A 72,089-nucleotide genomic window follows, 5' to 3' on the forward strand; every position below is an offset into this window, starting at 1 on the left:
CTATATGCAACATTAATGAAGATTAAAATGGTACAAAATGAGCACAACGCACCATAAAACTCACCTAGACAACAGGTGCATCACCTGGTGCATTTTTGGGACAATACTTGTACGTGTGACCTATTTCATTGCACTGACTGCATCGCTTCACCCTAGGGCCAGCCTCGGATTCATCCATATCGTTGCGAATCCGACGAGTTTGTCTTCGGCCCAGTGCGTTCTTCATCTTTTCCAAATCAGGCACATATATTCTTGCAAGCCCTATGATGGGTCGGTAATATCGAAATGCTTTGATAGTTGCAGCGAATGCAAAGAAAGCACGCTGCAACACTCTTTTTCTGCTGTACTCCACATCAGTAGAGGGGTAATACTTGATATCATAGTAGCTGCCTGGGTTTCTTCCACAAATTGTGGCTAATTGACGAGGTAGATTGTGATATGAATCTTCATATGTTCCGAACCTCATCTCAATAGCCTTTTGTTTCGCCCTCCATACCTTCGCATAGTTTATTGTGTACTGAAACCTTTAATCAATAGCACGGATTATTGATCGTGGCTCATACCTTAGGTTGTCCACAATCTCTCCATACATAACATTTGCAATGAAAGCAGAAAACAGGTTTCGGTGGGCGAACTCTATTTCCTCAATATGACAATTATGTTCCTTAACTACTGAGCACTGCCAGTAGTCCACCCATTTCCCTCTGAATGCATGCACTCGCCAAGGACATTGCGGCACCAAACACTTCACATCGTACTCCCTTTTACTGGATTTAACAACCTTGAATTGCCTACGAAGAGACAACAACCAGAATTTCACTGCATCAATAACTGCCTCTTTTTGTAGGGTACATAGCACCCTGTGACACCTCATTCTCATGGTACTGCCACGGTGTCCGGTCAGCCTCGCTAACCACCAGCTTCGAAAATTCATGATCCCTCCACTCTGCATGAACTGGAGTATTACCCTCCTCGTCAGACGAATCCCCATCGGCAAGGCCTTCCTCCAACTCTTCATCCTCCAAATCCATATCTTCAATGATGCTAGGGATGTGCTCCCCTTCATCAGCTACACCCATCGGTTGCACCTCTGAAATATCACCAACTTCCTCCCTGGACCCGACATTAGCCGCCTCTAATTCATCTTCCACTGCCTCACTTGGTCCTGCTACTGCTTCCGCAGAGTTCACCTCATTTTGCTCTTTCAGGTACGCCTCAGCTAACAAAACAAGCGGCAGGCCACGTTCACAACATATATCTATATACTGCCTCCAAGTTGATGCGGCTTCGATAGGAACAAGCTCACTAAAGTATCCATGACTAACACGGCTGAGGACAGTTTTTAACTTCAGCTCATGATGCAGATCCAGTTGGAAAAACCGCATGAGCCATTTGCACACACCCACAATGGTCCTCTCATTAGCTTTACTAAGCCCCTTCATGACATGACGAAATCCAGACAGATCTACACCGTTAGGACCGTACCTAATTTCACTCTCACCATAATATATCTAAAAAATTAATTTATTTGCCATCTCTGGAAACACCCGCAAACATAACCAATGTTAAGACAATAAACTATATTTCTAATTATCGGATAAAATTATTTCTAAATGCTATTCTAGGTTCGCAAATTATCATATACTGCTACCTCCTACGTCCACATGTACAACCCCAATATAGTAAAAATAATATACTAAAAATAATATTCTACATTGCACTGCTATCGTACAATTTTCTAAATAAATTTGACAATTTTCTAAACCCTAGTTCATAAATATCTAAAATCTATGTCATATACTACTACTGCACTAATTAACAACAATAAAAAGGAAAAAAAGATTTACCTAAAATTATTCTTCAAATCCGCAGCTCAAATGCAGTAGGACTTCGCCGACCTCTATTCCTCCCCTCTCCTCTCCTCTCTTCTCCTCCCTCTTCTCAACTTTTTCTTTTATCGGATTATAATGAAATTTTGGTCTATTTTTCGGCCTTTTTATAGGAAAGGGTGGCCAGGCGGGTAGCAGAGCGCGGCGGGCAGGGAGGCCCCTTACCGCCTCCTGAGAGGGCGGTAAGGACCCATACCCGCCCCCTCAGGGGGCGGTAAGGGAGCCGGCTCGGGCGGGCAGGCCGTACCAGTCCTCTAAGAATACGGTTAGAGGCCCTAACCGCACTTTTAGAGGGCTGCAGGCGCTTAGTTTTATAAATTCTCCTATGGGGAATCTATTTATTTAAATTTTTAATAAAAAAATATAAAATAAAAAAAAAGTCGAGTAGGTTGGGCCAAAGACCCTATGAAGCGGGCTTCCAAATGGGCTAGTTTGTTGGCCCATGGAAATTTTTGGCGCAGGCTTTCTCCCTGGAAGGCAGAGAACCCAGCGGTGTTGTGGGTTCCCAAGCATAGCCTAATGCTTTTTCCAGTTTTTGAAATTTTCATTACCCTATATATAGATAACAAACAAGACCAAAAGGCACATGCACATACCAAAAGGCACATGCACATCATGGATTCTTTCTTTTCCAAGTGATCCGACTGGAAGAAGTGTTATATGAGGGCGATAAAAACAAATTACCAATAAAGAGTAACTAGAACTGCCATGCTATGTATCTCTGTGTTGTAACTACTTCTAGATATATACGTATGCTGGGTACTAATTTTGCCCGATTTCTGGTAAGTCGATTGCGGAGGAACTGAGAGGGAGCAGGAAAGACTGGCACCGATCAGCAAAAGCGAACCCTTCAGTACATCACGTTCAGCCCTCCCTCAAAATCCCATTTGTTTTATTGAGGAATCACTCGTCCGTCTCCGCTTTGCCGGCCGATAAGATCACTGAGATTGACCAGCCAGCTGGGTAGGTTTGCCTATTCCTTTCTATTGATATGGAACCTTTCTACATTCATAGCCTTTCAATCCTATTCGGATCTTGCAAGACTGGAATCTAGAGTAAGCGTTACGGTTGATAATCATTTTCGCAACTGCAACTGCGGTTATTGTTGTTCGTTCGGGAGGGGTGTCTCCCCAACAGTATCTCCTATCCATTCAATCTGTATAAATGTACAATATTGCAATAGAAAACAATCGATTCATTTCTCTATCGCCTACTCTCTGTCCAATTACATTTCATACTCGAACAAAGTTGACAGAGAACACAACAAAGGCACGGACATAAGTTGGACATTAATAAAGAACAGACCATCTGATGTACATTGCCAGCAAACTGGACATTAGCAATGAAAGCTTGCCCCAAAATACACAAGATTTCAGTCTAAAAATAGACAACATTTTATTTAGTATACCAGACAATCACGCCTTTATTATTTTTACTACAAAACAAATAATACGTGGACTCCAGGTCTGGCTCTTCTGCCGCGTAGAAAGAGACAATGGACATAATAAGTCCCAGGTTTATAACGAGTGCAACTGATTGTGCCATCATCAAAGTAGGCATTTTGTACAACCATATATAGTGTTACAGGGGGTGCTCAAAAGATAAATACGACACTGTCGTGGACTCTGGCCTTCTGATTCTGAGCGACACATTCGGAGATCCACATCAGGTTCCTTATCTCCTGCTCACGTAGCCTGATGTATGCAAAGAAAACGGCGTAGTGGAACTGCAATGCCAAGAAAAGATGTGTCAAAAGATAGCACCAAGAATGAGCTGACGCCTTGGAGAATAGCTTTGAATTTTTGGGAGGCAAGTCAGCAATAACGCTCCCACCCACTCATCCACCAAAAGGAAAGACAGCCTTGAGAATATAAGAAGCAATCACTTGAGTGGAATGCAGAGTGTTTGTATAGATGGTGCATAAAAGCATGTGTGTCATGTGCATCATATGTGTCACAGGTGGCTGGGCACGATATACAGAGACCCTGGTTAATTCAGTTTGCCTTCATGGGAACCATACCAATTTTCTAAGCAGAACTTCTAATTCTTATTTGCCAATTATCTTTATGGAGTGTTTAGTCATAAACCTCACAAGGAAACTGGAAGATCCCTTCAAGGTGAGATTCTTCACAAGGTTATTCACAGAGGACCTAACACATTTACATATCCCACCAAGGTTATATTTCATATATGAAGCAATTTGTATAGCATATTTAAAGCAGAAAAATATACCTGCTGCTCAAAGGACAAACATAGCCTCCGCACTTCCTCCTCGTAAAAGGCCTTATCCAACATCTGACTTTCTCCATATGAAATCCTAGAAAATATAGACTGGTATGGTGGGTACTTCTCCATCACACCACGCACCTACACCATGAACAAGAAACAAGTATTATGACAATCAAAATAACTGATGCAACCACACAAGTTTCACTATGAGAAAGATATGACCATAGTCTATGCGTAGTACAGATGACAGTGAGACAATCCATCTTGAAAGACTACAGGTATGTTCTATTAAAGTATTATCCTACACGTTTGAATCCCAATTCCCCCTATCCAAAGAGGCCCTAGAAAGACATTTCAACTTCAAGTGAGAAAGACCATAATGGAAAATATCAAACATAATTGCAACGCACACTAAATATACATAACATGACACTCAAAAAAGGGATATCCTAACAAGCACGCAAGACCAAAGGGCACAAATTAAAATTATTTTTTTTCAACTAATGACATCTGTGTTGATGATAAACTGATAATATATTAATATATAGCTAAGCCAGCTTCAAAATGCAAGAAATAAATAGTTTGGCGTATGATGATCACACACGTATGGTGTCAGAAACATACACCCTGTGCAATGATACTCCATATCTTAAGGATAAGCAGTCAATATAGCAAAAAGTCCATAAGAAACACTTTATATTAGCATGAGATAAAATAACTATATTATGTGTTGGCCAAATCAACCACACCACTGCTGCTGATATAAAAGGGAAGTCACAAAAGCATGTTCGATATATGACCATCACACATAACGTGTGCCACAAGACCTCTCCCGTGGAATACCATGCTTCTCCATTTCTTCAGGATGAAGCATTTGGCCTAGGACATCGTATGTTTCAACAGGCCTTATGAGCAGTCTTATCACTGGTTTTTTCATCAAACAGATGGATAGCACTCCAACAGGCATTGTTTTACTATTAAAAAATCGCTGTAGAACATAACCACTAAGAACACAAAATAAGCAGCACAATGAACTAAATCAGTACAGAGCATTGCAGGATGTGTTTAACAATTGAAAATAAAAAGTTGCTGCAATGAACGTGGAGCATAATAGAGACAAACCTGGTCAACATCCTCGCAAACAGCCAGTTCTTCGTGACCATATGGATACCTAGAGGATATCAAAATATTACATCCACATGAAAAACACACACATCTTGACAAAAAGTACAGCTAGTGTTGCTATCAATGGAAAATTACAATAAACCAAAGTTGGAGTACAGCTTCCGGCGGTCATCTCTAGTCAACTCAGTCCCAATGCTGCAAAACATGACATAGAAATTAGGACAGTATTAAAGCAATTGTGCATGTGGAACTGAAAAATGCCAAGATGAAAATGAGAAAATTAGCACTTCACCTATTTATTGTAATGTTAACAGCTCTTCTGTCAGCTTCAAATGAAAGGAGATCGCACATGATCTCAGCTGTCGCACCACCGAGTTTCTATACAAAAGAAGTCATTTAGAAAACAAATGAAACAAAAGCAAATGAAATATTAAGACTATTGAGAGTCAAAGTGATGACTCTGTAAGTACTATATACCTGGCAAAATTTGTAAAAATCCTCAAGATATGCTTTGTAGAGAGTGTTCCTCATAATCTCAATATTCATGTCATCCAAATCCTACAAAATGCAGATATCACTCATTACCAAGGCATCCTTAGCTGTCACTAAAAGTAAAGTACAAAAATGATCGACACAAGCTTTTTACCTCAGATGTAATGCACTCTGAAAAGTACGGGGCCAATGGTGTATCAACTAGAACCAATCTGTAAAGCTCACGCATGTTTTGAGCAACCGCAAGAGATGCGATGCTGTTGATCAGCAAGTAAGATGAATGATTAGTATTCTGAGTTTCTGGCACATCTCCACTGAACAAAAGACGGATAGAAAAACAATAATACCTGTCAAACATGCCCAATGGATGGCATTTCTCCAACAGTTCATTAACATCTCTCTCATGCAATGTCCCAGTAACAATAAGGACAACATTATCAATCATGTGCCCGTACCTGTAAAAAACGTTATCCTGTTAGGATCAAACTACTGCACTAGAGTAGGAAATGTTAACACGTGTCGAGGAAAAAGATATAAAAAAAGCATACTAACAAATAGTTTCCACTTACGTAATATACTGCAAGAATGTAGATAGTGGTTCGGTGGCCTGGCACAGCATGTGTTTGTACTCATCAACCAGTTTAAGAGTGCACTTTTCCACAATTGTTGTTGTGTGCAAGGGAGAAGGCTCTGCGTTCAACAGAAATAAGTTCCCAGTACAGTTGCATCACCAAAATGCATTGAATGAGCATACACTGCAATCATATTATGAGAAAAATTGCCACGTTTACTCGGCACAAACTTTATTGATTTGGCAGAACTCCTGCCCATTATAGCACAGAAATGAAAAATTCACGCATTCAGCATAACAGTGGTAGAGATAAGAGAAACTATATGTATCCTTCTAGTGTGAGAGACACATGGAAGGATATAGAACCCTTAGCAAGTAAACACCACATCCTCTATACATAGAAACGAAGCCCAGTGAGATAAGACATCAGAAAAAGCTAGTATGGAATATGCAAAAATCTGCAAAATAATCCGGCCACCAAATGATGGCGAGTGTTAAGGGTTGAAGATTATGGTAATCTATTGTTAGGCAGAACAGCAGAAGCAAAACTTGACTGAACATGTTTTGCTGATGGCCTGATGCAGTTGATGCACAAGCGCATGTGGATTTTAGCTCATAAAACACTCCTAAGTGGTTAATCAACAAAAAGATCTTGTTTGTGCAGCTTCAAGAGCAGTTTACAGGCATCAGATCAGGACTAAGCTAACCTGCAGGAATTGTTCTGAATTTCAAATCACATGTATAAACATATTAATCCGGAGACAAGAGGGCTCGGATATGGTATTCTTAACTAGCCCCCAAGAACAATATGTTCAATCTACTAATTAATGATCTCAACATACAGGACCTAGTGGGCTTAAGCGACTAGTTGAATTCACATAGCTACCATGTACCAAGTAATATGAACTAACGATCGAGATCCCTCAAATGAAGCAACAATGCACGGTACTCTAGCTCGAGGACGAGCGCTGCTAGTAGCACTACTCCCAAATCCCCAATCGCGATCGCAATTCGCGCGGGGCGGATCGCGAATCGCCACGCACGAGAAGCCGCAGATCGAGCAGCGCAACGGCACGGTAGCGCCCCACCCTACCCGAACCCAAGGAAGCTAGAGGATCTCACCGTTCTGAAGGTAGGGCCCGTACTCGGTGGCGGTGAGGTGCATCTTGACGTCGTCTAGGTTCTCGCACTGGCAGAGGTTGTTGTAGTCGGCGGCGGTGAGGAGTCCCGAGCGGTTCCCCCGCACGATGGCCTCCAGGAACCCATCGTGGATATTGAACGACAGCATCTCCCACCCGTACATCGTCGCCGCCCGCTCGCCGGAGATGCCTCGGTGGGTTGGGGGTTTCGGGGGAGGCAGCGCGGTGGCGGGGGTCGCGGCGCGCGGCGGGAGGGCGGGATCGGGAGGGAGGAGGTCGTCGATGAGATCCGGAAGGTGGGGTCGCGGTCGCAGTGGGGTGGAAGAACAGTTTTTATTAGATGGAACTCGTTGGCGAAGCTTGTGACATCTAGGGACTATTTAATTATTTATTATTTTATCGTGTGCTAAATTGGTTTTTCTAACATGTGAGGCTACATGAGTTATTGCCACATGAGTTATTAAATGTGGATCAAAATGGTAAATTTATTATTATTTACCTTGTAAGAGTAGCAAAAAGTTAAGTGCCTGATATCCGAATTTGACACGTAGGTTGTCTCAGTTTCTCCTGTTGGGGCATCCTCGTTCGTCTGATCTTGACCACCTGGTGATGAAACTGGCCAAATGGTTTAAAAGGATTGTAGAAAACTAGATGTAAAATTATAGCTTATTTTTTAAACTGGTTGTACATCGTGTGTTGCTACAGATTGGCCAGCAAGAGGGGTTAGGGTTCAAGGATGAGTAAGGTCCTATGGCTTCACCTGCAGTAGGCGGCAGTGGCAGCGGAGCTATGAGCGTCAAGGCTCCGTTTGGTTGGAGGGCAAGGTTGGATATGATAGGGCCATCCATGTTTTGCTGGATGAGATGATCCAATTTTTTGTTTGGTTGGGATGGATAGGATAAGTCAGTTTTCTGTTTCGCTGGCGGGATGAGAGTGGATGAGATGAGCTAGTTTTCTGTTTGGTTGGCGAGATGAGAGTGGATGAGATGAGCCAGTTTTCTGTTTGGTTGATGGGATGAGAGTGGATAGGATGATCTATTTATAGTTATAGTACATCATATGAGAAGAATATTGAATTTTTTTATATTTTTAAAAATTTATTTAAAGCATTAAAAATTGCTAGAAGTTACAAAAGTAGGCTTTTTTGAAGAATTTTAATTAAATATTAACTCAGGCTTTTTTATTAAACTAATTAAAACAGGTTGCTAGTGAGCTCTAGCTTACTTATAAAAACTTTTAGAATTTTTAGATCATGTTTATATTTTCAAATGAAATTATGAGTTAAATAGAAAATCAGAACGCACATATACACGGACGAGCGCGATTGGATGGCTCCATCCGACCGATTCGGCCGGCTCGCTCCAACCAGCATTTACGTGGAATATTCCACCCGTAGGCCACCCTATCCATCCCCGTACGTGAACCAAACACCGATCGATCGCAGGCTGCCCCGTCCCATCCGGCTTCATCCCGTCATCCAAACAGACCCCAAAAGGACCAGGGCCACTCAACGGCAGCATGTCGAAGATGGGTTAGTGTAGTGGTGGGAAACAATCACAGATTGGATGACGGGACCGCTTTTGATGACAAGATTTGGTATTTATAGTGGGCATTATAGCGATGATTGGCTTAATGGACAACCAGATGAACAGTACCCTGATCAGATGAAAAGTATCGTGATCAGATGAATAGTACTGCAACCCGATGAACAGTGCCTTCGACTAGATGAATAGTGCTATGACCAGAGTAACTACGATCAGTGGTCGTAATCAATGACCAGGCGATCAGTGACCATGGTTTGTTCCTATTGTTGGTCTCTCGAAAGATAGAAGAGTTAGTCAAATTCAAGAAGGATGAACTACATTAAAAGGTATTTGAGTAGATATATGAGAGTTTTATATGGTCAAATAGGAAATATCTGTTAGTTATAGAAAGTTTGGAGATCAGGTATGTATAACCAAATCATACCTGTAAGTCTTGTTTGATTTGAATTAGGAGTCTTGCTCTCTTACGGCTAAGACCTGTTGCCCTTTAATATGAGAGGATCATGGCCGATTGAAGATATCAACCAATCGATTAAACATAATTTATATTATCTTTCGTCTTTTGTCTAGCTCTTGTAGTCCCATTCTCTTTTTCCATCTATATTGCTTCCTATTCTTGATGTCGACAACCAAAGACAAGCCGCCGGTCATCCACACTCCGACAGGGTCCCTCCCGACTATGGGTGACAACAAAAGTTCGACGACACAACGCCACGAATAGGGTGCCCTGGGTGCCGCTCGTTGAATATTGCACACGAGATGCTCAGTGTTTAGTGAGACAACTTTTCGCGTCAACACACTTTTTGGCGACTCTGCTAGGAAAGAAGTTTTTCGGCTTTCTCTTAGCCAAACTCTAAAACCCTAGTTCGTTTAGTTAAGTTTCATTTTGATGCGGCAGGTGAATCCATTTTAAATGGGTTCATCTCGTTTTGCAAACGCAGCACACAAATTGGTAGAATTTTTGGAGCACTTGCACATTTATAATTATGATGTCAGGTTGGATGAGATGTGAGAATGAGACGAGATGAGGACGGTGCTAAGGGTAGGTCGGGAGAGGAGCCTGGATGCCATATACCACTTGCATCATTTAAGCACCGTCCATCGGTGCCGTTAGCTTTAGCACTTTTTCGTGCTCACCACATACCCGAATATAGGATAGGTAAGCCAAGTACCATAAGTCGCTGCGTCCATTTGACTCATGCTCCCGGGGTGTGAGCAAGGGTTTGTAGAGCCACCTGAGATCCGCCAGTAAGACATCGTACCCATGGGGTCTAGGTGGCCTCCACATGCATCGGGCATGGGGACAAAGGTTCAGGGTGGGTACATGAAAGGTCGAGGCGTAAATCATCGCTTGCAACCGACGAGTTGTATGGAGGGTGATCTCGTGTCGTGTGGGTCAAGGAGTACTCCCTTGCAGGGTGTAAAATTAATTTGAATTGTCGCACTCTCGATTATGAGCAAGTTTTTGTCCATCCGCATCGGTCGTAGAGTTACGAATATGAGATGTTTGGTATGGAGGGTGTGTTGGGTATGGTTGGTGATGATCCCTGGTTACATGAGATGGATCATTTTACATTTATGTGCATGTTGGTATTTACAGGGTAGATTGGATATGTGTTTTGGTTAAGTATAGGTTCTCACACATAAATATTAGGTTGCTTACGCATATGAATATTTACTTAACCTTGTTGCCTTTTTCTTGCTAATAACTCAATGTATAACCCTTGGAGTAGGGCTATTTATATGTGCCCTATATGGTTTAAGTTTTGCAAGTACTTTTGTACTCATGCTGTTCTTTCAGGTTGGCAGGCGAGGAAATGTTAGCTTCTGGCTACTTCATGTCCACCAGTGCCGATGGCGGGTAAGAGTAGTGTCGTCTACTCATGTGACAAGGTTTGGGTAGAGCCTAAGGGCATATGGCTCCACGGATCTATTTGTTATTGTTAAGTTTTAATTCTTCCGCTGTGTAGTTTTATCTCTTTTGATGTAAATTGTTGTAAATGGTTGGATGTTTAAGAACTTGTAATATAATGTTAATTACTCGCTCTTTATTAAGCTTGGTTGTGATTGCTTATGTTGTAAAAGTATGTGTTCCGATCTTGGGCACAAAACACGTGCTGGGACTACCAGGATAGTATTCTGGTTAATCTTTGAAGTCGTGATTAAGTAAAGGAATAAGTTCATTTTACTCCCTCGAACTATCACGTTTGTCCAGATAACCCTCTGAACTTTTAAACCGTCCATTTTACTACCCGAACTATCAATATCGTCCATTTTACCGTCCGGAGTGGTTTTTCTCGGTGGTTTTGATGATGTGGTGGTGGTTTCTCCATGTGGCAGTCCTAGTTAGCGTGTTCAGTCAACGTGTTGACATCAGCGTTGCGCAGTAATTCGATTTTTGTTTAGAAAAATAATTCGTGAAAATAGATTATTCCGAAAAATAGTTTTATGTTTATAAAAAAATCCAAAAAATATAAAATGATTTAGATAAATGTTTTAAAATGTTTTTAGCTCTGTTTTTACTTCTATAAATATTATTTAATGTTTTTCTAGTGTAAAAATTATTCCAAAAATGTTAGAATAAATGTTTTAATTTGGAAAATAGTTTTAGAAAATATATATTAATTCTGATAAAGTTTTAAAATATATTCCTTGATAAAATAAATGCTTTTAATATGTTTTTTCATATAAAATTAGTTTTAATTCTAGAAAAAATTGGTTTAAATCCAAAAAATAGTTTTCGTCATTTTTAGTCGTAGTTTCGCGTCGTTTCTAGCCATTTAAAATTCATTTAGACGTATTTTTTGCATATTTTGGGTATATTTGAGCATATATTTTTTTACATTTTCGTCCCATTTGGGCACATTTTGATCATATTTTGCTATATTTTGGTCATATTTAGGCATATTTGGGTCATATTTGAGCACATTTTTAGCACATTTTAACATATTTTGGTCATATTTTGGCACATTTGGTCATATTTGGGTATATTTTGGGCACATTTAGCCATATTTTGTCCAAATGTGTCCAAAATGTGCTCCAAATGTGCCTAAATGTACCCAAAATATACCAAAATATGCCCGAATATGGCTAAAATGTGTCCAAATATGGCCAAATATGCCTAAAATGTGGCCAAATATGCCTAAAATGTGCCCAAATTTAGCAAAAATGTATAAAAATGTGCTTAAATGTGTTTAAAATGGGTCCAAATGTGCCCAAAATGTACCCAAATGTGATCAAAATGTAGCTAAAATGTGACCAAATGTGCCCCAAATGTGGCTAAAATATGATAAAATATGTCCAAATGTGCCAAAATGTGCTCAAAATATGCTCAAATGTGCCCAAAATATGTCAAAAAGTACGGCTAAACTAATTTTAAACGGCTAGAAATGACGCGAAAACTACGACTAAAAATGATGAAAACTATTTTTCTGGAATTAAACCTAATTTTTCTATAAATAAAACTAGTTTAATATTAAAAAAACATATTAAAAGCATTTATTTTATCAAAGAAAATATTTTTAAATTTATCAAAATTAATCTATATTTTCTAAAACTATATTCCAAATTAAAACATTTATTCTAACATTTTTGGAATAATTTTTACATTAGAAAAACATTAAATAGTATTTGCAGAAATTAAAACTGAGCTAAAAACACATTAAAACATTTATCTAAATCATTTTATATTTTTTGGATTTTTTTTCTAAACATAAAACCTATTTTTTTGGAATAATCTATTTTCATGAATTATTTTTCTAAAGAAAAATCAAATTACTACGCAACGCTGATGTCAGCACGCTGACTGGACACGCTGGCTAGGACTACCACGTGGCGAAACGCCACCACGTCATCAAAACCACCGAGAAACACCACTCCGAGGGGTAAAATGGACAGTATTGATAGTTCGGGGGAGTAAAATAGATGGTTTAAAAGTTCAGGCAGAGAAACGTGATAGTTCGAGGGAGTAAAATTGACTTATTCCTTAGTAAATGATCGACTTAATAATTAATTAGAATACTATTTAGACGGTTCCTCACAGCGTGATATCGGCGCTAGTTTTAATGAAGTAGCCTAAATATGCTTAGGGCGTGGGTCAATAAATGTGTCAACATCACTAATCAACCCACTGCAGTTTCTTTTGCTAATATGTATGAACTTGCTATTATGCCCCTAAGCATAACGTACAGCCGTTTAGTTTCGCATTATGTTGTTGCATTTCTGTGAATCATATTGCATCGACGAAAAAGGTAAGGAACGCATCCCAATTGCAGTTAATATCGGGGGCTCAACCAGTGCGAGGCAGGGGTCTGGTGTGTCCCGTACAGCAATGGTACGGAAAGTGAATACGTTAGCAATAACATATGAATATCCACCATACGATAGTAGTTATGGTCGTCTACCCATGTGAGGATTATATGGGGTGTCCCGTAACGTGATGGTACGGGAAGTGAATACGTGGGGAACCACGTATAAAACATCGCTTATGCAGCGAGTTGCACAAGCACCGTTCGCGCGAATACTTATTCTTTTCGTGCGAAGGGTGATGAATGTGATTGCGATGTGTGTTGGGGAGAGATGCACTCGAGAAGTAACGTGTTGTGAATTGTGAGCTAGGCTGCGTTTTCGCATACCTTGCACTACGCTTTTGATCATGCATTCTACCCATTCGTTCGAGTTCTTTACCTAGGGGATGCTGGCACTCTTTGTGAAGAAGAAGGATCAGTCTTTGCGGATGTGTGTTAACTACCATCCATTGAACGCGGTCACCGTTAAGAACAAGTATCCCCTTCCACGGATTGACACAAGCTCCCCGTTTCATCCAAACAATGCATGCATGCACAATAGCCGTTGATAGTCTGGCCCAATAGGTTGCCAAGGACTAACCAATCTTAGATTATTATGAATAGCATTGCGTGTAGGGTGAAGTTCTCTCGTTTGAATGCATCACATATATGTACACCATCATTCCATAGATCTTTCATTGATGGTTTCAGGTAGACATTGATATCGTTGTTAAGTTGCCTTAGCCCTGGTATCGGCACCGACTTCATAATGTATTTTCGCTTCATACACAACTAATGAGGAAGGTTGTAGATATATAGAGTCACATGCTAAGTGATATGACTACTGCACATATTGCTGAATGGATTCATCACATCCGTACTCAACCCAAATCTTATATTCCTCACATCTTCTGCAAACGGATCCTTGTATTTCCTATCGGTGTTTCTCCACTATGTAGAATCAGCGAGGTATCTCAGCATTCCATCATTCTTGTGCTCCTTGGCGTGCCACCGCATCAGTTCGACATGCCTTTTGTTCGCAAATAAATGCTCTAAATGAGGGGCTATAGGAAAATACCATATCACCTTGACGGGAGGCCTTTTATTGTTTCCTTCACCATCGATATCATCACGGTCACGCTTGTACTGTGATGCACCATAGACAAGACACGCTTTCAAGTCTGCATACTCTTTGTGATACAACATGCAATTGTTTGGACATGCATGCATTTTCTGCACTTCCAACCCCAATAGGCACACAACCTGCTTGGCCTGGTACGTATATTTTAGTAGCATATTTCCCTTTAGAAGAAATTTCTGCAAAAATAGTAACAACTCTGTAAAGCTTGTATCAGATCACTCGTTGCTTGTCTTCAATTGTAGCAGTGAAAGCACAATATGCAACTTTGTGTGCTCCTTCTCGCAGCCCGAGAACAACAGTATTTTAGTCCTCTAACATTTGCTGGAACTTTTGAAACTCTCTTTTTATTGGTGAAGTTCTCCTCCCCATCGTGCAATATCTGCTCCAAATCATCGGCGTCAACGTTAGCCAACATCTCCTCTAGATCATCATCGACCAACATATCTCCGGTAGGCAGCATATTGGTGTATTCGTTAGGCGGCATATCAGTGGACATGTCTTCATCTTCTCTACTAATGTATTGCCCTTCCTATACGATCTCAGCTTCACTGTGCTCGGTCCAACGAGTATAGCTAGGCATAAAGCCCCTTGGCATCAAGTGGGATTCTACTGGGTGGTGGAAAACTGCTTCTTGTTCTCATAATCAACGCATGGACAACACATGTATTGAGACTGTGTATTTGACTTCTGATGAGCCCATGGTTCCTTTGGATACGATTAATACTGCCAATAATCCTCAAATAATACAAGGTCCAATTAAAAGAACACGTGCACGACAATTAGACCACCTGGTACCTGGTGAACTATTTCTCGTTGTTCATGCTTCCTTGGATGGATTACTACTAAATTCTTGTGATGTTTTATTGCTTAGGAACGTGAGAGAAGCACCACAACCTTACTCGGATGTCACCCCTCGAAGGCCAAGTCTACTCAAACTTGAGGCTGAGCTCTAGCCGTAATCATGGTCGAAGTCATGGTCGTGGTTGTGGTCATGGTAGAGTCACAGACTAGCGCGATAGTAAAACGGATATAACTCTCTCATACAAAGTCCGTTTTAGGTAATTTTGGACATTCTGGAAAGCTTACGACGATCCCTTTCTAATGGATATGAGATCGACCGAATATTCATTATAGTTTAGTTAGAGTCAAAGAAATAAGGTGCTATATCACCATTTTGGACCTAGTTGGGTCTTGTTATCGTGTCGGGGTCGGAGTTCAGGTTGTGTACACCTCTTCCCATGACTGCACAACCCTAGATCGACTTTCTCACGTCCCCCCTATATATATACAGTAGCCATCGTAGTTTAGTCTCGGGTTTTGCTTAGATTATTCTGTTTTATACAGTTTCGCCACTTATTCGGTTTATGGAACCTCAACTTGAGTACTTCATTGGTAATTAGTAATATTCAGATTGTATCTATCTATTCTTGCTTGTGTTCTCGATTTGCTTGCAGGAAAAGCCTTCTTGGCGAGGGTAATCGCGTCTTGTTACGGTTGATAACCACGGAGTAGTAGTGTAGTGGTTGTGAGGGTTCTCAATCTGTTCTAGTCGAAGCCTTTAGATCATCAACATCGAAACTCCACTAATTGACTTATCATATTACCTTCGGAAGATCGGGCAAACACGCATCAGCAAGCGACTAGAAGAGATCCTAGTGGTGAGGCATTGCCTTGGTGGCTTAGCGGCTCATCCGGCTTGAGGCCTTGTTTTAGTGGTTTGGTAGCTTAAGAGCTGTGACTGAGTGCCGACCAGGTGCATATTCTTGATTGAACTCTAACGTAGACTAGGGATGATATTCATACCTTCGATATCATAAGATAAAAAAAATTTATGCCAAGTTTGCTTTCTTTATCGTTTTTACGCTTCCACATTTATATTCTTAAAATCTATCTTTGTGTATTTACTTTGCTAGAGTAATTTGCTAGGATTGGCAATAGGTTGCAAATCTTTTGAGTGGTAGAATAGATACACTAGATAAATTTAGAGCATATTTAGATTAAAATTAATATAAATTTATCTTTTGAAATTTTTAGAGTCAATTAAATTAGTTTTTAGATGTTCTAATTCATCCTCTCTTAATAGGTCACAGATCTCTACAGTAGCAGCATCTTAGAAAAAACCACTTAGAAAAAAATCCTTTAGAAGAAAATGAACGGTATACACTCATTTAGGTGTACTGTAAAAGTCCTCTAGAAATAAGGTGTCCCAAAGAGGCCTTAGTCTCGTGCTCTCATTTTTACCCAAAGAGATTAGGCTACATGAACAACCATTACTATTTTGTTTATATGTGTTGATCATGGCTAGTGGACTAAACATCTCGCAGAAAAGGTTCCATCTACCTCCATGCTCAAAGACCCACTGACCTTCCCTCTTGTCATTTTTGTTCTTCTGTCATCTGATTTCTTTCCGAAAAGGACTGAAAATCCCATGTGCTGAATTAGGACCTGAATCAGTGACCACCTATCCGGTCAGGTCATTACTAGATTGCAACGATACGGCGATCTGACTTGTGAGCAGAGCAAGGGAGCTGATGTTTAGCAATGGATACCTCTAACCAGCCCCAAACCAAAATTGACAAGAACACTCTGTATGAAGCAACTTTTCTGCGCTCAATGCCTTCATGCAGTCTAAAGAGACGTATGCTGACGATGCTGAAGCAGAGCTGAACAAACTATATTACCATCTTCATGTAATCATGTTCCTTGTGGGATGTATCTATATATGCTGAATTTTGTTGTTTCTATCCTCTCCGATACATTAGTTGCACACCCGTTATTACAGCAAAATGGAACGAACAATCAGGGGCAGGAAAAAAGAAGTCAGTCCCTCTTACTCGAGCCAATCTCAAAGCATCCTGTCCGAGAGGCTCGGCAGCCGGCGGAAGAAGTTGACAGCCGGCGGCGGCATCGGGTCCCGGAACATCGGGTGCCGCAGGTAGTAGAACCCGCTGGCCACGGCCACCATCTTCGGCGGCATGGCGTACAGCGCCACGGCCACGGCGAAGCACACGCCCACGAAGATCCGGCTGGCGCGCGGGTCCCTCCAGCTGACCAGAGACTGCAGCCGCTCGCCCTGCGCCGCTACGTCGCCCATCACGCGCTGCACCCGGCCGGCCAGCGTCCTCAGCCTCTCGTACCGCACCCGTAGGACGTCGGGCGGCGGGACCGGGTCGAACTCCTCCTCCAGCTCGTCGCCGTCCACCGTGTCGGCCTGCGACAGCCGCGCGTCCATGCCGGCGGGGGCCCGTGGACGGAACCGGTAGTACCACACGCCGATTATGAACACGTACAGCGACGCCGTGGGCACGACCAGCTCCGGGTACCAGACGAGGACGAGGTAGAGCACGTGGACGAGTACGGTGGTGGACGGATTGCGCCACCGCTGCACGCCGTCCAGCCACCGCGCGAGCCCGACGGCCCAGGCCAGCACCCCCATGATGCGGAACCAGTTGGCCTTGGCGCGGCGCACGCTCCATGTGTGCGCGTCCGCGTCGAGCATGTACCGTACCACCTCCGGCCCCAGAGGCGGCTCGGAGCGCGCCAGCCACGCCGCCACGGTGCGCACGGCCGCGCCCCGCAGCGCCTCCTGCTGCGCAACGCCGATCGGGCGCAGGTAGTGCATGCGCGGCAGCAGCGGCGACGTGTACGTGGCCCACGTGTCCGGCAGCTGCCCCGGCGACGAGAACCTCACGGCGAGCTGCACCTCGCCCATCTTCTTGAGCCCCGACCGCAGCAGCACGAGCAGCGGGTACGACGCCGTGTACACCCGGTTGCTCTCCAGCGTTGACACGCGCACCCGCACCTTCCCGATGCGGTAGTCCTGCCGCTCGTCGCCGGCGCCCGCGAACATGCGCCAGTTGTCGAACACGGCCACTGTGAGCACCGTGCACGGGTCATACACCTGCCACGTGTACTGCTCGTTCCACCGCGGGTTGAGGCTGTCGGTGACGGTGCGCGTGCGCACCCACTTCTTGCCGTACTTGGCCGCGCAGTAGGCGTCCGTCGACCCCTTGGCGCCTCCCTTCGTCTTCATCGGCAGCAAGCCGCATGCGCCGATGATGCCCAGCTCCAGCACACCCACCGGTGGCTTCCACAGCTGCTTCGCCGTCGGCCGGTAGTCGCTGCACACGTGTGCCGCCTCGTCGAGCACGTGGTACCCGCCTTCCAGGCAGAGCCGGAGGTGCAGCCGGCCTGAGTAGAAGCCCGTAGGGCTGTGCGGACCGCCTACTTTGCCGGAGCCCATGCCAATATCCGACGTCCTGCCTTCAAGGTTGAACCATCGCGACGCGACAATCTGCCGCTCGTCGAGGCGCTGCTCGACGGAGCTCACCGGGATGGTGGTGTGGCCGAGAAGAGCGGGCTCCTTGATCATGGACCGGTCCTCGACGAACACGATTAAGCTGTCGTCGAGCGGCTCGGACGCGACGAACATGAGGTCCTCGGACCACGCGAACGCGGAGCCGCTGCTGCTGGCCACCGACCGGCGTGTCCGGGCGGACTGGATGCCGAGCTGTATCTTGACGCGCACGTCGAACGGTAGCCCCTGCGGCGGCGCCGGCACGCGCAGGTCCTGCGCCTCGATGACTGACGCGCGCAGGTACCAGAGCTTGGGTGACTGGTACACCTTGGAGCGCGTGTACGCGGCGTACGGCACGTCGGTGTTCCACGCCTCCGGGAACGCCTCGTCGGCCTGCGTGCCGATCCACACCGCCACCATGATGTCCCCCGTCACTATGCCCGGCTCGCCGCCTTCGAGCCGGTACCACTGCGGCGCCAGCGGGCCGTCCGGCTGGTCGCGGACCGGCACGTCGGAGAGGTCGAAGCAGACGCCGCCGAGGAATGCGTCGGCGGGTGAGGGCGCCCCGCCGTCCCACACGGAGATCTCCAGCGTGGGCTCCGGCTTGGCGTGGCTGATGGCGAACACCTGGTTCCACTCGGGGTTTCCGGTGCCGGAGACATCGTGGCCGGGGCGCGACCGGAGCGAGTGCGGGCCGGCCTGGACCTTGACGTAGGGGCCCTCGCAGGCACGGATGCCGCGCACCTGCACAACACGCACGAAGAGGTAGCGCATCGGCTCCACCAAGTCGTATGACGACGACTGCACTGACTCGACGGCCTCGCCGGTGGATACGAACCGCCCGGAGATGACGCGGGGAGAGGACGCGTAATAGTCCGGGCCCAAGCCGCCGCTCGGGTGGCGCGCGACAAAGACGCGCTCCGTGCTCGACGCCATCCGCGTCTTTCGCACCTCGGGAGGGTATGGCTCGCCCGCGTCCGGCTCCGGTGCGGGCTCCGGCTCTGGGTGCGACTCCGGTGGAGGCGGCGTCATTGGTCCGTGCGGCCCGTGCACCGGCGGCATCATTGGCCCGTGAGGCCCGTGCACCGGCGGCATCATCGTGGGGTGCATGGGAGCTTCCCCCACGATAATAACGGGAGGCTGCGCCTGCGGCTGCTGCACCTCGACGGCGGCTTCGGTCGGTGCGGGCATCTCCGGGAGATCTTTCGGCTGTTCTGGCGGGATCTCTGGCGGCGGCGCGTTGTCGGCCGGCTCCGGCGGCTTGTCCTCAGGAGGCGCCGGCCCGGCCGGCTCGTCATAGTAGTAAGTCTTGAGGCCGACCTCGCCGCGGATCCAGCTGAGCAGGCTGCGCTTCTCGAGCGGGAAGTAGACGATGCCCTCCTCCCCGCAGCGCGAGAACTGGGAGCCGTAGATGCGTACGCGGCCGAGGAAGTGGTTCTTCCCGCTTCCCCCGCCGCCGCTGCTGGAGGGGCTGAAACGGCGGTCGTGGTAGATCGAGACGTCGAGCGCCTCGGCGTGCATGTTCGCGGGGTCGGGTACGACGAACTCGAGTCGTTCGTGCCACTGCGGGTTGAGGTCCCGGGGCACGGTGCGCGTGCGCTTCCGCTGGCCGTCGAAGTCCACGACCGCGTAGGCGCTGGACGTGCCGAGCCCGTCCTTTGGCGCAAGGTCCCGCGCGTCCACCACCTCCACAGCCAGCCTCCGCACCATCAACGGCGTACCCGGCGGCTGACCACCACCGCCACCGGCCGCCATGGACGGAACTGAAGAAGCAGGGGAGGGTGGAGAGAGGCAACGGTGGGAAAAGCGAGAGGGTGACGGCGAATGGAATAGGGTTCCTTATGATCGATGGGTGTGGGTGGTGGGGTGATCAATTGCTTTTGCTTTTGGAGTAGTGTGCTTTAGCGAGAGAGAGAATCTGAGCAAGAGGGAGCAGGGGCGGAGGAAGAGAAGGGAGAAGAAGTTGGTGTCTTTCTTGACGTGGAAGCTCCCAACGGTGGGAAGAAGTTGGTGCCTTTTGAATGTGTAGTGATGCGGTTTGGTGCTGCTGCGGTGTTTGTACGCTGGTGAATTCTTCTTCCCGCATTTTTTTTTCCCTCGCTTTCCCAAAGGGAGGTCGACAGTTAATTAACCTCCATGCTCCATGGCAAAGAGCTTTCCAATGTGTGCTCTGCTGCACCCTGCACGGACTCTGTCCCATAGTCCAGAACTTCTCGTACATCAGTTGCCTGAACTTGTTTTTGTCAGCCATTAGATTTAGATTTAACCACTTCCACCGCCCCCTGCTAGTTACAGTGTAAAATTCTCGTACCATACCCGATGTTAAATCCAACTGGTTCCCTCCCAACTCTCCCCTCCCCAACCCCTATCCATCACCTAACACAACCGCTCATCTATCTTTCCGCCTCCCAACCCTCCATCTACATTTGTCCTGACTGTTGTCATCACAAGTCACTCCCTCATCCACTCTTGGTGTCCTCTGCCACCGTCAGTAACCACAGCCCTCTTTTGATCCCTATATGAAATGATTCCCTCCAACAGAAATCTACTTCAGGCAGCTTACAAGGTGTCCATCTTCAAGAAAATTTGGTGCACGCGATCACCTAATCAGGTATTGGGAGCTGCAACCAAGAGATCACCATTCGTGTTGTAACATGGCCATTTGATTGGAGTTGGGGCCAACACTTCTCCCTTAGATCGAAGTTAACCTCTCTATGCCCTGCAAGACAACAGGGGGAATAACCGGTTGACATTGAAGAGCGAAGCTATAGTAGTGAAGAGGAAGGAAGGAGAGCGACCTATCGAGTGGACTGAAGAGAAAATACACAACTACTTCATTCTCGGTCGAACAACTTCATTGATCTCATAGATGACAATGACAGGAAGTTAGAATATTATTGGAAAGCTTTAACTGTAGATGTTGATGACAATATGCTTAGCAATAGGTACAAAGGACAATCCAGAAATGTAAGACACAATGAGGGTATTAGTGCAGTGGGCAATCTGATGACATGGTCATAAAGAAAACCTATAGGTGGTACTCACAAAAGGATCATTTCTTGTGAATTCTCCAAGGGACTGTTTGGTATAGATACATACATGTTTGAGCTTTAGGATTTGAACCTAATCCCCTTTTTCAAACAGGTAATTTTGCTTGCATTGGCCAAATATTTATACAGGTAATGCCAATATTGTTCATATACTAACGTATATGGTTGCTGTTGTGCATAGATCCGGAGATGCTTGTGACGGAGCTAGGCATATCTTGATGCTCATACCCGCTGTTTGATGGTTACGGCTGCTGGTGAAAGGGAGGACAAAATCTGTCCTATTGTGTACCTAACTCACACACACAAGTCACCTTAAGGGTTATAATTAGTTTTTGCTTCATCTTCATTTGCTTCATATGTACGCGTTCATCAGAACGGTGACGGATAGCAAGTTAGCGACTCGCCAAAAGGCGCCATCTGTCTTCAAGTGGCGTGTGATGATGTGAACAAAAACGCCCGTGCGAACGTGTTTAAATCTGACTGCCTTCTTCAGTTCTTCTTCGTGCCACTGAATCACGACATCAGCTTTGAGATGGGAGAGGCGCGTCATCCTGTATTCCTGCCTGATCTTTCTCTCTCCATCAAGATGGGAGTTGCCACCGTGGATGGACACAGTGTGTCCACCTCACACAAAACCAGGGTCGAAACCATATTGGAAAAAAAAAATCGTTTCAATAGTTGAGGGGGCCACATGTCTGGGTTTCTAGTTGTAGGAGAAAAATTGGACGGGGGCATGCGTTGAGAGGGGTCAAATAGACTTCTTCCAGTAAAGCATGAATTCTGTATATGTAGGAGTTTGTCTCTGACTTCTTGGTAATGAACATGTTGAGGTTACATAAGTTGTCTTTCACATAAGCGTGCACCACTATAGATCCTATGTGGTAGAGCTTCAGATCTGAGATCCATATAAGATTTAAAGTTTATATAATAAAATAAATAGTTTTAATATTTGTTTTTAGTCTAAAATAAAAATAAAGATATCTAAATTAAATATTCTCAATTTATTTACAACTCCGGCTCTAAAAATTCTTAGCTCTAGAAATTCTTAGAGCTAATATTCTGCTAAATAGGCACATATAGTTTGCTCGTACGCCAATACTTCCTTCCAACTATCCATTTCATGGATTTTTTTTTCTTTATAAGGCATCCATTTTAGGCCTGTTTGGATGGACCGGGATTGCGGGCCAATCCATGTGTAGCATCTCACTGCCGTGGAAAGAACCCGATTATTTATTATTTACTCTTATTTTTTAATATTTGTAAAAATACATGTTTATTTTAAAATATTGCACATCTAGTTTTTTAAAAAATAAAGATATCGCTTTTTTAATGAGTGATAGCTTAAAAAATTAAAAAAACACTATGTGTCATTACTTTCAAAATTCAAAACACTATCAAAACATTCATGAATAATTCCCAAAAAAAGATGTATGTTGTAGAGATGCTCTAATCTATCTCTCCAAAAAATTTCAACTCAAACAACTACTTTTACTATGAGAAACAAAAAAGGCATATTTCATTGTACATAATCTATGTACAGTAAAATGTCTTTTCTATTTCTCATTGCACAAATTATATTTTTATCTGCATATTTTTAGAGCTAGATCATAATATTCTCAACAACATACATTTTTTCATTACTATTTCGATAGTGTTTTGAATTTTGAGAATAATAGAACACAATATTTTTTGATTTTTTTGTTTTTTTAAAGGTGTCGTCTATTGGATGAACGACACCTTGCTGTTACTCTATCAACATGTGACACTTTGCTATTGCTCTACCAACATCTAGATGTCCAATATTTTGAAATTAGCATTTATTTTTACAAATATTGAAAAATAAAAAATCAAAAGAATCCCAGGTTAGCCCGTGGGCTCATTTGGATGAGGCAGAGGTAGGAAAATCCCAAGCCCAAACTACGTCAATCCATATGAAAAACAAGCATCTCCAAACCAGGCCGGGAACGACTTGTCTCATTGGGCTCTCACGCAAAGCGTCGATTCTTTTTTCCTTTTGTCACGGCCATCGTCGGCCCCACTGCTATGCGAGTTCTTCGAGGCCGCCGCTCATCGCTAGCCGTCTTCAGATCTGGTGCCGCCGGCACCTGCCTTCTCCTGCCGCAACCACATCAGGTTCTTCCTATCGCCGCTTCCGCGTAGCATATCCAACAGCCATTCCACACCGTCACCATCCATGACAATGAAGAAACTCTTCCAGCCACCGCGGGGTGAGGTGAATATCCCGTTCTTCGTCGTGGTTTTCTCCGTGCGGTGTCGCAACGAGCAACAACTCTGCGAGGGTCGGTTCGCGAAGTGCTGTAACTCTCCATGACTCCTCGTAATGGTGCATGGCGGCGACAGCAAGCTAGTGGTGCACACCATCTGACCAGCGGCCAGAGCTCGGGGAACATCGTCTCTTGCCAAACTGCTTCTGCAGCAGCACGCTTTGGCTCCCGAGCGGGCACAAGCAGAGCACGAAATTCTCCACGTTCGGGCTTCATCTGCCTCATTTCACGCACAGGTAAAAGAAATTGAAATCTGGTCCTTCATGATTTCTCCGCGTGATATTTCATCTCCTGGCTATTGTTTCCGGTGTTAGAATTATAGGGGTTATATAATTTTAATAATTTTTAATAAATCTATTGATATCATATTACTAATGAAGATGAAGATGAGAGATTTTCTCTCTCTATATAAGAATATAATATTATTAAAAATAATAATATAGACTACTAATTAGAAAGTAGTCATTTAATTTAGAAACACTCTTATTACGTGAGTAAATATAAGAATTAGAATTTTTACCTTTTCCTTCCTCTGTTGTGCTACCATTATAGTCGACTCAATTCCAGCGTCGCAATGCACCGGTAAATAAGATAGTAGGTCTCCAAAGATGTGGCTCTTGAGATTTTGCATTAGGAGAGGGGCGAATAAGGTTTTTAGAAAGTGCTCCACGCGACTGCTTAAGTTCTTTATCATAGCTCGTCTTTCTGGTTATCTGGGCATCACTCGCTGTCATCGTCAACAAATCTGACGTATCATCAATAGGATCAATCGTGTCGTGAACACAGCGCAATCCGCATCTTCTGCAACCTCTACAACACAGGATCAGTATGCAAAACTATGTTACTTGTATTTTATTTTTCGCAGTTCCTAATTTTAAATATAGTAGATTTAGTCATATGTAGCGTTATCGTATACGTATCTAGATTATGCTCTGATAATATTAACATGTTAGTTTATTAGTTTACGTTGATAAATAATTTGTGGATTAAATTAAATCTAAAAGTGTTTATATTTTGAACAATTCAAAAATCTTATTATAGACACTTAGATTTACTATGGCTGGATTTGCTGATACGCTGACGCTGAATAAATTTTTCGATATGCACTTCAAAATATGGCAAGTAAAGATCATACTATGGCTCACTACTATGAATGTATACTGGTTGCCGTCTGATCTCTGATCCGGTAGCCGGTGATGGATGGATGGTGTGTGGTGACGCTTTACCACCAAGAGTTCGATGCCCAACGATCGATATATTGGCTTATATATATATATATATATATATATATATATATATATATGTGTGTGTGTGTGTGTGTGTGTGTGTGTGTGTGTGTGTGTGTGTGTGTGTTTTGCTCTGGTGTATGTTATTGTGTGCTTAGTTGGTTATTCCAAGCTTTTCTTGAGGGTCTCAACAAAATTGAGTTTATCGTGGGTGAAGGTAGGGATCGATAGCAGCATAGTACTCATGCCCTCGTCTCAAGAAAACCCAACTAAGGATCGATATATTGGCTTATTACCAAGTAGGGGTAAAAAGGGTTGGATACTTTCTATCTGCCCGTCTGTCCGAAGGCTTGTGAATAAGATATGAGATGCAACAATAGCTATCCGATACTTTTTGATATCATCTGTGTTTGACTCTAGAATTAAGAAAAAAATATGATAGAATACATGATGACTGATATTCATCTAAAATATCTGAATATTGGGTGCTACTAGAAAATCTATTGTAAAATATGATAATATATAGATAGATTGTCACACATATGTAGATAGATAATAATAAATGCTCTTATTTTCACATCTCAACCATCATTCTCTTTATACTTACTTTGATTACACCTTTATACTATTTAATGTGTTGTGTGGGCATGCAAATAAAGTAAACAATTCCTATCTATTTGACAAGCTAAAAGCTTATGACATTATTCGTGTCTGACTCCGACTTTAAAAAAAATATAGAATAATATACGGGATAAGCTATATACATCAGTACCCATCCGATTACACCCCTATTACCAAGCCAGATGTTGTTGACAAGCTAGCCGGCCGATTTGGTTTACCATATGTAAGTTGCTTTATTTTGAACCATATACTAATATCTTTGTTGGGGTCGTTATTAAGGACCCCAACACTTCTGGCACCGGCGGCATGGGAGCTTCCTCCATCATAATAACGGGAGGCTGCGCTTGCGGCTGCTGTACCTCGACGGCAGCTTCGGTCAGCGCGGGCATTTCCTGAGATCTTCGGCTGTTCCGGCGGGACCTCTGGCGGCGGCGCATTGTCGGACGGCTCTAGCGGCTTGTCCTCAGGAGGCGGCGGCCTGACCGGCTCGTCATAGTAGTAAATCTTGAGGCCGACCTCACCGCGGATCCAGCTGAGCAGGCTGCGCTTCTCGAGCGGGAAGTAGACGATGCCCTCCTCCCCGCGGCGTGAGAACTGAGAGCCGTAGATGCAGATGCGGCCGAGGAAGTGGTTCTTCCCGCATCTCCGCCGACGCCGCCGGAGGGGTTGAAACGGCGGCCGTGGTAGATTGAGACGTCGAGCGCCTCGGCGTGCATGTTCGCGGGGCCAGGCACGGCGAACTCGAGTCGCTCGTGTCACTGCGGGTTGAGGTCTCAGGGCACGGTGCGCGTGCTCTTCCGCTGGCCGTCAAAGTCCACGACTGCGTAGGCGATGGACATGCCGAGCCCATCCTTGGGCACGAGGTCCCGCGTGTCCACCACCTCCACGGCCAGCCTCCACACCATCAGCGGCGGCTCCTGCGGCTGACCACCACCGCCACCGGCCGCCATGGACGGAACTGAAGAAGCAGGTGAGGGTGGATCGAGAGGCAACGGTGGGAAAAGCGAGAGGGTGATGGCGAATGGAATAGGGTTCCTTATGATCGATGGGTGTGGGTGGTGGAGTGATCAATTGCTTTTGCTTTTGGAGTAGTGTGCTTTAGAGAGCGAAAGAATCTGAGCAAGAGGGAGCTGGGCGGAGGAAGAGAAGGGAGAAGAAGTTGGTGTCTTTCTTGACGTGGAAGCTCCCAACTGCTGCGGTGTTTGTGCCTTGGTGAATTCTTCTTCCCGCCTTTTTTTTTTCTCGCATACCCAATGGGAGGCCGACAGTTAAATAACCTCCATGCACTATGGCAAAGTGCTCTCCAACGTGTGCTCTGCACCCTACACGGACTCTGTCACATGGTCCAGAACTCCTCTCGTACATCAGTTGCCTGAAATTGTTTTTGTCACTTCCACCGCCCCTGCTAGTTACCGTGTAAAATTCTCTTACCATACCCGATGTAAATCCAACTCTCCCCTCCCACCCCCCCCCCCCCATCCACCGCCAAATACAACTGCTTCTGTCTTTCCGCCTCCTAATGCTCCATCTTAGAGATGTCCAAATGGGCCGTGCCTACTGGGCCGGCCCGAGGCACGATACTGTAGGCACGGCTCAGGCACGGCACGGCCCGATCACCGATGGGTCGGGCCGGTACGGCACGATGCCACGGGCCGTGCCTGGACCGAGCGCGTGACACGACGGGCCGACACGATCCGGCCCGGCATGTAAATACCGGTTATTTTCTATTATATATATATATTTTTAATTTTATAGCTATTTTTTATCTATTTATCTATTTTTATCTATTTTCTATATATTTTTTATATATTTTTTTATTTTATATATATATATATATTTTTTTATCTATTTTGGTCCGTCGGGCCGAAATCATGCCTGGGCCGGCCCGGCACGGCACGGTCACCGACAGGCCGTGCCGTGAGCTGAGGGGAAGGCATGTGGGCCAACACGGCACGACCTGTTACTGTAGATGGCCGTTCGGGCCGTGCCGAGCCGAGCTGGCACGAATAGCCCATTTGACTATGTTTACTCCATCTAATCTCACATGTTTTGTCTCCATTATACATTTGTCCTGACTATATATTGTCACTGCAAGTCTGCCTCGGCGTTAAGCACCGGGCCTCCACATCTTCGGTTTTTCTCCAAACCTGAACGGCAAACGGTAAACTTGTGCCCAGAAGTGACCACCAACCATAATTTTTCGACTTTTTCAATATGCCGTCACAATTTGAAAAAGTAATTGATCAATTTGAAATTCCTAGGCGAGTGCTGAGTAGAAAAGTCGCTATTAAAGACTAAGTTGTAGCATGGCCATTTGATTGGAGTTGGGGCCAACACTTCTCTCTGGGATCAAAGTCAACCTCTCTGTGCCCTGCAAGGACTACAGGGGGAACAACTCATTGACAGTGAAGAGCGAAGCGATAGTAGTGAAGAGGAAGGAAGGAGAGAGAAGCATCGAGTGGATTGAAGAGGAAAACATACAAATACTTCATTCTCCGTCGAACAACTCTATTGATCCCATAAATGGCAATGACAAGAAGTCAGAATATTATTGGAAGGCTTTAACTCCAATTGTTAATGACAATATGCTAAGCAATGGACACAGAAGGGCTGTCAAGCAATGTAAGACACATTGGGGGTACTAGTGCAGTGGGCAATCTGATGACATGGTCATGGAGAAAACCCAAAAAGGCCATTTCTTGTGAATTCTCAAGGGACTGTTTGGTATAGAGAGATATATGTTGTCTACGTGAACTTTTAGGATTTGAACCTAATCCTTCTTTTCAAACAGGTAATTTTGCTTGCATTGGCCCAAGATTTATACAGGTAATACAAATGTTGTTCATATACACACGTGTATGGTTGCTGTTGTGCATAGATCCGGAGATACTTGTGAGGGAGCTAGGCATATATTGATGCTTATTCCTGGTGCTTGATGATTACGGCTGCTGGTGAAAGGGAGGACGGAATCTTTTCTGTTTTGTCACTAACTCACACAAGTCACCTTAAGGGTTACTAGCAAAACTTTCTGTTGTGCGCGTCTAGATTTAAGATTAATTATTTTCTTCCATAAATCGAGAGCCTAGGTGGGGAGAGGAAGGATTATTTAAAAGCTCTGAGCCGTTAGATGGTGCGACGGACTATCAAATCGATCTAGACTATTATATGGAATCAATGAGATGGTGCAAATTGATATGTGTATACTAAATGGGATGGATGGAGTAAAGAAAATAGCTAGTGCTTTTTTATATTAGTATAGATAATTAGATTTTTTGCTTCATATGTACCTGCTCATCAGAACTGTGATGGATAGCGAGTGAGAGACTCGCCAAAAGGCACCACCTGTCTTACAGTGGCGTGTGATGATGTGAGCAATAATGTTCATGCGCACATGTGCAAATATGGTCGTCTTCTTCAGTTCTTTATGCCACTGAATCACGACATCAGCTTAGAGATGGGAGAGGCATGTCGTCCTGTCTGATCTTTTTCTCTCCATCAAGATGGAAGTTGCCACCATGGATGGGCTGAGTGTGTCCATCTTAGATAAAACGAGGCTCGAAACCACGTCGGGAAAAAAAAAATCTGGTTTTAATAGTTGAGGGAGCCCGTGTTTCTGGTTTTCCAGTTGCAGCAGAAAAATCGGACTGGGGCAAAAGTTGAGAGAGGTTAAATAGATTTCCAATAAAGCTCGAATTCTGCACATGTTAGGGTTTGTCTCTGGCTTCTTCATAGGCAAGCTGTTGTAGATTATCGGCTTTACAACGTTTTTTGGGTTTAATTGGCAACTTACATTACATAAGTTGTCTTTCGCGTGAACGCGCACCAACATATAGTTTGTATACGCTGATACTTCCTTCCAATTATCCTCTTCATAGATTTTTTTCGTGTCCCGATCACCTAGCGCCATATAAAAGGAAGGGGATAGCTGGCAGCCTTTGGTGTGAGATAGATTAATAGGCTCTTGCAAACCCTAAATTCCTAATCTTCGATCAAATTTGGCGCATTGGTGATCAAAAGCCGAACACTAGCGTCAGCCAACTTTTGACGAATTGTCTCCGATGACATTGACTGACACCAGGGGAGCTACATCAACATCTAGGGCTTGGCTTCACCGAAGTACCGAACCTTATCACGGCTCTACTTTAACCCGTCAAGACCGATCAGTGGCATCTCCTAATCAACAAGGTTCTTATTCCATTGCTTATCTTATGGTGCTTACTGTGTTTAGGCTATCATCAGTGGTTAATTAGATTGCTAAGCCCTTCTAACACATAACACTCGAACAACCAAGGAGCGTATCGGCCGGAACTCTGGGAACATCGTCTCTTGCGCGCCAAACTGCAGCAGCAGCAGCGCGCTTTGGCACCCGAGCGGGCATAAGCAAAGCACGAAATTCTCCACGCTCGGGCTTCATCTGCCTCATTTCACACACAGGTAAAAGAAATTGAAATCTGGTCCTTCATGATTTCTCCACGTGACATCTCATCTCGTGGCTGTTGTTTCAGGCCGGGATTGGGTGGCCATCAAATCCCCCGGCCACCGAAGTTTGGAGTTCTGCTCCCGAGCACCCAAACGAGGCCTCAATAGATCTCTCTGTGCATACATATATACATGCAGATCGAATACATGACGTCTTAGCTATTCGTGACCGTCAAGAGCCTGTGCGCGACGAAGACGCCGAGCGCGAAGCCGGCGATGGCCACGGCGACCATCTGCCCCTTCACGCCGGTCGCCTCCTCCAGCGCCGCCGAGCACTCCGCCGCGGCCTGCGCCTCGGCCAACCTCGCCATTACCATCTGCGTCCCGCTAACCGGCACCTTGGGCACGGTCAGGGACAGCACGCTGCCTTCGAACCGGCCGGATACCCCGTCGAGGTTGGCCGTCTGGGGCAGCTGGAACGCCTTGTGGAGCCGCACGTACCCGGCGGGACGCTGGCCGCGGACCATCAGCCGGCCGCCGGGGCTCACGTGCACCTTGAAGTCTTCCTTCTTGAACCCTTCACGTACGCATACATGCATCGATCCCATGAGACAATTGACACAGCATGCCACGTACGTATACGTATCTGTGCGCGTTTTAGTTACCTGGGAGGTTGAGGCGAACTATGTAGCAGGCGCCGCGGTCGAGCCACTCGAGCTCGGGGTCGATGTCAGCGTCGCAAGCTGCCGGCTGCGCGCCCTTCGCTGATGATCGCTGCGGCTTGCTGCACGCCATGAAAGAACCGATCGACCAAGTTGTTGCGTTGCGTCTAATCTCTGATCCGGCAGCCGGTGATCGATGGATGGTGTGAGGTGACGCTTTACCTCCAAGAGTCTGATCGAGGCCCAACGATCGATATATTAATTGGCTTATATATATGTGGCTCCGGTGTATGTATTGTGTGCTTAGTTGGTTATTCCAAGCTTTTCTTGAGGGTCGCAGCAAAAAATTGAATTCATCGTCGACGTCTGGGTAAAGGCTAGGGATCTCTAGCGGCCGGTGCTTTGCTTTCGGCACGGTACTAATGCCCTCGTCTCAAGAAAACCCAACGGAGTGTATCATTCGTTACCAAGCCAGATGCTGTGGACAAGCTAGCCGGCCGATTTTTTGTATTAATAATTTCTTTTATAATTGGTTAATTGGTTTACTATATGTAAATTGCTTTATTTCGAACTATTTATATCTCATCTCAAATTAATTTGACAACTATTCTTGTTTTTGAACTAGATTTGATGACCATTGTTAAAAAAGGTAAATTGGTGCCATCAAGGAATGCAAGAGGATAAAAAAAAACACTTGGAAATTTTTATGTGGACCCAGATATCTAGAATTTCCTTTGAAAATTTTTATGAGCAATTAATCACTCCTTCAAACACGCCCCTAACCCCATCATTTCGAATTTTTTAATAATATGATTTAGTAAAAAATTATAAAAATAATAGTCGAATTCATAAAATTGCAAGGATAGGTATCTGTCGGTATGCGGAGTGCCGACTAGAGGTCTGTCGGCACTCTGCATTTCCTACGTGGAAGTGGGCCCTTGGACCTATCGGTACTCCGAGTACCGATAGGGCATGGGTCCAATAAAACGGGGTGTCACGAAGGCTTTTGGCACACCGAGGAAACTTGTCGGCATTCGGAGTGCCGATAGGTACCAGTTCAAGTCTATTGGCACACGGAGTGCCGACATGCTTATAATATTTACATGGCCGCCGACCGGTTCGACTTCTTCCTTGAATGCTTGCCGTTCGACCGATCGAGAGCAACAGCGCGCGGTGCAGAGCGAGCGGTGGGGCACAGAGGAGAGGGAGCGGCAGTTGTCAAGGCGCGGAGGAAGAACTGACAACACCATACCATCGTCGGTAAGTTGTTTTTTCTTTTTTCTTTTATATTTTGATTAGAAAAGGAATAGTAGTAGGTAGTATAGGAAAAATCTAGGTAGATTTTTAGATAAATTTGGGTAGAATAAAATTAGGTTAGAGACTTAGTTTTGAAGAATAATAGATAGAAAATTTAGAGTACAATTTGCGTGGTATATTTAGAATTGGATATTTAGAGTATTTAGAAATTCTATTGTAGAATTTTCTTGGTATATTTTGATTAGGACAGTCAAGAGTGTTTAGAATTGTTAGACTAGGATTTCCATGGTATAAATAGAAAATTTGGAATAGGAAATAGTTTAGGTCTATTATTTGGAAAATTTTGGTATATGTCAAATAGGATTTTTTTATTAGAAATAGTTAGAAAAATTAGAAATACTTAGAAAAATAGTAGGAAAATAGTTAGAGAATATTAGAGAATTGTCGATTAGAGTAGATAATTTAGAAAATTAAGGAAATAAAATTTAGAATAGATGGTTTAGAAATTAGCTATAGGTAGAAAATATAGTAGAGTTAGTTTGGAAATGTAGTATAGTCTAGATTTGAGAATGTGATATTATTAGACATACATTTTTTCTATTGATGTATGAATTGTTCATTTGAATTGTTGAGGATTTTTGCAGTATTGTATTTAGATAGTGTAGAATAGATAATTTAGCATAGAGCATACATAGTTTGGAATTTTTCAATAGTTAGACAATCTAGACTAGTTCGAAGTCGAATTGTTATGAATATGTGGTAAAAATATTTCATAGTTGTAGGATATTTAGAATAGAAATGGAGTAATTTTTTTTGGTATAGTGTGAATAGAAAGGGTAGGTTAGTTGTGATATTTGATGGTTATGTAGAATACAAGTGTTCAGGTTGAATATATTTTGTGGTCATAGCTATTGTACTTTGAATACAATTATTTAATCTGACGGAGTATAGTATGGTTGTTGAATCAGGGATGTCGACTCTGGTGGGGTTTAAGGTTTTTTATGGCACTGAATATGTCATGCATCATGATAGTGGAGTGGATTTGAGTAATTTCCAGTATGTGGATATAGAATTGCATAGTCCAGTAGAGTTGCAGTGGGCCCAAGCGTCAGATTAACTGCATAATCTACTGCAACTTACTCCTGCACATCAGCGATTGACGGTGAAGGTTCCAATTTCTAGACGTCGAGAAACTCTGCTGGCAATGAGAGCTCTAGGTGGTTACATGTTCGAAGCAATGGAAGCAATTTGTGTCAGTGTGGTTGAGACAGGGTTTTTCTCACTGCATGCTTGTAGAAGCGAGAGATCTTGGTTCGATAGAAGCCGGGCTTAGCATCGTAGAAGTTGTAGGTGAAAATGTTTCCCATGAGGAGGTGCAGGAGAGTGTGGTTCCGGAGGTATCCCTGCGGACTAGTGTACTTGTTGAGATACAGATGGCAAGAGAAAAACATAACAACGGGGAAGATAATCAGACTACGATGCATGCTAATAATGGGGAGCGGGACGAGCCACTTGTGCACAAGATGGAGGTAGATGATGATGAGTTCCGCACATTTGTGGACTCAGGAGCTTGAATTCCGGAGGAACAGTCGAATTTTGCATTGGAGAAGTTAACGGTGAACAATGGACATAAGTTGGCATGGGAGTATAATTCCAATGTGCTGACCAAAGGCTAGATGCTTCATGACAAGGTCCATTTGCAGCATGAAGTGAAGGGATGGTGTTTCTCAGAGTAGAGGGAGTTCAAGATGGTAATTTCTAATCCTCAGACATACGATGTGAAATGTTTAGGTGAAGGTTGCACGTGGCGAGTCCATGGATTCTTGTCGATGTGTGACACTGTATGGTTAGTGTCCATTGCTAAGCTGCATACTTGCAACTTGAGTCGATCCCTGCACGCACACAAGAACATGACCGCTAATTATGTTTCAAAGCCGATTACCCATAGATTGTGAAAAAGACTAGTATGTGCCCATTTGGAATTATAAATGCTATCGACAATAGATTTGGGTATGAGATTTCGTACGACATGACATGGAGAGCAAAACAGAAGATGTTATGAAGAGGTTTGGCACATAAAGACTCATAGCACAACCTACCTTCGTTGCTAGAGGTCATTAAGGGGTGGAATCGGACACATGCATTGCTACTCACCATTTCATCAATTAGGATGGAGATCGAGTACTTCAGTGGGCATTCTTGTCGTTCTGATCAAGGCATTATGACATTGCTGGCCGGTGATGTGCGTAGACGGGTGTAGCGAAAATGGCTCTATTAGGCTATGATTGTGATTTTGGTGATTAATGATAACATAGTCAATGGGACTAATATGTTTGTCAAGAATATATATTAGTAGGTCCCATGGATTCAATACATTAAGAAGACACCGCAGTCGGAATAAAGTTTGGTCGAATTGAAGAAGTCCCAGTAAGATTTGCCTCACAAAATGGTCCGATGCTGTGGATGTTGAGCTCACTGAGCATATTTGACAAAAAGGTAAAGAGGCCTGAAGACGTTACCAGAAGGTCCGGTGATTAGCAAATATACTCACTGGAGCAATTCTTCTAGAGAAGGGTGCCGTGCTGAATAATGAAGGCTAAGCCTCACAGGATAGTCCGGTGATCAAAGTATGGCAACACCAAAGTGTTCCTGCCCAGAAGGCAGAATGGAACAACCCACTGGATAGTCCGGTGATGAGAAAGATACATACTAGAGCATTTTCACCAGAGAAGGTTGTAGCCGTGAAAGATCGAAGATCAACACACCAGAAGATCCGGTGATGAAGCAAGGCTACATCAGAAAATACACTGGATAATGAATAGTACAAAGAGGCAGAACGAAGTTCAAGGCATCGGATAGTCTAGTGATGAAGTTATGTGCATCGAATGCTTACTTGCAATTTACTTACTTGCAATTTACCTTCTTAGATAGGTTGCAAACGCTTTGATCAGTAGAGTAGACACATTAGATAAACCTAGAGTATATTTAGTTAAAAATTGATATATGTTTATCTTGTGTTATTTTTTGAGCCGAAATAGTTCTAAGTATTCTAATTCACCCCCCTCTTAGGACATCACCGATCCCTACAAGTTTTATCAGAGCCTCATGCTTTTGATAGGCTTAACATCCTAGAGTTGTGATATCTGGGGTTGAGATGGATTCCCATAGTGCTCCACTTTTCGTTGGCACAAACTTCCCCCGGTGGAAAATTCTAATGACTTGTTATTTGCAGGCCTGAGGGTTAGATATTTGGAGAGTAACCAAGCAAGGGATGAGGCAACGCATCACCAACAAGGAGAGATAATTAGATGCATTGGCCAAAGGTATCCTTTTATCATCTATATGTGTTAATACATTTAATCGTGTTTATTCTCTCACCAATGCACATGATATTTGGATTAGTTTCATTGAAATACATGAAGGCACAAAAGATGCGCGCAATGAGAAATATCATATGCTTGTTACTAAGCTTAATGGCATCAAGCAACTACCCTATGAAAGTGCTAATGATATATATTCTCGTTTGAATATTCTTGTTAATGAGATCAATGGGTTAGGTTTGATGCCAGTTGAAGATGATCAAGTGGTGAGAAGAATATTTCAAGCTCTCCTTCCAAAGTACAAGTTGATCATTTCCATCATCTACGACAACAATGACATCAAGAAGATAACTCCAATTCAAGTGCTCAGTAAGATCACCGCCCATGAGATGACCATGAACATGGGGGTGGAATCTTCTTACACATCTGACGCCAAAAACTGTGCTCTCACAAGCAAGCAAGTTCAGTGTCAACATATGAAGGCAAGGATGAGGAGACAAGACCAAGAGTCAAGCTTAAGTGAAGATGATGAAGATGAAGATGAAGAGAGCTATAAAGAAGATGATCAAAGCACCTCAAACGATAAAGAGATGGATCCCGAAGTCACCAAGCTCATCTCATAAGTGGAGAAGAACATCTAGAAGATCAATGCCAAGATTTATCACCTAATCTCCATTAAGGACTTGGTCAAAACAATCGATCATATCGAGAAGGAGAAAAAAAAGACAAAGAACAAGAGCGAAACAAAGGGAAGAGCCAAGGCATTTGCAAGTATAGGAAGATGGGTGAGTGATGATGAAGTGTAAGCTCAAGTGATGAAAGCTTCACCATCCTCCCCTCCAAGAAAAGCTCTTGCTCAAGATCGTCATCACAAAAGTCATCATCGCACAAGTCATTTCACAAGTGCATTATGGCCAAAGGTATGGATAGTGATGTAAGTGATGATGAATGCAATGATGAATCCGATGATGATTCTCTTTCCTATGATGAACTCCTTCATTTGATTAATGAGCAACAAAGGGCCCTTAAGAAATAATCAAAAGAGCTGAAGAAATTCAATGCATTTATTGACATTCATGCTATATTTGTTTCTAATTATGAACAATTATTGAGCAAATTCAATTTGCTGAACAAGAAGCATGATGAGATTAAGGCTAAATTTGAGTGCATTAAATCTCAAATTAAGGTCCCTTTGAAGCAATCTATCTTTCTATTTAATTTCAATCCTAAGGTAGATGATTTTACTTCTTGTGATGACTTAATTACTTTATCTAGCTCACCATTTTGCCATGAAATTTGTGTTGAGATTGTTGTTGTAGAATTATCTAATAAACTCATTGCACAAGAGAATGATGAGCTTAAGCAAGAAGTGGAGAAGCTCAAGAAGGACTTGTCGAGTTTAAAGGGAAAATGACATGTCCAACCTCTTCAAGATAACTGTACTTTCATGGTGAAGAAGCTTGTGGAGGGGTCAAGCGTGACATGATTCAAATGCCATCAACAAGGCTACAAGTCCTTCCAATGCAAACAAGTGAAGAAATAGACTAAGGAGAAGAAGAAGATAATAAATCTATCAAACAAGACCTCCAACCCCTATACTAAGCTCAACTACAAGAATAAGATCAAGAGCAACCACTACAAGCTCAAGAAGAAGGTCAATGGCAAGGTGGTTGCACACAAGGTTGGGAGAAAAGATTGGGGGTGGAACCAATCCATTTAGGTGCCCAAGGAAGTCATCACTAATATGAAGAGGCCCCAATCAGTTTGGGTTCCAAAGAAGACTTGAACCTCAAGGCGGCTATTGGGATTTGGAGACTTGGCTCATAAGAAGAAGAGAAGGTTCAAGCAAAGAAGTCAATTATACAAGTTTGGGTACTTTGATAAAAATCATGATCATCGTATACCCAAATCCCCATCTAATGGTAAAAGAGGTAAATGGTAGATAGACTTATGTTTATGCATTTTGCTTTTTTGCTTCTAGCTTATTTTCCTCGTCTAGGATTGCATATTCTTATTTCAATTTATTACATTATCTAGTGTAGGTTTTCATATGGTAGGTTACTTGTGTTTATCTCTAACCCATGAGCAACCTACATGGTTTATTAGTTGTAGGTTCATTTCATGGCACTAATTTTTACAATTGGTATCTTTTATGTGCCATGATCAAATATATAGGATAAATCCCCATTGTTATCAATAACAAGTACATATATCTCATAAGTATTCAACACATGTATGCACACTTTTAGGGGGAGTATATCCTATATGTTGTGATTTTAAGACTAACATGTGTTGCAAGTTGTATCTCTTGTAGTCTCATAGAGCAATCAATATGTCCTCGGAGGTATGCAATACTTAAATACTTTAATTGGTATCATTATCAAATCTTTTATTCATTTAAGCTACCTTCATGCATAATATAGCTTAAACTTCCTATCTTGACATATTGTCTAGTTGTGCATATATTTCTTATTGTATGTATGCACACATATAGGGGGAGTTTAGACTATATTATGTGAGTTTTATAAATTATGATCCATGTGTTTTCATAGCTTAAAATTGGTATCATTCATCTGTAGTGATATCCATACAATTGGTATCCCTTTATTTGGATCATGATTTGTAAAGCTCTCTCCCATGTGCTTTAATGTTTTTCCCTTTAAGTTCAACATGTGCATATAGCCTTTTTGGGAGATTGTTGATAAAGGGGGAGAATTTTGATGACCAAAGAAAAATGAAAGTTGTAAGATTAACAATATGGAGGAGATTATAGCAACTAGCAAGATGTATAAGAATGCCAAAGTTGACAAAAGAGGAGGAGAAGAAGAATCTCTTGCATGGGTTGATCAAGGGAGATAGTGATGATGGAGAAAGGGAGAGCCACAACAAAAGGGGACTAAGTGGTAAGAACATGCATCAAAGCAATGTGGTCACATTTTGTGCTCATTTATAATCTTTACATTTGGTATCATTTATTATTTGTCATTTGCTTTGGTTGTGTTGTCATCAATCACCAAAAAGGGAGAGATTGTAACGAAAATGGTCCTATTAGGCTATGAATGTGATTTTGGTGATTAATAATAACATAGTCAATTGGACTACCATGTTTGTCAAGAATATATGTTAGTAGGTCCCATGGATGCAATACATGAAGAAGTCACCGTAGCCGGGACAAAGTTTGGTCGAATTGAAGAAGTCTCAGGAAGATTTGCCTCACCGGATAGTCCGGTGCTGAGAAGCCCGAAGACCTCACCGGAAGGTCCGGTGATTAGCAAGTGTGCTCACCATTTCATCAATCATGAAGGTGATATGCCCTAGAGGCAATCATAGAGATGATTGTATCACACGTCTATGTTCATGTACTACGAACTAATGTGTTATTCCAAGAATGCCTATCATTTACATTGATTGGTAAGTATGTAACTTGTTCATAAAACTCTTTGTTTATATCATGATATTATTCTTAGTCGATCCCTGGTTGCATATCATTGTGATGATACATAAGACCAGTACATGTATTGATTGATGATCACATTTCATGGATCATAGGTATAGAGATACCAAATCAATAATGTGGACATTTATGTTAGAGAACATGATATTGGACAAATCCACCTTGAGATACTGCTGGGATTGTTATTTATGATGTGCCATCAGTTGTTATCTCAAATGGTGTACCTGCAGGATTCTTAGACCTGAGATCGCCATTGGTTCCTAGAGTGCGTAACAGCATACTTTGAGGCTGCCAAACGCTATAACATAACTGGTTAGTCATAAATGTAGTTTTCAAGTTTGTCATCAAACATGTCATGGGGTGTGAGCGATCAAGATGGAATTTTCCCTCCTTGATAACGAGAGAGATATCTTTGGGCCCTTCGAGGTAGTTGGATTGAGAAAGCACATGGCCATGCCAATATGATTAAAGAGTTAATCATGATGAATCCACTACTTGATCGAGTGAATGGTTGAGCTATCACAAGGGTGGCACGTATCTCGCCTTGAGCTTGACTAGTATCATGAGGCGAAGGGATTGGTGCATGTGTATATCAAGGTTCAGCTGATATGATCTTTTATGTATACTTGGGAGTCAACATGTCCTACTAGGGACTACTATTAATTTTGGTTTGGAAATGATTTCCGAGTCATAGCCGTTTGTACATGAACCTAACGGGTCACACACTTGATGGGTTGGAACAAAACATGCGAATTGGATTCGTATATGGGTTTTGATTGGATTGTGAATCCATGAGAAGTTAGAGTCCTAAAGGGTTTCAAACATGGGAGCCCATTGACGAGCTCTATATATAGAGAGGCGTGGGTAGGGCATGCCAAGGTTGAGCCACTCCGAAACCCTAGCCGTAGCCTTCCACATGATCTCCCAAAAACCTAGCCGTGTGTGCAGTGCTAGCACATCGGTGCTGCTATTGCGGCGCTGATCTTCTCGGAGTTGGTCGAGGAGCACGACCACCTGCTCGGAGTTGGTCGAGGAGCACGACCACCTGCTCGAAGTTGGTGGAGAGCATGACCACCTACTCGGAGTTGGTCGAGGAGCACAACCATTTGCTCAGATTTGGTCTAGGAGCACCCCCCCATCTACTCGAAGTTGGTTGACGAGCATGACCACCTGCTTGGAGTAAGTCGAGGAGAGTTATCACCTGTGCAGGACTGGTCGCGGATCTGATCAAGAAGCTACTTGAGGAGTTTGACGTTGGATCGGTCTCCTCATTGGCAAACTTATTGACCCTCTGACTTGGTGTGGAGCGGCAATGAGAAGCATGTACGGGGACGTGGAGACCTTTACCTTGGTGGCTCAAGCTCCGAAGTGATCACGACGGCAAGAGACCGAAAGAGAGGCTAGTGGTGAGACCTTTCCTTGGTGGCTTGGTGGCTCATCCGGGTGAAGGCCTTGTCTTTGTGACTTGGTGGCTCAAGAGCCGTGACTAGGTGTCGACCGAGACCATATCCTTTGTGGAGCTCCAACGTGGACTAGGGATGACATTCATGCCATCGATACCACGGGATAAAGATCCTTGTGCTGAGTTTACACTCTCTACCTTATTTACTTTTCCGTATTTACATTCTTGCAACTTACCTTCTTAGATAGGTTGCAAGCATTTTGATCGGTAGAGTAGACACACTAGATAAACCTAGAGCACATTTAGATAGAAATTGATATAGATTTATCTTGTGTAGTTTTTGGAGATGGATAGATTCTAAGTGTCCTAATTCACCCCCCTCTTAGGACGTCACCGATCCCTTCAATGGGACATTCCTCATAGGCAAATACAGGGGGCAAATACTCATAGCTATCGAGGTAGATGGTGACAACCAGGTTGTGCCTTTGGCTTTTGCATTCATCGAATGAGAGTCTATGGATAGTTGCTTATGGTTCTTACAATGGGTTAAGGGAGGTGTTGCTGGTAATAGACCTAATGTGTGTGTCCTCCATGATCGCCATGCAGGCTTGTTGAACACTATCAACACATTGTAGAGTGGTGTAGACGGTGTATTACCGTGGCTAGATTTGCATAGCCGTTGGTGCATGTGGCATCTTGAACCAAACTTCTACAAATAATTCAAGAGCAAGAGGTTGATAGATCTTTTTAAGAAGTTGTGCAAACAAAACCAAAGGAAGAAGTTTGATGCTCTATGGGAAGAGCTGGATAAACTAACTATTAAGCACATGGATGAAGTTTTGAAGAAGCTAGTTTTACTAAGGGAGGAGGAGCGCATGGGCCTAGAGCCCTTACCACTTGAGCAGCAGAGTGTCACTAGGAGAAGAAAGGGTGGAAGGAGTGTTAAGTGTTTCTCCGACTGGATCAGACATGAACAGTTGGAGAAATGGGAACTCAGTGCGGACACTAATGGTTCACATTATGGCATTATGACAACTAACCTCATCGAGGTTTACAATTAGGTAATGAAGGGGAATATGTCACTGCCATGGTGGCAATTGTGGAGGGAGTCACTCGTGGAACACAATGGTATCTCAGAGAGCATTAAAGTAAGGCAACGCTACATATGGCCAATCTACAAAGGGTGTACACAGAGAGGATAATGTGTTACATGAAAGAGAAGACCGGGAAGGGCTAGTCCCACAAAGTTCATGTTGTTGGTAACCATTAGCACATCTTTGAGGTGATGTTGCGTGACAAGGGCGAACTGGGTATCGAAAGGCAGGAAATTACAATGGAATGCAGGTTGTGGCTAGCGGATAACAAGTGCGAGTGCACTTGCAACAAGCCATCACTGCTGCATTTGTCTTGCTCTCATGTGCTAGCTTGTTGCATGGAGGGCAGCATAGAGTCGGAGTATTTCGTGTCACTGTACTACCACAAGAAAGCCGTATAAAATACTTGGGCCAGTGAGTTTCTTAGGTGGTGGGCGGTAAAAGACTTCACAAAGCCGTCTGAAAATGGTCTATATTAGATTCAGATCCAAACAGTAAGGTCGACACAAAGGGGTGAAGCAAGACTCGGCGTATCAGGAACAATATGGATGATGCTGAGGGAGTACGAGTGCTTCAATATAGGCTGCCTGGAGCTGAGGTCATATGATGAGTACGACAATTCTTTCTACTTCCCCGATGAGTTTGGGCTGCACGACACATTGGACGACCCTATGATGGGTTCTCTCTAATGCAAGCGCAATGTAAGTTATACAAGTTCACACCTTTGTTTAATTACCGTTATTTTATTATGCTTACATGGTTTACACTTAATTTTTTCATGCAGCCGAGGTGGGTGATGGAGACGACACATGCTTCTTACCATTAGTTTGTGGACACTTTCGACCAGTTGCAGATGGACAATGTGCGCTAGACACCTTACGACCATGAGGTAGTCATGACGCTTGCGCCTCTTGGCCTCTTCGAGTTCTGCCACAGGGACCAGGCTCTCTGGTTTATGAGGCGGTGGCTGGTCTTCGACGTCACGGTCGAGCCCTACTACTCGGGCAGAGTGTACATGCAGTTTGGGTGTTACCAACACTTTCCCCTCCAGTGCCAACCAACGGACAACTCTCACTTGTAAGTATTTCTTGTTACAGGTGCTTTGTTAATCATGTTTTCAGTTCTGTAATGGTAATTATGTCTTGCAAGATGACGAGGAAGGGTCAGGGCATCATGCATGATGCAACTTGGATGGCTAAGATGCAGTTGTGGGTGGAGTAGTGGGCGGAGGCGGCTGTAGACGTCCATGTCCCCAGTGGCCCTTATGTCCCTACGACGGAGGACGCATACCTGCGCTGGTTCTACATGGCAATGCGGGTTAGGTGCATCCCAGTGCCACCAGAGCCTCCATAGCACGAGCTGGAGGTCACTGCCACTTTTTCTATGGAGCCAGCCGTGGCGTACAACGCCATGGTACGTGAGGCTTGTTATATTCTACTAACTTGCATTCTTATATTACATGTGTTTTCTCGTGCTTTCCAGTTGGACACGTGTAGGGATGTTGGCATGGAGCTACTAGACTTCATGGACCACTGGGAGTTGGTCCCGCCTTGGGTTGACCCATGCGAGCGGAAGGCTGGCCTGCATCACGTCGCACAATGTCACCTCGACGGGTTTCGATATGCTTTGTGCTAAAGGTTTCCGAATGTCGTCGAGCCTACCACACAAACGAGGTCACCGTCTTTCGCTCGGGCTATGACGCCATGCTTCTACACGAAACCAGTGTTGTTGCTCGGGTTTTTGCTCGGGTGGTACAGTTCCAGTTTCATCACTATCAATGTTATCACTCAGGAATGCACTTTTCAACTCAATCATAATGTGATGCACGGCATTTGACATAATGGTAGCATGCAACAGTTACAAGCCAAATGCAATGTTCTGCTTGATGCACTCTGTATCGGATGACTGGCTGGTGTTCATGATTGACGAGGTGGGCCCATTGCAGACAGCGGGGGCACCTCTACCGACGCAGATATTGGAGCCCGACCCTGCCAACCCTCCAGGCGTTGCATGGCCTCGGCACCTTCCGCGCCACCCCTTTACGTACTCCATTGACCACATGCGTCACAGAGTAGCTGGCCAGTGGGCGTGCCCAACAAGCATGCTCGTGGCCATGGCAAAGCCCCTTGACTACGCCATTACACAATATTTGGATATGTTTATGTTATTTCTATTATGTTTTTGTCATGTCATGTAGGATGTATATGTCGATACTATGTTATTAGCCATATTTTAATTACATGTATTCTCGTTCCATCCCAAAGCAGAGTATCATGCAATCTTATCCGCTTTTGAACATATCTACGTGCCCTCCTGTCAGGCAATAAATTGTTCACTTGCAACTTTCCAGAGTATCCGATGCCCTTCAGCAATATAAGGCACTACAGTATTGACTCACGCATAGGATTTTCCCTACTGCAGTGACACACGATGATGAGCTTACCAGAGTATCCGATGCCCTTCGTCAATATAAGGCACCTCCATCTCAACCATCTGAACACAACTAAAACTAAGCATGGAGGAAAGAGGAAGATGTATAAGGTCCATGCAACTATTTAAAGGTCATCCACCAAATGATCCAAGCAGGGATACATTCGACAACTGCTTACTCCTAAAACAGATGCCGAGGCTCGAATACCATTGTGGATAGACTTGCAGTGTTCAGTGTTCCCATGACTTGGATACCTTCGGGAGGAGGTACTTTTGATGTCACATAGATGCGCTTTCCAAAGAGAGTGAATCTTCTCAGGTAATCACTTTGAGAAAACACAATTTTCCATTCACTTCATGTACTAACACTTTTCGTCTATAGGCAACAAACTGCTTCCAGCCACCAACTGGAGTGTGTGCATTTCACGAGTGGATCGATGACTTTATATCCCCTAAGGGCCAGGAATGGGTGGGTCAAAGGAAGAAGTGAGACGAGGACAAGCTGAATTGGAGGCATGAGAAAGAAGCCCTCGCACAAGTACATAAGAAAGAAGCATCATGTGACGAGGATTGACTCTGGTGCGACTCCACTGTAGGCCAGCTATTTACTTTCCCTAAGGCATGTCTACATGTTATGCTTACATTTTGTATCGACCATGATACCTAATGCCATAAAAATTGTAAATTTCCTATGTGTGTGTCGTATGGCAGTGTAACTGTGTTATGTAACAGTACTCGAATGAATTATCACCAAACATTATTCTACAAAACTATTTTACTTCACAAAATTGGCGACGATATATGGGCCGGTGACCTCATCCCTTTTGCTAAAGCATCGCACGGTGTAGCAATTTCCCCCTTGTATCATTGATCTCTAAAACAGGCCATGAGCAGCTTGTCTATATATGGGTAACCTATCCATGTTGACCTTCTATCATTGATCATTAGTTGAGATTGTTCCTGCACGATGTAAAAGGAACCACTCTATGTTGTCAAAGAAGATGCTCGAGCGTGTGATGTATCACATCCATAGCACTTGTAGCTACAGCTGGCCTACACCTATAGCTTGGACACTCGCCCATGACCTTATCCCTTCTTTTATAGTATGGTGCCTCTTTCTCTCTCTATCGGTGGATGATTTTGACAGATGCGCGATAGAATTCCCTAAGACCTACCCTAACATCGCAATAACTCTCTCTCAAACACAATGAATAGTTTATGGCAGTATTCCCCCCTTGTGTATATAAGGGTAACCCATCCATGGCTACTTTATCTCCAACACAGTCCAACACAATCCCTTCCATGGCAAGTAGATTTGGGTCTGGATCCAACAAGGGTAAGGGAAATATGGGCCCTTATGAGCTATGGCGCAACATTATTGATAGACTCAAGTGTGAGGACGAAGAGCAAAATAGAAATGAAGACTCAGAGAGAAGAAGAGGGAGATTGGGCAGCAGATAGAAGTGCATGAGGCACGCATGCCTTGGTGCGACTGCGATAAAATAGCATGCCCGAAATCGTTCCCACCCACGGTTTCTTGGTACCGATGTGGGGTAAGTGTGCATGACATCATACCATGCTACAAATTTCATCTAATTCACCTGCTTCCCTCCAACAGTACGACAAGCCTAGGTGCAAGTATGAATGGTACTAGAACGAAGAAGAGTATGTGAACATCAACTACGGCTACGATGAGGCTGAGATAATGAGGCGCGCAAATGTTGAATGGCCGAAGATGAGGCTACATGAGCTTAATGAAGAGTGGTGGGATAAGTACCTCACTATATGCAGTAACATGCAGGTTCCTCCACAATGCACGTATGGCCTACCGGCTATGCTAGGGCATGTGGCTTGTGGCCTGGCACAAGGGTACGTGTGCAGAAAGCCCTACCCTCATGGATGCAACTTCCAAGAGATCCGCTAGGAATATCTAGATGAGAAGCCTCCATATTTTTTTACCAACCTAGTATATGTTCTCTTGTACCCGACAATCTGTCTTTCCATAAGGCATGCTTCTTTTAGCGATGGAGTACTATATGCCATTATAACTTACCATAGATTATGTACGAATAGGGTACGAATCGGTGCATATTTCCTTATGTACTGTAGCCACAAACATGCAATGAATGCTTACGATGACCTTAATATGTGATGTACCTTACTTTCACCAATGAAATGATCGGGATTTATCATTCTACCAATATATTATTTCTAAGCCCAATGCATTCATAAGATTCCTGTCTTCTATGCAGAGGAAACAATAACTCCTTGCTGAATTTGCAAAATGAAATGACCACACCAAGAAACATTTTTCACAAGGATTCTCTACCAAGCATCATTGGCACAACTTTTCTAGCTTTCATAGGGAATCCCTGCTCATTTGTCCTTGTGCACAATACTCCCATACTCCAGCCCCCAGCCATGCCAATGCACTTAGTTCAATGCACTAGCCCCCAGCTACCATAAATAACCCTACCCTCAACCATGGATAGACCACTCCTTACTCAGCTCTCTCAACTGCAATGTCTTCCTTAGCTCCACCATGCCCACCCAAGAAACATTCAAACCGCCGATGTGCTTCTATGACGATTCGTGACTCTCAAGACATCTCGTACACCTATGGCAATGCTTCTTCATGTGTGCCAACTACCAATACGACCCACCTCGACATGGACCATATGAGTACCCACCGGTATAGCGACATAGATCACTCTTGTGGCACTTTTCATACGATTTCATGCACTGTCTTACCAATCTCCCCTCTTGTTTAATTTGTACAGTCTCCTCCACCTATCTATGATTTCATGGAATGGCTGGACATGAATCAAAATGAGCACCCGAAGTGGTGGGTCAACAGGGAGATGCGGTGCAGGAGGGAAGCTTATGAACGCTGGGAGTACGATCAACAATAGGAGGCACTACATCTGAAGTGTTAGGAGGAAGAGCGCATGAGGGATGCAGCCAAGGAGCGCACTACGGCTGAAGCACGCGAAGCAGAGAGAAAAAGAAAGCAGAAGAGGGCCCGTCGTTCTAAGGCGGAGGACCCCGATGCCCTAAGAAAGGGTAAATATCCTAGGTGCATTCAGTAGAGAGAATTTATTGTAACCCAGCCTATTTTAATTCCCTAAGGCATGTTAGGTTTAGTAGCAGCACGCTATTTGGTTAGTCTTTAGGCGTACCATACATACTAATGTTTCTTGTCATCATATCTTTATGGTTATGGTCTATTGACGCAGCGATGATAAACCCCATGTCCTATGTAATGCTTATCAGTGTATGTAACCTCCGCGCCGAGTTTTATGATAATTGTGCTTCATAACTACTATTCTTCAAAAAATTAGATTTTATATCCTCCCAACGTTACTTTACTAAAAAAATTACTCACACAATTTTACATCAACTAAATAAAAAAATGTCGACAAAATTACAATGAACCATATTTAACAAAAAATGAACCACTCCGTGATGATATTTGAACAAATATTTGCACAACAAATATTTTCAGCCATTCAACATCTGAGCGACTCATTGCCTCAGCCTCCATGTAGTGTAATTGATATTTTTGAAAGAGTTTAAATTCTTCTATAGGATGTTGCGCAGATGTACACTGAGCTTTGATTGTGCCTAATTAAATACATGATTCTTCCCAAATTATTAATAAAAAAAGAGATGTTACCTATTAGCAAATGGAGTGCCAACAGGCCTGTCGACTGTCAGGTAGTGCGATATCAGTGTCTACCTTGTACATGTCCGCATGTCAAGTGTTGATGGGCCTTTTCAGCACAACATGCATGCTAATAAGCCCCTGGGCCCACTGCCACATAGGCTATCACCTGTCGGTACTCTGCATGCTGACATGTACCTATTCTTGCAATTTTATGAATTTAGCTATTATTTTTATAATTTTCTAAAAATAATATTATTCATAAATTCCATCATTTCCACTGATTTTGCTTTGGAGTAATTCCCTACATGGTCACTGATCAACTCTATGACCACCTCGTCATACCAGTACAATCTAATGGCTACTGTTGAACTGCACACTTAGGGTCAAGATTTGACAACCAACAGTGCAGGTATATGTTGTCAGCTTGGGTCCACCTCGTGATCCGACATGCTCGGGAAGGGAATGGCTACTTCAGCCCTAGCAACCAACATGGCATTATTGGGGTGGCTAAGGTGCAGTGTCAAGGTTGTGCCCTCTGACGACACCCTCTTGATCATGGGGCGCAAAGGGCAAGAAAAGGGCTTTGTTGTTGAGATGAAAGGGAAGGCTTTGGAGGCCAATGTGCAGCTTGTTCGTGATGGAAGTACTATTCGAGTCTACTTGATCCCTGATTTTTGTTTAATCTAGGTTTACATTGATGGCGTATAGGCCCCATGCATCCATCGGAAGATAGGCATTCCATCGATTGGGGGTTAATTAATTTTTTGCCACCCTTAGGGATGGCAACTTCCCAAATGCCACTGGTCCCCACAAAGGTTTGCTATTTTGCCACTTTGAGCACTTTTTTGCCACGTGGCAATTTTCTCTCTCTCTAACATGGAATAGACATAAATTGACCCTTATGCCCTCTTCTTCCTTGTGCTTTCTCACCGACGAGATCTATGCTCCCTTGTCGGCCTTCGCCTCCCCGGTGTCCGTGGCATCATTAAAGGCGGTGTTATTGTGCGACAGCCGTGTCCCATAAGCTCTTATAGTAGTTGAAGCACCTGTAGCCCATCACCAGCAGGTAGGGCCCATGGTGGCAGTGGCACCTAGCGACGCGCTGCTCTGGCCGCCCGAAGAATGCTGTCTCCTCTAGCGCACGTGGCGTGGAGCTTGTGGGTGCATGGCCCGAGCATGCTCCTCATTGGTGTCCCATGCGTGGAACTCAGCCTCCAGCTTGTGCGCCGTGAACTCATATGTCTGCGAGGGCATCCGCATGTATCACCTTGGTGTCGTAGGGGTCCTATGCGTACGCCACCTTCACTATGAACGCACCAGTGAAGAGGCTCACGATGAATGCATGCTTGACAGCATCAGAGTACATCATCCTGGTGGTAGATTTCGCATTCTCGTCGGTGAGGCAGCACAAGAAGAGGGCATAAGGGTCAATTTGCATCTACTACCATATCAGAGAGAGATAAAATTGCCACGTGGTCAAAAAATGTGCTCACAGTGGCAAAACAACAAACCTTTGTGGGAACCAGGTGGCATTTGAGCAAAGCACTCCTGTAGGATGGCATTTGGGAAGTAGCCGTCCTTAAGGGTCGCTAAAAATTAATTAATCCTCAGTTGGGCGGCTAGCTCAACCCCTAGAGAGTCAAATAAATGCATGTATCCCTAAAGAATGGGTGTGTCCAAAACTCAAAAGGTGTGCCATTTAACACAATATACATTGTATGATAACAGTGTTGCTTGTTATAGTGTAATGAGGGCAAATGACCTTTATGCCTTTGATTTTTTAACTGGCGCATTGGCACATGAAAATATCTCATGGGTAGAGATGGAATTTGTTACCTCCACCACATCTACAAACGAGCACTTGAGGGTAAGAGGGTCAGGTCAATCCTTCAGTCATTCATTCACTCCACTCTCTCTCCACTCTCTTGGCTCCTCTCTTTGGTCTCCCAAGGAGAGAGGGTAGTCTCATCCTACACTACAGAAACCCCCTTCACTGCTGGCTCCAAAACTCCCTTCGCTACCGGTTTTGGAGCCGGTAGTGGGCAACAGGCAGTGATAGTTCCCAAATATCATTGCTGTCATAGGGAACCGGCAGTGAAGGGGGCTATCACTACTGACCCAAGGCTTGAGCCGGTAGTGTTTTGTCCCTCCTCTCTCCTATGTCTCTCTCTCCTCTCTATCCTCTCCTCTCTCTCTATCTCCTTCTCAATACATTCATACAATGAGACATATTTAATATAAATCAATAATAAAGACACCTTCATAAATACATAGTAATTTATGTCCTTCATTAATACATAGTAATTAATGTCCTTTAATATGCAAATAAAGCTACTTAATCTGGCTTAACGATATATATGCTGTCAAGCCCCTTGGTAGACTTCCTCCTTGTCGCATACTCTGTACTAGAAGGTATGGTATCATCTAAAGGTATGTTAGGCGTCGATGACACAATCGGTTCATGAAACTCGCCATTTGGGTTGATAACATGTTCGATGAAGAACCTGACGATCTATTCTTGAATGGCATGTATTTACTCAGGGAGTATCACACTTGTGCCTTGTTTGAAGCACTGTGTTTGAAGAATAGAAAGAATTAGTCCTTGAACACATATAGAAATTGAAAAGAAGGCATCGAAATGTAATTTCATACCTCAACATCATTAAACATGACAACATCTCCGTCTCCACTAAATGCGTGCATGAAAGTAACAACATAGAACCTGAAGAGATTGTTGCCGGGTGGCTGCCTCATACACTTCAAAAGGAAAGGATTCGTTAGTGGAATGAATTGAACTTTTTTATTTAGTAGGAAATGCAAGACATGAATATTCCATGCATACCAAAAAGTCTGTTTTTATATCATACAACTTCTTGTATGGACGATAGATAACACTCTTTTTGTAGTATCTTGTGTACGCCCTATACATGAATATGAATACTAATTAAACTTAGATACCATTGATGAGAAGATTTAATGATCAATTTTACGTATTTAGCATGTTGATGAGGTCTTGGTAAGTCTTCTTATCTCTCTTTTGTGAGTTCAAGACAATGATCTTGCTCAAGTCTGGGTGGATGACATGGAGGATCCAATGAAAACTGTAGGAATATGTCACCATAGCAAATTAGTACTAGAATCGAGTTACCCATAAAAGGAGAATACCCTATCATGCAAACACATACTCAAAGTTATAGGGTAAGAGTATGAATGTCTTGTGTTGGTTGTGGAGCAGACACTTCAATAAATAGTTCTCGGTGAAGTCTGGACTCTCCCTTACAAGTTCCTCATTGACAAGCCAAGGATCGATGAATCCTACTTTATTATCTAATTCTTGTCTGTATGCGTGGATCTCCATTCTACAAAATAGAGAAGTTAGTTAGCTAATTTGAAGGTAAAAGATCATATAACGTGAATTATATACATAAGTCACTTACAGAGTCCATGCTCTGACTATGGCCACGTTGAGGGCATCTTGCTTGTACATTTCAAACAACCACTCGAATTTCACCCAGAAGTAGTCATCCCCTTTGAGGAAATATTCATCTATGTATCTTATGGAGAATGCCTCAAAACCCTGCTTGGACTGCTCCAAGTACCATTGATGTAATCGACACATTTGAGTTGTAAGGTTTGTTTCTATATTTGGTGTGACCACATGTTTGCCCAACTGAAATGGCCATGTAACATCCAACTTTGGGATTTCCGCTCCCGCAACAAGCTTTGCTAGTTCCTCTGTTGTTAATCTAGAAGTAGTTAGAAAGTCTCCAATACTTGGAGCATCCTTAATGATTGGACCTAATTTTCCCTTGGCCTGCTTGTTGCTGATGTATTCGTAGTCAGTTGGTGGCTTACTTGAAGCTGCCCTCGTCTGTTTAACTTTGGTTATATTCACGAAAATTTTCATGCTATCTTTAGGCACAATAGGCTTCGGTGGAGGTGCTGGAGGATGAAAATGAAACATTACACTGACGTCCACAATCTTTTTGGTTTCCTCTGGATTAAGTGAATAGACATCTTTGGGTTCCACCAACTTCTTAGATCGCACCGACTTCTTAGATGATGTCGTATTCTTGGATGCTACGGAACCTAATCGTGTTTTCTGAGATGATGGCTAGCTTCTTGATGGTGCTGGCTTCTTGAGCGGTGGACTTCTTCGAGGCGATGGCTGAGGAGGTGGAGTTCTTCTAGGAGATGGCTGAGGAGAGGGAGATATACGAGGCGACGACATCCATGGGTATTGTGGAGAGTAGAGGTTCTTGGGAGCTGCCGCTGGTGGAAATACTATGTTGGCCTTCTCCCACACGATGAATGTGCGCTCAATCTCCCCTATAGTGTTCACACCTCCTCTACGGGGTAGTCCACTTGAACATGATGGTAATGATCAACTGCGTCATCTACTTCAACCATGGTGTAGCCCTCTAGTATTGGACGCCCGTGCAAACGTTCATGGGTGCCGCGGGGATAAGCCACGCCGGAAGCCACCTTGATGGTAATGTTCATAGCAATAATGTGTAGTTCACACGATGTACATGTTGTGATGTGGTCCACAGGATAAGTGATGGAGTATGTGCCCGGAACTTCCATGGATGCACAGCTACTCCGACGACCGCTGGGGTTGGAGCGCACAACATTAGGAGACACTGTCGACTGTTCCTGTTCGCTCCCAATGGTGCCCCATTCACACCTGATGGCTTCCTGTATTGCTTGTCTTATCTTTTTATCTGTTTGTTCGCACTCATGTAGTAGTGCAAGTTCAATTATGTTCATCATCCTAGCTCGTTTTGCCTCTCGTTCTGCATCTTGCTCTGCTTGCGATCTCTTTTGACTCCTGTAGCTGTCGATGACCCCTGGGAATTCACATTTCCAACACATCACACCAATGCCTCATGTGCGACCACCGTGCTCCTTGTTTCCTAGGGCCAAGGTGAGCTCGTCCTTATCCCTATCTGGCTTGAAAGAGCTTTATGCAGACTATGTGTGGGCGTCCTTAAGCCTTTTTGCAAGAGTTTGCATCACTTCCTGGTCTTTGAAGGTTGTAAAGCATAAGCTTCCATCAGCTGAGTAAGAAGCACCCCTCCCACGAAGGAAGCACACCGATCATTCGCTTTAGCCCTCTGTCTCAGGCGCGACACCTCTCTCTCTCACAGTTCATCTAGCTCTTGTTTCCACTGCCATTCTTTCCTCACATACCCATGACTATCAACTTTTTGGGGGTAAAAGTTCTTCGTTGAGTTAGCTTTGTTGACCTCACTCAACTTCTGTGCTTCTTGTGACAACTTGTACTTTGCAAAGGCTTGATGATGATCTCCCAGTTATGACCATTTGATGAAATCTGGTGTTGTACCTCTCTGCATATAGGTTTTGTTTAGTGTGTCCTTCCAATTTTTAAATGAAAGGCCCATGATCATTAGCGCCTTATGCTTAACTACTTCCATATCTGTCTCTTTATGTAATTCAAACTTCTGTAATATGATGGGCCACAAGATATCATTCTTGATTGAATCAGGAACCACGTGCGGATCACCTTGTTCCTCAATCCACAATCTGTAGCTGATGGGCACGTGATCCTTAATAGCTATATATCTCACAAATTGACTTGTACGACTGTAGAACTTTCTCTAGTGTAGTTGGCTCCCCTGCTGGTGAGACCTCCGTGATCATAAATTGTCCCGTAGGCATCTTTGAGGGACCTCGGACATGATGCCGCTCCTAGGATTGCTCATTCTCGTGACCCTCTGGAGCATCAGACATCTACACATAAGCGAAAAAAGTTTTGGGAACCTATACGATAATATGTACAATAGATGCATTCATGTACTTCTGAATTAACCTCCACAGGTGTCTATTTGGTCCATGTTGGAACTATCTCCCACTACAGTAAAGAAGGGGTTCATTCCAGGCAAAGAGAAAGGAGTGGAGGTGGGAGGAATCAGCCCCTACCCTTGACCCCTTGGGTCCTTTATAAAGGTGAGGGGGAGAGGTAAAACTTCCCCTCCAACCCTTGGTGGGATACAAATATTATAAAGAGGCCCTTGGGCCTTTACATGGGCTGCTTTTCTACATGGACCTCTTTGTGGGCATGGGGCTTTCTCCCAACAGTAGCCCCTCAGTTGTAAGCTTCGATGGGATAGCGGGGTGAACAAGTATAATTAAGAAATGGCCCAGGTTTATTGCTAACATGTACGCCTCGCTAAAAAATCCATCCCAAAAACCCAGTGGGGAAAAAGGGTATGGAGAAAAGAGCACATACATGGCGCAGATTCTTTCTTTACATGATTGCTATAGCTAGATGCACTCTTATAACTACGCTTCATCTTGCCTGGCGAAGGGGTCTTCAGCGAAGGCTGAGGACTTCGGTGCCTCGCGAAGGTGCTTCTTCCTTCATAGCCGAAGTCGCAGGTACATCTTCATCCTAGTCGGCAAAGGCTTACTACTTCGGTGCTCAGCGAAGGCTGCCGCCGAGGCTGTGGTGGGTGCAGCTTCAATGTAGTCAATGTAGCTGAGTTTGAGGGCTACTGCCATGGCTCAAAGGTCAAAGACTACCGCCATGGATTGGAGGTCGAAGGCTTCTACCTTGGCTCAAAGGTCGAAGGCTACTGCCATGGCTCGGAGGTCGAAGGTTGATGTCATGGTTCGGAGGTCGAAGGCTGCTACCTTGGCTCCAAGGTCGAAGGCTGCTGCCATGGCTCGGAGGTCGAAGGCTGCTACCATGCTCGGAGGTTGAAGGTTGCTGCCTTGGCTCGCCAAAGTCAATGATGTTCACACATCTCCACTCATGTGCATCGGCTAAAGCCTTGGGACCCAGGATGGATCTTAACCCAGGCACCCCTGTAGCCCCTCTTGACTGGTGTTCATGAGTGGTGAAGGATGCCACGTGGTCGACATAGTCAGAGTCAACAGAATTGAAGTTGACACGGTGAAGCGCCTTTGGTTGACGTAGTCAAAGTTGGTGAGGGCTTAGTCAGAGTCGACGAAGTCAAAGTCCATGTGGGCAAGGTCGTCGTGGTCGAAGGCCCTCTGGTTGATGTAGTTGAATTCGATGAAGGTGAAGTCAGAGTCGACGGAACCAAAGTCGACGCAGCTGAAGTCCCTCTAGTCGACGGAGGCATAGTCATCGTGGCTGAAGCCACTCTGGTCGATGGAGGCATAGCTGATGGAGGTGTAGTCGAAGCGATCAAAGAACCTCTGGTCAACGTAGTCATAGCTGATGGAGGCATAGTTGTCATGGCTGAAGCCCCCCTGGTCGACGTAGTCAAAGTAGACGAATGTGAAGTTAGAGTCGACAGAGTCGAAGTTGATGTGGCGGAAGCCCCCTGGTTGACGTAGTCGAAGTCGACAAAGGCAAAGTCAGAGTCGATGGAGTTGAAGTTGATACAGACGAAGCCCCTTTGGTCGATAGATGCATAGTCATCGTGGCCGAAGTCATCGGCTGAAGCCCCTTTTGTCGACGTAGTCGTAGCCGACGAAGGCGTAGTCGAAGCAATCGAAGTCGTTGGCCAAAACCCCCCTGGTCGACATAGTCGAAGTCGATGAAGGCGTAGTCAGAGTTGACAAAATTGAAGTCAACATGGCCGAAGCCCTTCTTGCCGATGAAGGCATAGTCATCATGGCCGAAGTCGTTGGCCGTAGCCTCTCTGGTCGATGGAGGCATATTTGAAGTGGTTGAAGCACCTTTGGTCGATGTAGTCGTAGCTGACGGAGGCGTAGTTGTCGTGGCCAAAGCCCCCACTGGCTGACTTTGCCTTTGTCTACTCTGGATTCTTATTGATGCTATAGAAGCTGAAGGAGAGGAAGACTCTCTAAGTCAATGCCGATGCCAAAAGTGCGATGAGTCAATGTCGAAGGTACCAACATGGCCAAAGTAGTAGCCAATGTCGATGAAGGTGGTCGGCAATGCACTGTGTACCAAAGGATCTTCGGCTTCTCAAAACGCAAAGGGTCGTGTGATCAAGACTTACTGTCTGAGGTTTGAGTGGAGCGTTGCCTTTACCTGAAGCTGAGCGGTATCTCGATCCACTTTGTTTGGCCTTCGCCCGCCTTTTAAGTTGATTGGTGCACTACCTTTAATGACCAGCGGCACTTTGACTTGTTGTCATGCACAACAATAGGTGCTTCACACCCCTTTCTAGAGATGAAATACACATTATAATCAGTGTGCACACAAAGAATAAAAACTTAAATGCATTAATGTAATCCGAAGGTCTCTTTTTCCTTTAGTGCAGGGGCAGGCACTCTTAGCCCCCGTCTTTTGTTTAAGTCGAGAGGTGTGCTACCTTTGTTCTAAGGACAAGCAGCACTTCGGCTTTTGTTCCCAAAGGTATCTTTTGCCTTCGGTGCGAAGGTAGGCACTTTTAGCCCCCGTCTTTTATTTTTAATTCGAGAGGTGCGCTACCTTTGTTCTAAGGACAAGCAGCACTTCAGCTTTTTGTTCTTGAAGGTCTCTTTTGCCTTCGGTGCCGTAGCAGCCCAAATTCTCAAAACCAAGTATATTAAAATATTTTCCAAAGAAAATAAAAGAGTTTTTGCAAAATTAAATAAAATCCCTAAGTGTGTGTGTGTGTGTGTGTTTATACATGTTTATGTTTATCCATATATGCATATATGTGTGTTATGTGTATAAATACATAAATACTTTGAGGGCTATTTTTTATTATATAAAAATAATATTTAGATATATATGATTATATATTTGATTGTTTGTTTGATTGCTTGAGTATGTGAGCTAATATATTATATATGTGTGGTATATACGCTCTATGTATATATATATATACATGTGTATGTACATGAGAAGAAATAGATAAAAGGAAAAGGAAAAGCTCTATGTGCTAAAAGGCTGAAGCCCACCTTTTCTCTTCCCTCTCTTCTCTCTTCTCCATCTCAACCGAGCCCACTGTGTCTCCTCTCCCTCTCTTCTCTTTTCCCCATCTCAACCCACAGCAGAAGCGACTCAGCCAGCCGGCTGTCGCCCGTGTCGTCGTCGCCGTATTTGAGTAGGAGAGTGACCACCCAACTGCCCAATGGGATCGCCCAAGCATCTAGAAGCTAGAGCTCGTGTCAATTTTGCTAGAGCCCAAGACAATCACAAGATGTGCACGTGAGTTCATTCGTCGGCCATATGGAAATTCAATCCAATTAGTGAGCATGCGTTAGAGATAAGTTGTGGATAAAAGGAGGAAAGAATCCAAGAGGTATACATGAGCTTTTGCCCAAGAGATAGAGTACCGAGTACATTCGAGTCACTAGAACCGAGTTCGGATAGCCGCTGCCACCCCTTTTCAAATCCGACTCAAATTGGAGATGAGAGAGCCGTCCGCTTATATATGTGCCCCTAGACCCGAGCTTTTTCCCCAGCTTTTCGCCGAGAAATCGATTCCCAGAGCCTTTGCTGATGAGAGCCAAAGCTCCAAGCCGCCGCCCGCTATCGCTAGCTTCAACTGCGCGCCGCCGATGACTACACGTAACCCAACCGAGTTCGCAAGGTGTCGAAGTCCAAGTTCCACCGCTCGTCGAAGTAGAAGGAGGCCGACGACGCGATTTCGACCAGTCTTCGATGAGTCGCTGCCGCCTGGGAAGCCGCCGCCGCCGTCATCTTCGCTCGGGAGAAGAAGAAGGAAGGTGAGCCGGTCTATCTATAGTCATGGTCGGGATTAGATCTCTTCGTACCCTTTCGGTAGCCAATACATGTTTATCACGTGTCTAACATAAGTCCAGTTAGCACTGAAGCCACGTCATCACGCCACCTCACCCTACCACATCAGCAAATCCGCTAAGGTGTCATGCCACATTATCCAAACATTCCTAGTCATCATGCCTAGTCAAACCCAATAAGCGATGTTTTTTCTGTGATGACATCATAATTAGTATACGCAATAAATAGTTTTCAGTATAAAAATAATTTTGAAAAAAAATCAATAGGAAATTAATTTCTAAAAATGTTTTATAATATTTATAGGTTTATTTAATTCTTTTCAATGGTTTTAAATAGTTTATAATTCAAATAAATGCTAGGAAATTTCAAAAAAATCCCAGAAAATCATAGATGGCATTGGAAAAATCCTAGAAAAATTCCTAGCAACATAATTTCATTTATAGATAATCTTTTCAGTTATGTTCTAATCTTTGGAAAATCATAACTTGTAAATCGTAGCTCTGTTCTGACCTGTTCTTTTGCTGAATTGTCTAGAATAGTGTAATCTTGTGATGATGATGTTTGTCGTGTGATGTTTGGTTCTTTTTTGATCTTGGTGTTTATGTGTTGTTGTTTTTCTGCATATGGCAAGTAGACGCCAATGTTTCGGAGGAGCTAGAAGGTCTGCAGGACCAAGATTTTGAAGACCCAACTGAGTTCACTGAAGGCAAGTTGTGTTATTGATTATTTTTATCCCAGTTTTACAAAAGTTTTGTTTTATAAACATGCATGCTAATAATATGTTGGGAATCCCAAGTGTTAGGCTTTACCCTAATTCTTTCCTTATCATCCTTGTCACCATAGTATGGTCTTGGGCTTTGGAAGGGTAGAAGATGCTTAGCCTTGCTTTGGGATGGTAATCATGATTAATGCTCTACGAATTGGATAATAGTCCTATGCAAAAATGATAAATTGGGTTATGGAAGGGTAGATGATGCTTAGCCTTGCTTTGGGATGGTAGTAATGATTAATGCTCTACGAATTGGATAATAGTCCTATGCAACAATGATAAAATATGATGGAATAACTTTTGTAGAAACATGGTATAAGGATTTGAGCATTTGGTATGATGGGATGTATGGTTTGGAAAGTTGTAGTCTTGCTCAAATCTAAGGATCGGTTCGTGGGGTGACCTTTTTGTTTTTACAGTACAACCTCTGCAGAGTTAAAACTGAATATTCAGCCGTGCTCACAGTCTTCAGTGGAACTAAAAACCTATCATGATTATAACTGGATGTTTTGGTTAGTCAGGTCAACTGTGATGGTGGGAATCATAGTTGAGGGTGGTCAATCATAGTGGTGGGAACTATGATTGAGGGTGAGGGTTCAACCTTAGTGGATGGAACTTTGGTTGAGATGTTGGTTACTGGGTTTAGTCAAGATGGATGGAAATCTTGAGGTGGTTAGTTATTCACTTAAATATATTTGCTTTTCAAATTTTTTTATTTAAATGTTGATTTATGCAAAGGAGCCATTCAACTCATTTCTTGTTAAAACCTTCATATGCATACTATTCCTTCACAACTTGCTGAGTACGACAAGTGCTCACTCTTGTTATCACCAAGCACTTAGTTGGAGAAGGTATCGAGGAGTACGTTGAAGGTGGATTATTCTAAGATGCTTTCTATGTCGATTATGCCTGTGGGAGAGTCGTAAAAGATTAGAGTCTTCATAGTTCATTTAGTTTCACTGCAGTTTATTTGGTTCTTTGACCTTTGAAGGTCACTTTTGTTAAGACGGTTAATTCGATTAAGTATGGATATTGTAATGATTATCATCAATGAAGTCACTATGCGTTGGGATTGATTCCTGGGCTCACCACATAGATGAGATTGGTTTGTTTCTTGAACCGGTCTCGACAGAGGTGGTATTAGAGTCATATAGAGCTAGAACCCAGCCTTAGATAGCTAGTCAACCTTAAAAAGAGGAATTTTGGGAAAACTAAAAGCGATGCTTAAAGACCCCTTACCCTACTCTCTTCTAGTAAGGTTTAATTTCCCTCCTCTTGTGCTCAAACCTACAGATGGAGTCGGATCTCAATGAAGTTTGCCATTCCAACGAATTGCACCAAGGGATCTTGACAAGAATGCTATGGACCTTACTTACCGACATGGGACACCAAAAGAAGCTGATGTACGAAGGAACAAGACAAGGCAACTGCACAGAATGGTCTTTCATCATCTTCGTCTATGGACGCCGCGCACACAAGGGAGAGTTTAGAGTTGCATGCACCTATACCACGGAGACAAGGAGGTCCAGCTTCGAAGAAGGCATACGAAACCACCTGTCAAGCCCTCTATCGCATGTGCTTGGACTATGGAGCAATAACTAAGGACTTGATGTACCGCTACGACCCCGTGCGTGATGACTCAAGCCCGGATACTGGAGTTCGATGCTATTGAAATGAAGAGAATACCACACTCCAGATTCAAGTTTGACTCACCGTCGCGCTGGATCATCTCTACAAAAGCACCATGCAAGAACTGAAGGAGGTTCACATCGTCTGGAAGAATCTGAAGAAGAAAACATAACACTTCGACATCGCTTGTGCGAATTCACTCCTACACCAGTGTCTCCCCCATGCAAGAAAGCTCGCTCCGAACCTCTCTCTAGCTCAGGAGTACCCAGATAGTGACTCAGATGGAGAACCTGTAACCCCACCATGTTTGCCAGATAGGGAGTCCCCTGTTAGAATAATCGAGATATGTGGTAGTGTTGTTTAGGTCATTTCGGACTTTTTGGTTCTTATGGATCTTATTGCTTGTGAGTGTCAGATGTGAGTTGCAGGATTGCCTTTAGGCATCTTGTCTGCATTCACATCTTAGAATTAGTGTTTGATGATAGTAAGTAATAAATATAATAAGTTTCTACAACATGGATTTCTTCTTAGAATCTTGTGCTTTCCTCTTATCTATGCCCTACTCTACCAGATGGTCAACACCAGGAGCACCCTCGGAAGCAGTGGCAACCACACAGAAAACCTACCTCCACCACCACCTCCGATGACTATGTAGCAGCTTATGGCTATGCAAACCTAGATCTTACAAGGGATGGCCTAGGCAATAACCAACATGCAACAGACTACTCAGAATCAGCCGCCACCACAACCCCACCACCACAATCAGTCCAAGTTGGGGGAATTCATGCGGACTAAGCCACCTACGTTCTCTCACACCACTGAGCCGCTCGATGTAGACGATTGGCTTAAGACAATTGAGAAGAAATTATTGATCGCCCAATGCAATGATCGTGAGAAAGGTTCTGTATGCTGAACATCAACTCGTCGGTCGTACCGTTGACTATTGGGATGCTTTCTGCAACACCCATGAGAATCAGGAGTCTGTCACTTGGACAGAGTTCAATGAAGATTTTCGCCGCCATCACGTGCTGGCAGGCACTATTGCCATGATGAAGAAGGAGGTCCGCAACCTGAAACAAGGGTCAATTTTAGTGAATGAGTACATCAACAGGATTACTCAATTCTAAACGTATGCACCAGAGGATGTCGACACTGACAAGAAGAAACAAGAACGTTTCTTGGACGGATCGATTTATGGAATGCAAGCTCAGTTAAGCACCCATGACTACCCGAATTTTCAGCATTAGGTAAACAAGGCACTGGTATTGGAAGACAAATGTTGTATGCTCGGTGAAGATCGCAAAATAAGAATGGTCTCACAAGGACAACACTCAGGCAATAACTCTCGCTCACGCACCATGCTGCTCTAGGGACAACAGCAGTTATCCACTCAGTTTAGACCTCAAGTAGCAACACCTCATCAAGTGAGCCAGTAGCCTTGCTCCAACACTAGCTACAACACACCAACCCCAGCCAAGAACCCTAACCCACAGGCTCCAACTGGACGTGCATGCATCAATTGTCATGAGATTGGACACTATGCCAATCAGTGTCCTAAGAGGAGGCAGAACTAATCACCGGTTCCATTCAACTTGAATACACCAACGAAGACACCTGCTCCAACTCAGAACCACAATTAGTACCAAACACCTGCACCACCTAACAGAGCCCAGCAGAACCATGTGAAGGGACACGTGAACCACGTCTCCGCAGAAGAATCTCAGGATGCACCTGATGTCGTTCTCGGTATGTTCTTTGTTAACTCAGCCCCTGCATCTATTTTTTTTTTTACTCTGGAGCCTCGCATTCATTCATTACATCCAAGTATGTGGCAAAGTAATGTTTGCCAGTAACAACCTTTAAAATATAAGATGCTAATTAGCTCACCTGGTGAAGAAATGAGAGCTAGTCTCCTCTACCCTAAGTTAAACCTTAAATTAAGGGGGTAAAGTTCCCAGCCAACCTCATCGTGCTGGAATCAGATGGGATTGATGTGATACTGGGAATGGATTGGTTAGCAAAGTTCAAATGAGTGATAGACTGTGCTAGAAGGACATACACCTTGGAAAACGGAGAAGGCGTCAAGGTAGAGTTTATGGAAGACACATCGTCAGCAGAGCAATGCAAGTTGAACCATCTTGAAGGATCAACAGTGGACCATATACAGATAGTTTGTGAGTTTCCAGATGTGTTTCTAGATGAATTGCTAGGTATACCACCAGACCGAGACATTGAGTTTGTAATTAATCTTGTGCATGGAACTGCGCCTATAGGTAAGAGACCATATAGGATGCCCGCTAATGACCTAGCCGAACTAAAGAAGCAAATACAAGAGTTGTTAGAAAAGGGTTATGTTCGTCGTAGTACCTCGCCTTGGGGAGCACCTGTGCTCTTTGTGCAAAAAAAGATGGAAGTCAAAGGATGTGCATAGACTGCCGAGCACTCAATGAGGTCACCATGAAGAATTAGTATACTTTACCCAGAATTGAAGATCTGTTCGACCAACTTACCGGAGCTTGAGTGTTGTCGAAGATAGACTTAAGGTCGGGATACCATCAGCTAAAGATTGAGAAGTTAGATATACCCAAGACAACATTCATCACCCGATATGGATTATATGAGTTTACAATCATGTCATTCGATTTAACTAATGCCCCAGCTTACTTCATGTACCTCAAGAATAAAGTTTTCATGGAGTATCTGGATAAGTTCATGGTATTCTTCATTGATGACATACTGGTTTACTCTAAGAGTGAAGAAAACATGAGGAGCACCTAAGAAAAGTTCTAGGAAAACTTAGAGAACATCAATTGTATGCTAAGCATAGCAAGTGTGAGTTTTGGTTAACAAAGGTGCCATTTGTTGGACACACTCTATCAGCCGGAGGAGTTGCAGTAGACCCAAGTAAGGTGAAAGATGTGTTGAATTGGAAATTACCTACCAACATTAAAGAAGTGAGAAGTTTTCTTGGTTTAGCAGGCTACTACTATCATTTCATAGAAGGATTCTCGAAGATAGCCAAGTCACTCACAGAGTTGCTAACGAAGGAAAAGAGGTATGAATGGACAAACGCTTGTGAAGTGAGTTTCAATGAGCTTAAGAAGAAATTAACTATAGCCCCAGTGCTAGTGTTGCCGGATATCCAGAAGAATTTCGATATATACTGTGATGCATCTCGACAAGGTCTTGGATGTGTTTTGATGCACGAAGGACAAGTGGTAGCATACGCTTCGAGACAGTTGAGGACTCATGACTTGGAGTTAGCAGCAGTGGTACATGCTTTGAAGATATGGAGACATTATCTTCGTGGGAAAAGATGTGACATATACATGGATCATAAGAGTTTGATGTATATATTCACCCAGACGGATCTTAACTTGAGGCAACAAAGATGGCTAGAATTGATCAAGGATTATGATGTATGAATCCATTATCACCCGGGAAAAGCAAACGTGGTCGCAGACGTGTTATGTCGTAAAGTATATAGTACTATGGCTATGTTGCAAGAAGCTCAACCGAATTTGTGTGAAGAATTCCGACAACTTAACCTAGGTTTTGTTGTGGATTTAGAGACAGTAACCATGGAAGTGGAACCTACTTTGGATGAGGACATCCGAAAGGGACAAGCAAAAGATGAAAATATCAAAGGGATTAAAGAAAATATTAAAGTAGGCAAAGCCCCAAAGTTCTCAGAAGACAAGAAAGGCATGGTATGGTTTGGCAAGTGCATCTGTGTACCAGACCGGAAGGAGCCTAAGGAGATAATCTTAAGAGAAGCTCATGAGTCAGGTTATTCTATTCACCCATGCAGTACCAAGATGTATCAGGATCTGAAAGATCGCTATTGGTGGCCTGGTATGAAGCGAGAAATAGCCGAGTATGTGGCAGTGTGTGATGTATGTCAGCGTGTGAAAGCAGAACATAAGAAACCAGCAGGATTGCTGCAGCCTCTAAAGATACCAGAATGGAAGTGGGAAGAAATTGGGATAGATTTATAGTTGGTTTACCTCATACCCGATCAGTCTATGATTCAATATGGGTCATTGTGGATTGTCTCATGAAGGTAGCTCATTTTATTCCAGTTAAAACAACCTATAAAGGAGATAAGTTAGGAGATCTATACATGTCCAGGATTGTGTGTTTACAACGGGTTCCGAAGAGAATAGTGTTTGATCGAGGGACCCAGTTTACCTCAAGGTTTTGGCAGAAATTTCATGAATTATTGGACACGAAGTTGAGTTTTAGCTTGGCATATCGCCCACAAATGGATGGACAGAGAGAATGAATAAATTAGATACTTGAGGATATGTTGCGAGCGTGCGCTCTTCAAAATCGCAACAGTTGGGATAAGAACTTATCATATGCAGAGTTTTTGTATGACAATAGTTATCAGTCTAGTTTACAGATGACCCTGTTCGAGGTATTATATGGAAGGAAGTGTAGAACGCCTCTACATTGGAGTGAAACTGGAGAAGGTCAAGTGTTTGGACCAAAAATACTCAAGGAAGCTGAGGAACAAGTCAGGGCAATACGAGAAAAGTCAAAAACAGCCTAATCCAGACAGAAGAGTTATGCGGATAATCGACGCTGAGAGTTTATCTTTAAGGTTGGACATTATGTGTATCTCAAGGTCTCGCCTTTAAGAGGACTTCGTCATTTTCAAGTTAGAGGCAAGTTGGCACGCAGGTACATTGGATCATTTAGAGTGAGTGCTAGATGTGGAGAAGTGGCTTACCAATTGGAGTTGCCACCTAAGCTAGAAGATGTGCACAATGTGTTCCACATATCGCAGCTGAAGAAGTGTTTGCGAGTACCAGAGGAGCAATTACCTTTGGAAGAAGTGGAACCACAAGAGGATTTAACTTATTCAGAATACCCAATCAAAATTCTAGAAACAACAAAGTGAGTAACTCGGAGAAAGGTTATACGTATGTGCAAAGTTCAGTGGAATCACAATACTGAGGATGAAGCAACCTGGGAACAAGAGGAAGAGCTAAAGGCAGAGTTTCCTCGTCTGTTTGCAGATCAGCCTGAATCTCGGGGACGAGATTCCTTTAGGGGGGGGGGGGTAGGTTTTGTAACAGCCCAAGTTCATAAAATCATGAAATTCAAAAACTGTTCCAAAGAAGATAAAAGGGTTTTGCAAAATTAAATAAAATCCCTAAGTGTGTGTGTCTTTATATATGTATATGCATATATGTGAATATGTATGTTATGTGTATAAATACATATATACATTGAGGGCTATTTTTTCTATTAAAATAATATTTATAGATATATATGTGTATATATTGATTGCTTGATTGATTGTTGATTTTGTGAGCTCTATGTATGTGTAGTATATACGTTATATGTATATATATACATGAGTAAAATAATTTTAAAAAGAAAATAAAAGGCTGTTAAGAATAAAAAATGTTGAAGCTATCTCTCCTTTTCTCCCTCTCTCGGTTTCAGCCCGATCCAGCCTACCACCATCTCCCTCAACTCACTTCTCCTTCTGGGCCAAAGCCTAGCCCGTTAGTCGGTCCACCCCGACTCGTCTCCTACCTCCAGCCACTGCTCCCTCTTTCCACTCTCATGCGTCGACGTGCTGCGCCATCAAAGGAACCCAAGCCGGCCATGGGCCAAGAGGAAAATCCAGCATGCATAAGATGGAGAAGATCTTCTAGAAGGTCGCTGGCTATGGCTAAGCAAGAATCATGGTCGAGGACACCATATCTCCAATCGGAATCAAGCTCAAATTGGAGTCCGAGTTGTCGACGTCGCCAATTAAATTGATGCCGATCCGCCCTCAAACTCTATCTCCTCCAGGTATAAATAGCATCCCAAAGCAAGCCTTCGTTTTAGAGCTTGAGAGCTGCCGCATAGCTCCATCCGTTGCTGCATCGGTGAACAAAGCCACCGCTGTCGATCTCGGTCATCGAAGCTCTCTAGGAAGGAAGCCTCCCAGGTAGTCCTGACCGCCAATTGTCACCGGAGCACTGCCTACGACACCGACCGAAGAAGTTCGCTGCCGTGCATCATCGCCAGCCTTGTTAGAGCATGATGCTGACACATCTCCTAGGTGGGTTCCCTGTGCCTCCTCGACCATGTTCCGCCGCTTGCCAGAGTAGATAAGTCGCAGGAGAGCCACTCCGGCGAGTGTCCGGCTAAGCTCCGCTGTGGGAGCCACCTCCGCCACCATGTCACTTGTTTAGATGAGAGCCCAACGCTAATAGCCGTCCGATCCAAAGCCAACGACCAACATGAGATCCCCTCGTACCCTTTCGCGAGCCAATCAGACATCACCACGTGTCCTCCATAATCCTAGTCCTGCTCACCACCTCATCTAGCCAGATCAGCGTTTTGTCCTACGTGTCAAGCCACCTCAGCAAAGGGTGCCCAGTCTGCAAGCCCAGTCAGCATTTTCTTTTCTTTTAATTGTTTTAATTGTTCTGATGACATCATAATAGTTAAATATTGTGCAATAAATAGTTTTCAGTATAAAAATAATTCTTAAAAATAATCAATAGGAAATTAATTTCTGAAAATGTTTTATAATGTTTTATGGGTTTATTTAATTCTTTTTAGTGGTTCTAAATAGTTTTATAATCCAAATAAATGCTAGAAAATTTCAAAAAAATCCTAGAAAATCATAGATGGCTTTGGAAAAATCCTAGAAAAATTCCTAGCAACATAATTTCATTTATAGATAATCTTTTCAGTTCTGTTCTAATCTTTGAAAAATCATAACTTGTAAACCATAGCTTCGTTTTGACCTGTTCTTTCGCCGAATTATCCAGAATAGTGTAATATTGTGATGATGATGTTTGTTGTGTGATGTTTGGTTCTTTTTTGATCTTGGTGTTTATGTGTTGTTGTTTTCTTTACGTATGTTGCGAGTAGACGCCAACGTTTCGGAGGAGCTAGAAGGTCCGTAGAATCAAGATTTTGAAGACCCAACTGAGTTCAATGAAGGCAAGTTGTGTTCTTGATCATTTTTATCCCAGTTGTACAAATGTTTTGTTTTATAAATATGCATGCTAATAATATGTTAGAAATCCCAAGTGTTAGGCTTTACCCTAGTTCTTTCCTTATCATCCTTGTCGCCATAGTATGGTTTTGGGTTATGGAAGGGTAGATGATGCTTAACCTTGCTTTGCGATGGTAATCATGATTAATGCTATACGAATTGGAAAATGGTCAAATGCAACAACGATAGAATATGATGGAATAACTTTTGTAGCAACGTGGTATAGGGATTTGAGCATGTGGTATGATGGGATGTATGGTTTCGAAAGTGGTAGTCTTGCTCAAATCTAAGGACCTGTTCGTGGGGTGACCTTTCTGTGTTTACAGTACAACCACAAGTCTAGTATGGGATGGATCTAGCAAAGTAGTTTGCTTACTCTCAGCATAGTATAGACCAGACAGAAGAGTGGTGAATGGACGATGTCTTCGGATCCGAAAGGTGCAAGAGGGGGCTTCCGTTGCTGAGGTAGAATCACGTGGCAATGAAACCTTAGCGGGTAGACATGTGCTTAGAGGGAGCATTGTAAAGGCTTTATAGTGGATTCCTAGCGCACACCTCGGTAGTGTGTAAGAGTTATCTGTCGGCCAACGGATGCTCAGCAAAACAGGATGATAAGTCTTGTGGGTGAAGTACAGCCTCTGCAGAGTTAAGACTGAATATTCAGCTGTGGTCACGGTCATGAGTGGCACTGAAAACCTACCATGATTATAACTGGATGTTTTGGTTAGTCAGGTAAACTGTGATGGTGGGAATCATAGTTGAGGGTGGTCAATCATAGTGGTGGGAACTATGATTGAGGGTTCAACCTTAGTGGATAGAACTTTGGTTGGGATGTTGGTTAATGGGTTAAGTCAAGATGGATGGAAATCTTGAGGTTGTTGGTTATTCACTTAAATATATTTGCTTTTCAAATGTTTTTACTTAAATGCTGATTTATGCAAAGGAGCCATTCAATCTATTTCTTGTTAAAACCTTCATATGCATACTATCCCTTCACAACTTGCTGAGTACGACAAGTGCTCACTCTTGCTATCACCAAACACTCATTTGGAGAAGGTATCGAGTAGTACGCTGAAGAAGAATCATTCTAAGATGATTTCTACATCGATGATGCCTGTGGGAGAGTTGTAAAGGATTAGAGTCTTCGTAGTTCATTTAGTTCCGCTGCAGTTTATTTGGTTCTTCGACCCTTGAAGGTCACTTTTGTAAGATGATTAATTTGATAAAGTATGGATATTGTAATGATTATCATCAATGAAGTCACTATGTTTTAGGATTGTTTCATGGGCTCACCACATAGATGAGATTGGTTTGTCTCTTGAACCGATCTCGACAATGACGAGGCACTACGTTTCCCACTATTGCTCGATAAGGCGTGACCACACTGCTAAACATAGGACGCATTGAATGTCCCCTCATAGGTGTTATCAGATGGTCAGTTCAAATTGATTGGTTTGGACTTTCCAAAACAACTCGAGTAACATGAAGGACCATAAGCCATGAGCCACAGAGCCAGGGACTGCCGGGGAACGCCGGGGACCAAAGGATGGAGGCCCTACTCACAAGGGGCTACTGCTAGGGGTCATCATTAAGGACCCCTGACGCCCCTGGCCCCACCAGCCTATGACCTTTGGATCATGGATCTCCGAAGGCCCTTCAGGTCTCCAGGTTCTGAGGCTCTCTAGAGCCCCTACCCTTTGAAGCCTTCACGAGCACTCTGGAGCCATGTCCTCTAAAGGGAAGGACAACCTTCCCGGAGCTTGGAGGCTGAGCCATCAGGTCTTAGAAAAAGATCAGCCAGAAGAGACTTGCCAGGCATCGTCCATCTACATGGAAGTGACAAGCATTTAATATCCATGCAAGTGGAGGCCATCCTGACATCTCAGTGCAATTGGTGGCCGGCTTGACACCCTTGGACAGTGGGGCGCCATAATAGGTGGCCAGCCTATTACATAGCCTTTAGGATCACTTGCATCATTGTATTTACCATAGTGGATAACATCTTCTAGGTAGGGGTAAAAGTATGTTGTCTAGACCCAGGGTGTGTGATTCAACGGGCCCTAAGTCCATGTGTTATAGCGATGACTGGTATCGCTATCTTTATCAGGGCAAACATGTATACTTGCACCCAAACAGCACTATAAGTACAGACCCTTGGCCATCAGGCCAATATCAACAACACATTTGGTATTCCTTCCTCTCCACTGCTTCTCTAAGTTTGAGTCTCCTCTCTAGAAGAGACTTTGATCACACTTGTTCGTGGAAGACTTTTTCTTTCACCAACAATGAACTTGAGGAGAGCCCATGTCGTCAGGAGCACTTGGGTGTGTAAGATGTTGCGATTAGCCTAATGGCATTTCTCTCGTGACATCCGAATTATGGAACTGAGGCACTTGCAATCCATTGTATGCTCTCGCATCTTGGCCATGGGGATGAGGTACCCATGTGCCTAGCACCACCGAAAAATGGTGAGACTGAGGTGCTCTCCCATGCGATGTCAAATGGCCTTCTCCATACAACACCTCATGGTTCACTACTGCAGCGCACTTGCAATTCTATCTCATGTTGTAGCCTATTGTAACACCTTCGCATATCGCATAGTTCAGTCACCACACAATGGTATGATCGATCCAAAGAGCGAACCAACTCTACCATGCGATGCTCACTTAGTGGGGCTGTATCTAGAACATCTTCAAAACTGTTGATGTTGTTGCCTCCTCGGAAGAGAAAATGGATGAATGACCACCTTTTCAAGACCGATAACTTGCCATGAAGGGCAGCTATCAGCTTGTATGCCACTGCTTGAACTACCATCTCTTCTGAAGTTCCAGCTGCTTCAAAATAGTGAGGGTTGGCTCTACCTTCAAAATAGTGAGGGTTGGCTCGAATGTCCAGGGTCACGAAGTATTGCACCAAGTCGGGTCCAACTCCTCAAGCATAAACCGCATATTCCAGCACAAGGTGAAGTTTGCTCGCCAAAGCATTTTGTGGAGGATTGTAGGAAAACCTTCAACACCCTCAGCACGAGTAGCCATTACCAAGGCAACAGTGGCCATCCTTAACCCATTAAGAAGGAGACGGGTTACAGATCAAGATTAAGCATATTAACAACAAGAAGAGGTACGTATAGCTCTAAGACAAGGCAAGGAATAAAATAGAGCACATACTTAGGATATGGAAGTAAACTTTGGTAGGTTTGCATTAGTGGGGTTGACATGTTTTATTAACCTATATCCTAAGTTTTTTTTCCTACTACACTAAACCTTGCTCTGATAACCATGATGTGATGAATCATCCAAATTATATTCTGATTAATCATTAGGATGACCATTTAATAAGACGAGAGGTAGCACACGCCTGTGTTTTGACATGCCAATTGCTAACCCACATCTCACCACAACGATTGCGACCAATAACAATTAACCCAAATCCAATTCTGGTAGTCCCGCATGTATTTTATGTCTTGGATTGGAACACACGCCTTTAATCTACAAGCTCCATCACATCAAGGCATAATAAAGAGCAAGTAGTGTAATTATATTACAAGTCCTTAAGTTATTACAAGTTCAACAATTTACAGAAAACGAACACTAGGAGAACAAAATACAACTGTCTCATCTTCTAGCCGGTTAGAGTTACTACGCAGTGGAATTAAAGTTTATCAACATCAAAAGGTAGGTGGTGTCATTTGCCCTTAGGCACCATCCCAAAAGAACAGAAGTAGCCCATACTACTCTTACCCATCACCAACATCGGCGGACGTCAAGTAATCATACACTACTTCTTCCTCACCTGCAAAACTCAACAAAAGCAAGGTGAGTATGAAGGTACTTGCAAGACTTATTTCATATTGGGTATATATAATAACCCTACTCCAAGGATTATACATTTGGGGATGCGTAGCAAGGAATCGGCTACAAAGTTAAATAAATTTATACACAAAAGCATTTTTACAACTCAAGATTGTTTGGATCTACAACTTGACAACTCGTACCTTCCCTTCATGAGATCATAACCATAAACATATCCGTCACCTAATCATATTCTTTCCGACATAACCAACATTAGCCACTTCCCAACATACCACAAACATCCCAACATCGGAACTCTATCGATTGATACGGATAGACATAAGTATGCTCATAACCGAGGGTGCGGTAATTCAAATTGATCTTATATCCTATAGAGGGTACATATTTATACACACAACTTGGGTCCGTTCACTTGGCCCCAGAGATAACCTTTCTCATACCCGAAACTACCCACTAGTACATGCTCTTATGATACCGGGGTTACCACGAGTGTGTCCCGGACACCTCCAGCTCCCATCACCTTGTTACTCCTCATTCTTTTTCTCTTATGTGTCATGGGGTCGCAAGTTAAGTGTTTGCACAACGTAATTAGCTCATTCGTACATTTATTTAATATGTGAAAGTACGGAAAGCGTTAAGCCAATGACAACAAATAGTCAGTGCTTAATCGATGCAAGCAGTCTATAGCATTCGGATTCCTCTCCTGACCTACCCTTGGTACCGCTTACATCTCGTCTCATTCTCAAAACTCATTCATCTCAACATCATTTTCATTGTGAAGCAATAATTAATCACTGTAGCTCGCGAACGATAGTCGAGCCAATGCACAACTTCTACCAAGGATCTATGCATTGCTAAGCAGCTCGAATAACTTAGGTTACAAGGGTGGGGATCATCAATAATTCAAGGTAGGAAATAATGCATCGATATAGGTTCTACCAAAAAATTCCGACATTAACTCGACCGCTAACATGCACAACATACCTAAAGAGAAAACTTATCAAATTAGACACCACAAGATCCAAAGTAAAAGTTAAAATATGCTTAGATGTTTGCCTTGTTGCTTCGGCGCTTCGCTCACGTACAATTTTGGTTCAATGTCGGCCTCAACCGCTTGAACCATCAACGTGTAACTCTCTAAACAATTTAAGAACACATCGAACGAACAAAAATATATACTTATGATGCATGATCGTGAACGAGATGAATTGCACCATGTTACGAAAGCATTTGCAAAAGAACACCTAAGTGATTGGGTTAAAAGAGGTTTGAATCTCGCATAAGATAACTTAAGGTTACATGGTACTGAGATAGATTAATAGGCTCTTGCAAACCCTAAATTCCTAATCTCCAATCAATTTTGGCGCATTGGTGATCAAAGGCCAAACACCGGCTTCGGCCAACTTCTGATGAATTGTCTACGACGACATCAACGACACAAGGGGAGCTACATCAATACCAAGGGCTTGGCTTCACCGAAGTACCGGCCGAACGCTGTCGCGGCTCTACTTCAATCCGTCAAGACCGATCAATGGCATCTCCTAATCAAGGTTTTTATTCCGCTGCTTATCTTATGGTGCTTACTGTGTTTAGGCTACATCAGTGGCTA

The 72,089-nt window shown here is 43.7% G+C and overlaps 3 protein-coding genes across 3 annotated transcripts; all 3 read right to left on the minus strand.

Moving 5' to 3' along the window:
* Nucleotides 1-3,163: 3,163 nt before the first annotated feature.
* On the minus strand, nucleotides 3,164-7,784 carry LOC133914949 (probable V-type proton ATPase subunit d). Its single transcript, XM_062357921.1, has 10 exons — nucleotides 7,429-7,784; nucleotides 6,305-6,425; nucleotides 6,083-6,190; nucleotides 5,890-5,992; nucleotides 5,721-5,801; nucleotides 5,536-5,621; nucleotides 5,379-5,438; nucleotides 5,241-5,289; nucleotides 4,122-4,256; nucleotides 3,164-3,615 (listed from the first exon to the last, which is right to left on the minus strand). Exons 1-10 carry the CDS (start codon nucleotides 7,607-7,609, stop codon nucleotides 3,484-3,486), a joined length of 1,056 nt encoding a protein of 351 aa, XP_062213905.1. The 5' UTR covers nucleotides 7,610-7,784; the 3' UTR covers nucleotides 3,164-3,483.
* A 9,292-nt stretch (nucleotides 7,785-17,076) lies between these two features.
* Nucleotides 17,077-20,725, minus strand: LOC133914959 (protein QUIRKY-like). The gene has a single exon (XM_062357933.1). The coding sequence runs from the start codon at nucleotides 20,466-20,468 to the stop codon at nucleotides 17,262-17,264; it is 3,207 nt and encodes a 1,068-aa protein (XP_062213917.1). The 5' UTR covers nucleotides 20,469-20,725; the 3' UTR covers nucleotides 17,077-17,261.
* Nucleotides 20,726-29,998: 9,273 nt separating this feature from the next.
* Nucleotides 29,999-31,203, minus strand: LOC133888603 (16.9 kDa class I heat shock protein 1-like). The gene is made up of 2 exons (XM_062328909.1): nucleotides 30,980-31,203; nucleotides 29,999-30,891 (listed from the first exon to the last, which is right to left on the minus strand). The coding sequence occupies exons 1-2, from the start codon at nucleotides 31,107-31,109 to the stop codon at nucleotides 30,530-30,532; spliced, it is 492 nt and encodes a 163-aa protein (XP_062184893.1). The 5' UTR covers nucleotides 31,110-31,203; the 3' UTR covers nucleotides 29,999-30,529.
* Between the last annotated feature and the right edge of the window lie 40,886 nt (nucleotides 31,204-72,089).

Source organism: Phragmites australis, chromosome 1 (genome assembly GCF_958298935.1).
Source record: "Phragmites australis chromosome 1, lpPhrAust1.1, whole genome shotgun sequence".
In the NCBI taxonomy this organism is placed as follows: domain Eukaryota; kingdom Viridiplantae; phylum Streptophyta; class Magnoliopsida; order Poales; family Poaceae; genus Phragmites; species Phragmites australis.

Coding starts and splice junctions, on each gene's coding strand:
- LOC133914949 (XM_062357921.1), bottom strand. CDS start 7,609: ATGTACGGGTGGGAGATGCTGTCGTTCAATATCCACGATGGGTTCCTG. Junction 5,993..6,082: donor CCATTGGGCATGTTTGACAG/GTATTATTGTTT, acceptor GCTGATCAACAG/CATCGCATCTCTTGCGGTTG. Junction 5,622..5,720: donor ATTTTTACAAATTTTGCCAG/GTATATAGTACT, acceptor TCTTTTGTATAG/AAACTCGGTGGTGCGACAGC.
- LOC133914959 (XM_062357933.1), bottom strand. CDS start 20,468: ATGGCGGCCGGTGGCGGTGGTGGTCAGCCGCCGGGTACGCCGTTGATG.
- LOC133888603 (XM_062328909.1), bottom strand. CDS start 31,109: ATGGCGTGCAGCAAGCCGCAGCGATCATCAGCGAAGGGCGCGCAGCCG. Junction 30,892..30,979: donor AGTTCGCCTCAACCTCCCAG/GTAACTAAAACG, acceptor GCGTACGTGAAG/GGTTCAAGAAGGAAGACTTC.